The 72,089-nt window shown below is 44.5% G+C and overlaps 1 protein-coding gene across 2 annotated transcripts; it reads left to right on the top strand.

The window, feature by feature from the left end:
* The first annotated feature begins 11,721 nt into the window (after window positions 1-11,721).
* Window positions 11,722-60,793, top strand: LOC122929733 (TRPM8 channel-associated factor homolog). 2 transcript variants are annotated; one of them, XM_044283403.1, is made up of 7 exons: window positions 11,722-12,338; window positions 12,537-13,486; window positions 14,513-14,607; window positions 17,816-18,029; window positions 36,893-37,132; window positions 41,910-42,244; window positions 60,548-60,793. In XM_044283403.1, the coding sequence occupies exons 1-7, from the start codon at window positions 11,722-11,724 to the stop codon at window positions 60,791-60,793; spliced, it is 2,697 nt and encodes an 898-aa protein (XP_044139338.1). The 2 variants fall into 2 exon arrangements, with proteins under 2 accessions (XP_044139338.1, XP_044139337.1); XM_044283402.1 differs by having other exon boundaries at window positions 11,722-12,359.
* Window positions 60,794-72,089: the final 11,296 nt, after the last annotated feature.

Here is a 72,089-nt window from a genome sequence, read left to right as displayed (position 1 = left end):
TTCCGGGATCGCTCAGGTGTAATGTTTTCTGGGACCGCTCAGGTGTAATGTCTTCCTGAATCGCCCAGGTGTAATATCTTCCTGAATCGCTCAGGTGTAATGTCTTCCTGAATCGCTCAGGTGTAATGTCTTCCTGAATCGCTCAGGTGTAATGTCTTCCTGAATCGCTCAGGTGTAATGTCTTCCTGATTTGCTCAGGTGTAATGTCTTCCTGAATCGCTCAGGTGTAATGTCTTCCTGAATCGCTCAGGTGTAATGTCTTCCTGAATCACTCAGGTGTAATGTCTTCCTGAATCGCTCAGGTGTAATGTCTTCCTGAATCGCTCAGGTGTAATGTCTTCCTGAATCGCTCAGGTGCAAATGTCTTCCTGAATCGCTCAGGTGCAATTGTCTCCCTGAAGCGCTCCAGTGTCATGTTCCCCAAATCGCTCAGGTGCAATTTTCTCCCCGAATCGCCCAAGTGTCATGTTCCCCAAATCATTCAGGCATGATGTCCGCCCGGCTCCATGTTGGTGTCACGTGTTCTCTGGGTCACTCAGGGGCCAGATGTTCCTTGTTCGTTCGGGGTCATGCGTTCCATGTTCGCTCGGGTATCATGGATACCCGTGGTTGGCCGGGCTTCTGGTGTTCCTGTGCGTTCAGGGGTCATGTGTTCCCTGTGTTTGGGTCAGGTGGCATGAGCAGTACAAACCCGGGTGTCATGTGTTCCCTGGGTCACTCAGGCATGATTCCGGCCCAAGTTCACCAAGGGTCACGCACCCTTTCGCTGCTTAAGGGTCCAGCTGTTTGCATCCCTCGCCGGGTATCGGTCCAAACACAGCTTGTTTCTTCACGTATAACAGGGTCTCGCCCTCCAGGACTGCGAGCTAGCTACTTTCGTTACGCCAAAGTCTCCTCCTTGTCCAGGTAAGATCCAGCCACGAGGCTGCTGTGCACCTTGCCACTGCGTTAAGTATTCGTTGTCACAAACTCCCGTTCATAGGTCTCCATCTCACCTCGGAAGTCAGTAGCGCGGTTTGCTCCATTTCAGGTAAGTAACAAACACCTCCACGCGGTCAGACCATTCTCCGGCAACGCTTCTTCGGTCATCTGGGGGAGGGGGAAGGAATCTCATCTGTTGCCTTCATACCTCCTCCATGCAGCTTGAAGATGTCGCAGGCCCCGGAGTCGGATGACAACTTGTCTTTACCCGGGACCTCCGTATCAGGGCATGCCAGCAACCCCTCTCTGCGGAGCTGGACCATCCCGAAACTGGTGGCAGAGCTTAACAGAAGAGGAATTCACCATCCCGCCTCCGCGAGGAAAGCGGAGCTGTACCGTCTCCTAATGACGGCACCGTCAGGCTCAAGTGACCAGCCTTCTCTCTCCTCAATCCAGCTATCCCTCCTGCAGTTGCAGGCCACCATCGGCAGTCTGGCGGGTTCGGTGGCGGACATCCAAACCAGGATGGGGGAATTGGAGTCACGGCCGGCAGCACCACCTTCCCCAGCCCTTCCGGCCTTACCATCTATATCCCAGGAGTCGGCGCCAGGTACGGTCCGTACCAGCCCCCAGATTGCCCCCTCGCATTTCATCCCAGACAACCTGAAAAGGGACATCCTAGCGGGGAGGGACGTCAACCTGGCGTCCATTCTCATTGCGTCACCGACTTAGGTTACAAGTACGGCGGATCGAACTTCTACGACTACCACAGGTCTTTTTCAGCCAAGGCGGCCGCCGCCCTCGCCCAGTTCCAGTTCATAACGGACTGGGCAAACCTGGACATGGAGCTGTTCTGTCGTCATTTTGCCAGGTTGCAGGCCCCCACGTGCGCAGCATGCCAATCCATCCAGCACACGGCCGACTGGTGTCCCAACCTCCCCACCTCGGGCCGGGAGGGATCCCTGCCTGGCCCCTCCGGCACACAGTGGTTCCAAGGGTCCACTGACAAACTGGGCAGGCCCATTGCTTACCTAGGACAGAGTCAGGTCTGCAACAACTTCAACGCCGGGGGTTGTGGTTTCAACAGTTGCAGGGCCTTGCACGTCTGCTCCCTCTGCTTCAGGGCCCACCCCCGCTCCAGCTGCCTGAAGAGGCAGCGTAAGACGCTATGACTGGCCGACATCAATATTGAGCTCTTGGGCATCCTGTTGCGAGACCACCCCGATCGCCAGGCGGTGGAGTTCCTTCTCGCCGGCTTCGAGGGGGGCTTCGATACCGGCTTCGTGGCCCTCCCTCAAGTTTCCTGGGAGGGAAGGAACCTACAGTCTGCTATTCAAGACCCAGAAGCGGTAGCCACCCTGTTGCAGGACGAAGTTCGGAAGGGTTTTCTCCTAGGCCCGTTTAAATCCATTTGCTACTTGGAGGATAAATCCCATTGGCCTGGTCTCCAAGCAGGCCTCCAATAAAAAACGTCTAATTTACGACTTGTCAGCGCCTCACATGTCGCCGATCCCCAGCCTCAACTCCCTGATCCCGTCAGAAGAGTTCTCGATGTCCTACACGTCCATAGACGAGGCCATTCAATACATCCGGCTGGCCGGGGAGGGTGCTTGGTTGGCCAAGGCCGACATCGCGGACGCCTTCAAGCTGCTCCCCATCCTTCCTCGGCTATGGCGATATTATGGGTTGCATTGGGCAGACGGGTTCTATTTTGCTGACCGGCTCACCTTTGGGTCTAAAAGCAGCCCGTGGCTGTTCGACAGGTTCGCCTGTGCGCTGCACTGGATCCTTGTCCATCATGGGGGTCTAGACATGGTCATACATTACTTGGATGATTTCCTGATAGTCGAGAGGCCCCAGGCCCCCCTCGGGGTTGGCGAGTTTGCTCCAGCTGTTTGCCGGCCTCGAGGTCCCCGTGGCATCCGCCAAGACAGAGGGTCCAGGCACCAGGGTTACCTTCCTGGGCATCACCCTGGATTCGGTCCGCATGGAGGCCAGCCTCCCCGCGGTCAAGCTGGCCAAAATCAAAGCCGCCGTTTCCTCCGCGGCCTCTCCCGGGGTTTTGTCCAAGCGGGAGCTCCAGTCCCTGTTAGGGTTCCTCACCTGCGCATTTAAAATCATGCCGCAGGGCAGGTCCTTCATTTCCCGGCTCCTCAACCTCCTGCCGACCGCTCCGGATCAGGACTCCACCGTCCGGCTGGACGGTCACGCCATGGCGGACCTTCGGATGTGGCGAGCTTTCCTGACCGGGTGGAACGGCATCTCGTTATTTCTGCCATCCCCGGACGCAGCATCCCCCACGGTTTTCACCGATGCCGCGGCCTCCCGCGGGTTCGCAGCGATCTTCTACCCTCAGTGGTTGGTCGGCAGTTGGCCGGTGGAGCTCCTGTCCGAGGCTGAGGCCATGAGGTCCTCGCCGCTATTGGAATTATACCCCATAGTGGCGGCTGCCCACGTCTGGGGTCCGCTCTGGGCAAACAAGTCAGTTATATTCAGGACGGACAGTCAGGTCCTGGTTGAGGTCATTTCAAAGGGAAGGGCAAAATCCCCCAGGATCATGGCCCTGCTGCGTAAACTTGTCTAGCTGTCCCTGGAGTTTAACTTCCACGTTTTCCATGTCCAGGGAACGCAGAACGTGGCGGCCGACGCCCTGTCACGATTTAACTTCGATATTTTCTTCCAGGAACTCCCGGAGGTGGATCCCGTCGGCATTCCAGCTCCGCCGTACAGCGCCCTCCTGCTGAACTAGAGCCCTTGATAACTACTACGCCGGGTTCAGCTTGTTTACGCGGTTCGCTGACACCCACCCACAAGGGGAGGTGGACGAGGTCACCTTTATCATGGCCTTCATAGCCCATTGCCACACCCACCGCCACCTCTCTTTCAATACCATCAAGCTGTATTTGGCCGGCATCCAACACCACCGGATGCTCAGCGACCCTTCTGCCAGATCCATCTTTTCTAATCAGGCCATCAAAGCCACCCTCAGGGGCATTCAGAAGGTTAGCACGGCGGTCCAGGTGCGCAGGCAGCCGGTGTCAGGTGAGCTCTTCTGCAAGTTATCCGCAGCCCTAGACGGTCTTCCTTTTGGGCAACCAGCAAGCATCATCACCAAAGCAGCCATGTACCTCGGGTTCTATGGGTTCCTCAGGCCCGGGGAGTTCACCTGCAGCGCCATCTCCCGCACAACCCTGCTCAGGCGACATCTCACCTGGCACTCTGATCACTTCATCCTATCCATCCCATCCTCAAAGACCAGTCAGACCGGCCTCCCACAGAGGTGGAATTTTTCCCTACGGCCACCTGCTGGTGTCCTATCAAGGTGCTCAAGGAGCTCCTGGCCTCCCTTCAATCTTCCGATCTAGACGACCCGTTGCTCCCGATCAACGGTAGGCCCCTGTCTTCAACCCTGTTCATCTCCAACATCCGTACCCTGGCCGCAGGGCTGGGTTTCAACCCTAGCACGATATCCGGGCACTCCTTCCGCATAGGGGCCGCATCCGCAGCATCAAGTCACCAGGTACCGGCGCATGTCATCCGCAAGATGGGTCGTTGGCGGTCGTCCTGCTTCACAAGGTACATTCCGAATCCACGGGCGGAGATCTCCAGAGCCTTTTGTTCTTTGGCATTATAGTTCACACTATGCTTCAATAAATGCTTCACGCCCTGCTACGTACCAGTTCTCTTTTTGGCCACTATTCAGGCCTTACCTCGTCACTGGCGCCGGGCACACTCCAGCCAGTTGGGTTAGGACAGTCCGTAGGCATGCCTATTCTGTTCCACGCTTAGCTCCTCCCACAAATGTTGAAGGCTGCTTGCAGCCTGTAATTGTGGGAGGAGCGTGCTCACCCTTTATAAACCCCCTCCTACAAGCAGGAGGGCGCCCGTTGTTGCCCCTCCCTCCCATCCCCTTTTCTCATACTCTCCTCCTAGGTGGCCCACTATTCAGGCCTTACCTCGTCACTGGCGCCGGGCACACTCCAGCCAGTTGGGTTAGGACAGTCCGTAGGCATGCCTATTCTGTTCCTCGCTTAGCTCCTCCCACAAATATATATATATATATATACACTTATTTTTTTTATTATTTTTTTGGCCTTAAATATTAAATTTATTAAAATTATGACAGCTCCATGTAAATGACAGCGAGAGATACATAGTCCCTTAGTCCTTATCCAGTCTGTTAATGTAGATTTTTTTATGTGACTGGTATAATTATAAAAACCTACAATACTGTAAATCAAACTATTTACACTAAAGTGCATCTGAAAGCTCTGATTGCAACAATACAGTATGTGTCAGGATAAATAAGGGGTTTATACAGTGCGTTTCCAAGGAAGTATAATGCATAATCAGACAAAGATGTGCCACTCAGCAAAATCACTGCCCCCTTCTCCATCACAGCTTCAGCCCTTGAGGAGCTAGAGCAGTGATGGAAGAAAGGGGATATAAGGGTTAATGGACAGGAAGTCAGGGGGATGCTCCAGAACACCCAGGGTGAATAATAAAAAAAAAGGCAGCATGCCTGCTCCCCAACAAAAATGGACTGCCATTTTTCTTTTCTGGCTGATCCTTTTATACCAGGGGGTATGTCTTTATTGGTTCCACAAGTCACATGCTGTCACGGTGGGGAGTGGGGGAAACCCCCACCATATAATGGGAACTGATACTAGACCGTAAAACAGGGTTAGGAAGCAGGTCATCTCCTATAGCCGCCCTAATCCTGACCCTGATCTCCTGACCGTATGAGCGCCCCCTGAAGGTGGGAGGGCTCATACACTTGAATCTGGATCCTACTGACCCTAACGGTCCCTTGCATAGGGGTCAGGGATAGGAGACAACCGGTTCCTCAAGGAAACAGACAAACCGGAGTCTCCAGCGGCCTAGTAACAGAAGGGAAAAGACCATATGCAGCAACTGGACGACAGGTAAGTACACAGTGTAACAACAGAACACTAGCAACAACCAACACTTACCTGCCGCAGCAGAGATGGAAAGATGGCGCCAAACATCTACCCAGACCTCCGTGCGAACACCAAATGCATTGAAGCTCCAGGCAGCGCTGCATACAGGCTAATGGTTCAACAGACTGGGGAAAATATCAATCATCCATGCAGACCACAACACCAAACCGACCTGACATGGAACACCAGACATGACATGAACCACACCCAACAACATAACAGGTGAGGAGGGGAAAGGAGACAAAGGGAGACAAATGACCATCTGACCTTCAGGCTCACAACACAGTATAAGAAGAGCCAGAGGCCACACCCAGCTCCACCAAGCACACAACTTAACCCCGAACACACCAGGATGGGAAGGGACACACAACTTAAAGGGGAAGTGTCAAAACATGCAAAACAACATGTTGCCACCAGCAACAAGCATGCACAGCAAAAGTGTCATGGTCCACTACACCAGACCATGACACAGCCGTGACACTCCCTCCCCTCAAAGCCCTCCCCAAAAAATAACGGGGAATAAAAAAAGTGCAGATTCTGTGTCAGCACATCCCACAAAACTGCTGCCAGCATGCCAGGACCACCAACTAGGCCCCTGGCAGCCAGCCAACAAGCAGTAACTAGAAACCATACTGAACACAGCGTCCATCTCAGACACAGTTCACACTCTTGGCGGCTATCAGCAAGCATACTCAACCAGCACACAGCCAGTACACCAAAGGAATGCTGCCAGAAACCAGCCCAAGAGCAAGGAACAACTGAGAGCGGAACGAGGGGACACACCAACACAAGCAACGGTTCAACAACAATGGCAACACCTGTTACCCAGAACCGCACCGTTAACAGTAACTCCCATTTCACCCTCCCTCCGGAGGATAAGCATGTGCGCCAGAAAATGGCAGGTGACACATACTGAGCCCTCTTTGCAAGGCACCAAGCGGAGAGGCTTAGTTGGACATACTGTCACGGTGGGGAGTGGGGGAAACCCCCACCGTATAATGGGAACTGATTGTCACGGACGGTGTACAGGAAACAAGACAATGCAACATGCATATATGACTCACTGGATCCAAAGCTAAGGAACCAAGGGGAGACCCCTGCACTAGACCTAGCACTTTCCCTGGCTGCTCAGCCTATGCAAAGATCCCAGAGGTGGATGGTTGCATATCCACGTACCTCGACTATATAACCCCTGAACACCCTACAATAGTGAGGGGACACGACCACCGGCTCCCTACACCAGACACGGAGGGAGTCAGGGTCACCTGGGATCCAGCAAACAGAAAATAACAGATAAATGTACAGCACTTAACTTTGTAGCAGACAGGAAAACAGGATCAGGATGCACACACACTCCAGGAAGAAGTATAAGCCGCCCAGTAATGCATTATGGGGCCGAATTTAAAGGGATGCAATCAGTTCAACTACATGACAGCTGAGAGAGGCTAACGAGATGAGGAACTGAATTCCACAACAAAGAACTCTCAAGGAGGAGGTTCTGAAAGGCTTCTGTCAGAGCTTCTCAGCTGTCTGGTTGTGACAGTACCCCTCCCTCTACGAGTGGACTCCGGACACTCAGAGCCCACCTTCTCAGGATGGGACCTATGGAAAGCCCTGATGAGACGAGAGGCCTTAATGTCCGTCACTGGGACCCACATCCTCTCCTCAGGACCATAACCCTCCCAATGAACAAGGTACTGGAGAGAACCGCGGACAAGACGAGAATCCGCAATCCTAGAGACCTGAAATTCAAGATTCCCATCAACCATAATCGGAGGAGGAGGCAAAGGCGAGGGTACAATGGGTTGAACATAAGGTTTCAATAAGGACTTATGAAAAACATTATGGATCTTCCAAGTCTGAGGAAGATCAAGACGGTAGGCAACAGGATTGATGACAGACAGGATTTTGTAAGGCCCAATAAACCTAGGACCCAACTTCCAGGAGGGAACCTTCAATTTGATATTCTTGGCAGACAACCACACCAGATCAGCAACATTCAGGTCCGGACCAAACACACGTCTCTTATCTGCCACACGCTTATATCTCTCACTCATGCTCTTTAGATTATCCTGAATCTTTTGCCAAATAGATGACAAAGACGAGGAGAATCTGTCCTCATCAGGTAAACCAGAAGACCCCTCTCCCGAGAAAGTCCCAAACTGCGGATGAAACCCATATGCACCAAAAAATGGTGACTTATCAGAGGACTCCTGACGACGGTTATTTAAAGCAAACTCAGCAAGAGACAAAAAAGAACACCAATCCTCCTGATTCTCTGCCACAAAACAGCGCAGATATGTCTCCAGATTCTGATTGATGCGCTCTGTCTGGCCATTCGACTGCGGGTGGAAAGCAGAGGAGAATGACAACCGAACCCCCAAGCGAGAACAGAAAGCCTTCCAGAATCTGGAAACAAACTGCGTGCCCCTATCAGAGACTATGTCTGAAGGAATACCGTGCAATTTGACAATGTGATCAATAAATGCCTGCGCCAGCGTCTTAGCATTGGGCAAACCAGGAAAACAGGATCAGGATGCACACACACACACCAGGAAGAAGTATAAGCCACCCAGTAATGCATTATGGGGCGGAATTTAAAGGGATGCAATCAGTCCAACTACATGACAGCTGAGAGAGGCTAACGAGATGAGGAACTAAATACCACAACAAAGAACACTCAAGGAGGAGGTTCTAAAAAGGCTTCTGTCAGAGCTTCTCAGCTGTCTGGTTGTGACACTGATACTAGGCCACAAAACAAGGATAGGGAGCAGGTCACCTCCTAAGAAGATCCAGAGGCCACACCCAGATCCACCAAGCACACAACTTAACCCCGAACACACCAGGATGTAAAAGGAACACACAACTTAAAGGGGAAGTGTCAAAACATGCAAAACAACATGTTGCCACCAGCAATAAGCATGCATGGCAAAAGTGTCATGGTCCACTACACCAGACCATGACACAGCCGTGACACATGCCCTCCCCTGCCCAATCACATTAAAAACTAGGTTTCATTCACAGAATACAGCATAGTCAGCCAATCAGAGAAAAGTTCCCATGGTCATGAGAGCCAATCAGAGAAAATTTCCCAGGCAATTAAGGTTAATTGGTGATGACAGACTGTCAAAACAAAGTTTCAGATTTGTTAACAAGGCAATTAACTTAATTGCCTGGGAGCTTTTCTCTGCTTGGCTTTATGACCATGGGAACTTTTCTCTGATTGGCTGACTATTCTGTATTCTGTGAATGAAATCTAGTTTTCAATGTGAATGGGCAGGGGAGGGAATGTGACTTGTGGAACTAATGAAAACACACCTTCTGGTATAAAAGGATCAGCCAGAAAAGAAAAATGGCAGTCCAATTTTGTTGGAGAGCAGGGATGCTACTTTTTTTTATTGATCCTGGGTGTTCTGAAGGGTCCCCCTGACCTCCTGTCCATTAACCCTTATAACCCCTTTCTTACATCACTGCTTTAGCTCCTCAAGGGCTTAGCGGTGATGGAGAAGGGAGCAGTGATTTCTATGGAGTGCTGAGCGGCTACTACAGTATTAAGTACTGCTCAGCGCTCTTGCTCCAGGATCCCTCCCTGAAAGGGTAGATATTAACCCTTTCATCCCCTTTCTTCCATCACAGCTCTAACTCCTCAGTGGATTAAGTGGTGATGGAGAAGGGGGAGTGATTTATTTTGAGCGCTTAGCAGCCACTATGAAGTGTTGCTTAGCGCTCCTGCTATATGCTCCCTTCTTGAAAGGGTAAATATTAACCCTTTCATCTTCCTTCTATCACTGCTCCAGCTGTTCAAGGACTGAAGTGGTGATGGAGGAGGGGGCAGTGATTTTGCTGAGCGGCAACTGTGAAGTCCTACTTAGCACTCCTGAAAAAAGGAGTGTATATTAACCCATTTTAAATACCCATCTCCATGACATTTATTTTTCTTCTCCTAATTTTTTTTTTCTTTTTTTTTTGTTCCTCTTCTTTTAACTTCCGGTATTGGAATGATAGAGGGTCCTAAGAGGCATCGCAAGGGTAGGGAGGGTTGGGAGGTGGGTGGTTATGAGCAATGCTAAAATAATAATCATTTTGAATTGTTTTATTGTATGAAAATGAGATGGTTTGTACACTCTTTTGGTACTTTAATAAAAAAAAAAAAAAAATAAAAAAAAAAAAAATTTTGGCGGAAGCCACCACTGCTGAGTGAGATGTGTTGGTGCTGGCGTGCTCAGGGGGTGAAGCGTGCATCCAGGGTGGGTGAATGCAGCGTTAACATTGTGCTGTGTGTGGATGGTGATGCCTGTGCTTGCGTGGCCGGTGGGCAGAGCAGGGACAGACCCATTTTGGAAGGAGGATGGTGGAAGCCTGGGGATGGTGGCCGGGATCACAATATATGTCAGCTTCACTCTCATATGTGTTCCAGATTATCCTGTACCAATTGTTTTCATTGGCTAAATGGTTGAATTTGACTTTACTGATGCATTGGACACAATGCACAACTGCTTTATACTATCAAAATGTTACCAGTTCTTAGGCCATCTTTAGTTGGTATACTTTTTGACCACAAAATGTGACAAAATCTGCCTAAGACTGGAATAAAAGAATGATTTGATATTTCCCTAAATGACTTTAAAATAACAACTGGTCGTGGCTATTTGTTGGGGGGAAAAAAAAAAAAACGTGGGAAAAAACAACCACAGTTTTAGAGACAGATTTTGTTAACCATGTTAGAATAAGTATGGTTTGATCCCAAGCATTATATTTTTTAATTAATTTATACCATAAATACACTGATTCAACTCTCCCAGTGAGCTCCATATCCCATTGTAAATGTAAATGCTGCAGTCAAAAATGTTTGGTCCTTAAAGGACATCTGTGAGCAGAGGCTCAGCTCTCTCTGAAGCATCTGCACCCTCTGCACTTTGATTGATAGGGTGTGGCAATGTAAAATCCATCATGTCTACCTGTCCCTGTCAATCAATGTACAGAGGGTCTGGCAGTTGCAGAGAGAGCTGAGCCTCTAGGTGTAACGGCAACACTCCTATTGCTCCTAGAGGCTCATTTACATATATTAAAACTTCATTTTTCTCAGCAATACGGGCACATATGATCATGAGACCAACACAGATGTCTTCAGCTGTCAAGCACAAATGCAGCAGGTCAGCCACTTTCATAGGTACAAATCTGCTGACAGGTGCCCCATTTACAAACACACCCCCAACCTACAAAAGCTTGGCTATCTCTGGCAGTATCACAGAGTTGAATGGAGTTGCAGTGCGTGCGGCCGCTGTTTCATTCAAGAAAAATGGCCCCAATTCACGTGATTGGCAGGCATCCCAGGTGTCGGACCCCAATCGTTTAGACATTTATTGGATATTGGAGCAGGGCTGCAATAACCAAGCGCAGCCATAACTGTGTACAAAACTGAGTAGTTCCAGTGCCTGGTTCTAGCACCACAGCTAGTAAAAATTGATTTAACCATTGCACTATTTCCTTCAGTATCTTGCTTTAATCCATCTTTTTATTAATAGCATCTTAAAACAAGTTCAGTTTTTTTCTCTATTGGTGCTGGCTTGATAAATGTTATGTGATTTATGGTGGGCTTGTCCTACACATAAGACAGTTTTGTAATGCATGGGGGTACACCTTCAGGAATTTCCAAACTTATCAAGTTGCTGCCCCTGCCAATCACTCATTGGCAATAATGTAACTACAATATAAAAGTAAGTATACTGTCATGGTGAGTACTTCTGCACTCCCATACATTTTTATGCTGTTTTGTCAAATTTGTTTTACAGTATTTGTTTTTATGCTTATTTATTTTCTTTGCAGTTATCAGCAAATCATGTTGACTAATGAAGATTACCCCTCACTTACCCAAGGCATCTACAACCTGAATTTTACAGGAGACAGTATTCCTTGTAGGCTTCTTCTTATTGGTGACACAGCATTCCCAGTGCTGGAAACTCCTGCAAACGATGTTCTCATTGCTGCATCCAGATACGGCAAGGGCCGCTTGGTTGTCATGAGTCATGAATCATATCTAAATGAGCCACAATTTATGGATTTTTTGCAGAATGCAATATCCTGGTTAAAACCATCATCAGAAGCAGTAATTGGCATTGAAAACAGCCTAGGTCTCCTGGCACACACTCTGTCAATCTTTGGACATGAGATTGACATGATCTCTGGCTTTAAGAAAGATTTGGGAGTGCTTTGCATGACTGGATATAATGACAGCCAGGCATCAGATATTGTGTCATTTTTGAGGGAAGGTGGTGGCCTCCTTATTGGAGCCCAAGCATGGCATTGGTCTGAATGCCACCCAGAATTAAACGTTTTCTTTGATTTTCCTGGAAACAAAATAACATCTGTAGCTGGTGTCTATTTCACTAATAAGACTGGAGAAAAGGACTATTGCCCTGTGAGTGAGAAACCACCACCATTTCCATCTTTTGATAAGCAAGTAGACATTTGCACCATGTAAGTACTAATGAGGTTTTCATCTTCTAGTTCTGTGTACATAATGCACTTTTTGTAATATTCATTGCCGTTATTGTCTTGCTATTACATGTTAACATGGTTTAGTGATCACTTCATCAAAAAACAATTTTTCTTACTGTGTGATTAGTATAATATTTAAGTCTGATCTTTTTGCAGTTTGGATTTATCCACAGAGCTAAAACAGTTCTTCAATGGAGTATCCAGTCTGGATATTACTGGGAGTTCAACTGGTTCTGAACTCCTGCTACATGGACTGTTGACGTTTCCACTTGGACTGACAAGCAGCCACCAGTGTTTTTTTGCTGCTGCATACTATGGCAGAGGACGTGTTGTAGTGGGGTCACATGAAGGCTTCCTCACAAAAAAAGAGCTGAAATCTTTCATCCTAAATGCCATTTCATGGCTGAATGCGGGAAGAAATGGGAGGATCGGTGTTAACAAAGAAGTGCAAAGCCTGATATCCATACTGCAGGCTGAAGGTATCTCTTGTGCAATATCCAACGTGAGTTCTGAATTCAGCATTTATTGTTGCAATTCTTATAGTGATGCTGAAGTAGACAAAATCCATCAGTTTGTTGCAGAAGGAGGAAGTCTTCTCATTGCTGGCCATGCCTGGTACTGGTCTTACTCTCATTCAGACGTTCTTTCTCAGTATCCAGGAAACAAAATCCTTAATAAATTTGGGATAAGCATTCTGGAAAGAACCATAGAAACTGGCAATTATAAAGTTCCAGAGTCAGCTAATGCATATCATTTTCCCAGATCAATCTGTCAGCTTCTGAAAGACCTGAAAAATGGAGTGGAGATAAAAACCCCTCTAAGCTCCTGGCTATCAAAGCTCAAACAAGATGTCTCAAGTTTTCTGAAGTTGCCTGCCACACCTCTTAGGATGTCCCTATGGCAAGAACTTTCACAACTGATACTTGGATGTAATTTACCAGAAGTTAGTAAAGAGCATCCAGTGAAAAACTGCTCCAAAGAGGCTTTCCTTTTGTGTTTGGCTCAAGATGTTAACTGCTTAAATGACTCTGTGCAAGAGGACACAGGAGAGCTTGATGTTCAAGGAGAACCCACAATAATGGCAAATATTGATGGCACAAATCCTGGTAAAGTATAATTGAAAATATGTACATTTGAATTGTTAAAAATTTTGCGTGCATGTCAAAAGGAAATCGAGTAAATTTGATAAAGTTTTCTGTGAATTGAGCTTTGCGTCATATTATGATACATAATAATGTCATAATTTGTCTTCGGTAAACTTTGAAAGTGGTACTGAAGTGTTTTTTCACCAGTAGGCAAATGTTAGGAAATAATCTGTGTCAATGAGACTTGGTCCAGGTATGAACTCAAGATTTTAAAAACGGTATTTCCAGTGTATTGTTGCTCGCAACAGAGACAACAACATCCTCTTTTACCCTTTACCTTCAATTATACTAATTTTGACAGTATTTTACATATACTACCTTATAAAACTTCAAGTTTTCTTCATTTGACACAACCTTCCATTTATATGATAAAATGCTGCCATTTGTAGCTTCCATTAGGTGGAGCTCATTGTATATCTGTAAACATGTTCACAGCTTCCATTGACAGACAGAATCTTTATAATTTAACATTTTTGCCTGAACTGATTAGAAGGAGGTTTCTGTTCTACTAGGAATCCCATCTAGGTGTGCCCTTGCGGCCAGCCCTTTGTTCTGCATCCTGGAACCTGTCAGTACATATTATGCCCCTATACCTCCACCGCTGCCTATTTTATAAGCTTATCCTTAGCCAAAACATTTTGGAGTCTTCTTGCTTTCACTCTTATAAAACAGTTATGCCTCCAGCCTTATTTATACCAAGTGGTAAATTGGGACACATTGTGAACATGGTTTTTTGCATGTGGCTGGAAAGACTGACTCTTCTCCTTGTGTTTTTTCAACCAAAGACCAGCAGGTATAATTTTAGTTTATGAATCTATTGGTTACTGGCTTTACTTCACCTAATGATGGAGAATACAAGTCATGCACATATTATACTTTTGGTTTTGTGAAGTCAGATACAGGTACTACAGATAACAATTAGTCCTAAAACCAATGTGATACCAGTGCACAATATACACAATATTAACACTTATGATATGCTTTCAGGTGGTGATGTATGGAGAAGTACGGGACTCTACTTGCCCCCTAACAAAAAAGCAATACTTTTATTTCCAAAACAAGCTGTTGGGAAAGGTCTCCAGGTAACTCTTTAACATGTCTGCAACACCCTGAGGCAATAAATTAAGAGATAATGAATATAATTACATGTATTATAATGAAAATGACATGATAGTCACATGTAACCTGTCCAGCAGACTGCCCAGCTATTGCCGGACTAGATACCCCAGAGTTAGCAAACTTGCCCTTCAACAACCCTATAACTACAGGGGCCCTGCCTACAGTGTAATAGTTACCCCAATAGGCGCATTCCTGCAAGTGGTATGGAATCCTGTCTGACGTTCAACCGGTAACTACTAGCAGGTGAGGAGGACAGATCAAGTAGATGTACATGTCAAGGTCAAAACAGAACAGTCAAAGCCAAAACAGTATCCAATATCAATGACAGAAAAAAGCAAAGAGAGAACCAAGAAAGACACAGGTACAGAGACGCAAAAGCAGGAGAAAGATCTATAATCAGTCCTAGGTCAAACATAGTAGCAATCAAGGAGAAACAAAGAGTAATTGGGTAAACAGGCCGGATCAAAAACAAGAACACTCACAAAATACACATAGTAATCTAACACATACAGGAACTAGGTAGAAAGAAATCAATGCAGGATTTAAAGAGGACCTTTCACCTGGAAAAACATCGTGAACTAAGTATCATGACATATACAGCGGCGCCCAGGGATCTCACTGCACTTACTATTATCCCTGGGCGCCGCTCTGTTTTCCAGTTATGTCCTCCGGTATCTTCGCTCACTTGGTTATAGTAGGCGGAGACTTAGGGGACTTGGTTATAGTAGGCGGAGTCTGCCCTTGTTCTGCTGGGCGTCTCCTCCTCTGAGGCTGTAGCGCTGGCCAATCGCAGCGCAGAGCTCACAGCCTGGGAGAAAAAAACCTCCCAGGCTGTGATCTCTGCACTGCGATTGGCCAGCGCTACAGCCTAGGAGGAGGAGACGCCCAGCAGAACAAGGGCAGACTCCTCCTACTATAACCAAGTCCCTGAACATACCGGAGGACATAACAGGAGAGCGGAGCGGCGCCCAGGGATATTGGTAAGTGCAGTGAGATCCCTGTGCGCCGCTGTAAATGTCATGATACTTAGTTCACAATGTTTTTCCAGGTGAAAGGTCCTCTTTAAGTAGAGCCAAGTCCACATCTGCCTTTTAGCTTGAGAAGAGGTGAGCTAATGCTATGGCCTCTGCTTCCTCTTTACCTGGTTTCTAGAGCAGACATTGCTAGGTACAGTAGATACATTTTGCTCCTTCCCAGAAAAATCTTTAAATAACCTTAAAGGGGTTTTCTGAGATATTTGTACTGGTGATCTATCCTCTGGATAGGTCATCAGTATCTGGTAGGTGTCTGACACCCGGGACCTCAGCCGATCACTGTTTGCAGTACCTCTGCTGCCTTCTTTTTGCTCTCCAAGCACAGCGCTGTCCATTTTTACATTGGCTGTGCTTGGTATTGCAGCTCAACCCAATGGGCTAACCTCCGGTACTCCAGCTGTGGTACAACTACGAAGATGTACACTTGGCTTGGCTGCTCTCAGAACTCCTTAGAAATGAATTGAACATGCTGGAGGTTGTAGTCTCACCACAGCTGGAGTGCCAGAGGTTAGCCATCACTGGCCTAGGCCATGTGATTGATTAACGTGAAATCCCATGGCCTAGGGAAAGCTACGAGAAGGCTGCATTGCTACTGCGAGTGCCTTCTCAAACAGCTGATTGGGGTGGTGCCCTGGGTGTTGGACCCCCATCGATCAGATACTGATGACCTATCGAGAGGAAAAGTCATCAGTAAAAATATGTCTGAATACCCTTTTAAGCCTTATATATGAGAATTACATAGTTTTAAGTGAGTTTTCCTATAATAGAAATCACTCAATTACTTAAGATATTTGTAAAATAAATGGGCGGCTCACCTCCAGACTAAATGAAGTCAGGTGCTCACGTACATAGGTTTACCCCAATAACCAGAGTGTGTCAAATAAAAGTATTAAGACGTGCACTCAGACCATAGGGGCTGTATCAAATAGGTATAAATTTATTCATAAGTTTAAAAACAATAGCATAAAAATAAAAATAAATATAAAAAAAATATACACAGTATGTAGTCATATAACTTGCATATTATAGTATTGTGACCAGATGGTGATCAATGGATAATCCAAAATAATTGATATTGTATTTGAGAGCAGAATGACTTAGTTCTCCAAATATATAATCTCAATGTCAGTTTTTGCAGATTATCTTCACCACCCAAAAGTGGCTGTTCAGTTGTGTATACAGACCGCACACTGAGGCAGCGTAACTTCCCCCTGTTGAATTGGCAATTCAACAATACGAGAATCTGTGGATTTACACTATTTAAAAGAAACAGCGTGCTGGAATATCTAGAGAGGTGACGTATTCAACCACGTGGAACGCCACGTGAGATGCCACTGAACACGTGACCCATACCCAGAAGTTCTCCGACCAAGACGCAACACACTAATCCAGCGTGTGTCTACACCAGTCGATTGGCACCTTTACGGCAGGAAAAAGTTACGCTGCCTAGGCGTGCGGTCTGTATGCACAACCGAACAGCCATGTTTGGGTGGTGAAGATACGGTAAAAAGACTGCTTACTTATATATTTGCCTGCTATTTCTCCCCTCCAGATGCCATAGACAAGGTTATTTTATGGAACAAGTAAAGGGGTCACATTTACATCTGCAAAAACTTTGACATCAAGATGATATACAGTATTTGGAGGACTAAGTCACTCTGCTCTCAAATACAATATCAATTATTTTTGATTATCCATTGATCACCATCTGGTCACAATACTACGATATGCAAGTTATATGACTACATACTGTGTATATTTGTATGATATTTATTTTTATTTTTAAGCTATTGTTTTTATACTTTTTATCAATAAATTTATACATATTTGAGACAGCCCCCTATGGTCTGAGTGCCTGTGTTAATACTTTTACTTGACATACTTATGATATTTACTTGTCATGTTAAATTTTCTGGGTGCATTCTGTATGGCTCTGTATATATGTAAATTTATATATATGTCATATGTATTTGTATGTCTATACATAGGATTTTTCTCATACTCACACTGAATCCATAAGAAGAAATATTGCAATATGGAGATATTCTGTCCCATCTTAATTCTACAGATCTACATGCTTTGTGCATGTGGCATTCCTAGGTATATAAGGCCTTACAATCTTGCTTGTCTATTACAGGTACAAGTTGGCTGTCAATCCGATGACCTGAGTGCAGCAGCAGAGTTGTGTCGTGCTCCAATGGTTGTACATAGAAAGAATGTTATTGGGAGGAAGGTTGTGATATCCTGTGTCTGGGGAGGACTTATTTATGTTATTGTAAAGGGGAAGAGTCAGCTAGGGATTGTTACAATGATGGCCTATGGAGTAGAGCCAGCTCCAACATTTATAAAAGGTGAGTATAGACATTTCTCCTTAATCAATGTATCTACCTGAAATAAATGTACTCTTCCTCTTTACAGATGAAAAGGCAATAATGAACAATAGACCAGAAAAACAGATGTAGAACACTTGTACAGGCTCTGTTGGGTCCTTATGTTCAGGTTGCACCTAAGATGGTTGACGGTTATTGCCCAAACCTTTTATCCCACTATAGTTTTAATGGAATGCTGCTCACTACCAAAGCATGCAGCTTGCCCACCTTCAGCTGCAATCCTGTAGCTTGCATGGCAGCAACACTTGCAGTTTTAGCAGAGTGTGGCACTTTTTTTTTATACTTTCCCACTTTTATTTACTTAACAGCACAGAGTTCAACTTGCAAGTTAACTCCTCTATCTATACTCTTTCTAGATAGAGGATTCTACAGATGCTAATACTTTTCTGCAGCCACAAGCCTTGCTTCCAACTCTTACAGCACATGCACATGCTTGTCTATTATTGTCTTTGACCAGGCACACATTGTGCCTGCATGAGGTATCCAGAAGAGCAATATCTACTAAGTCCAAAGCTAAAGTCCTCTACATCAACATTGTAAAGTTCAAAGTCTGTGTCAGACTATGTCAAGTAGTGATGTCATCTCAGCAGATGTTTTCCCCCTCAGATGCTCCAAATCAAGGTTGCAGGACTCACTTTAACATCACATCTATGCAGCCACTTCATTCAAAGCAGGTTCCTTTGGTTTTTGTCGCTTGTCAGGCCCTTTGTCTGGGAACCTCTCTATGCCTCCGGCTTAGTTCACTGCTTGGAAGGTGGCTTGAAGCCACACTTTATTTACAGTCTATGGTCCTGCAGAGTGAATGCACAGGAACCAGAATCGATAGAGATCTTATTTCCTTTTAGACCTACACATATATGTACAGATTGCATCAATAAGGGCTTACCAACAGTCTTTCACATGAGCTTAAACATATGAGGTTCACTTCCCTTAAAGGCTATGGACATTGCACATTTTTGGCTAAAAATAATTTTTTTAATTGGTCTTTATTACAAATGTGCATCTATTTGTGAGCTACATGGGTTAAAAATAAGTCTGTTTTTCAAAGTATCACTTCTCAGTCCCTGTCAGCTGATGGCTCATGTGAAGCCTTATCTTTAATCTCTGGACCTCATAAACACTCATTTAATCCATATTCTTAGAAGATTGATAAGAGTTTAGCTCTTAGGCCTCTTTCACACGGGCGTCATTTTTTTGGCCCGGCTAAGAGCCGGGTGCGTTGCGGGAAAATGCGCGATTTTTTCTGCGCAAGTGCAAAACATTGTCATGCGTTGCACTCGCGTGAGAAAAATCGCGCATGTTTGGTACCCAAACCCGAACTTCTTCATAGAAGTTCGGGCTTGGGATTGATGTTCTGAAGATTGTATTATTTTCCCTTATAACATGGTTATAAGGGAAAATAATAGCATTCTGAATACAGAATGCATAGTACACCAGCGCTAGAGGGGTTAAAATAAAATAAAAAATAATTTAACTCACCTTAGTCCACTTGTTCGCGAAGCCGGCATCTCCTTGTGTCTCCGCTGCTGATGAACAGGACCTGGGATGAGCTGCTCCATTAAATACCGGTTAAGGACCTTCGATGACGTCACTCCGGTCATCACATGGTACGTCACATGATCTTTTACCATGGTGATTCACCATGGTAAAAGATCATGTGATGACCGGAGTGACGTCATCGAAGGTCCTTAAGCTCTATTTAATGGAGCAGCTCATCCCAGGTCCTGTTCATCAGCAGCGGAGACACAAGGAGATGCCGGCTTCGCGAACAAGTGGACTAAGGTGAGTTAAATTATTTTTTATTTTATTTTAACCCCTCTAGCGCTGGTTTACTATGCATTCTGTATTCAGAATGCTATTATTTTCCCTTATAACCATGTTATAAGGGAAAATAATAATGATCGGGTCTCCATCCCGATGGTCTCCTAGCAACCATGCGTGCAAATCGCATGGCATCCGTACTTGCTTGCGGATGCCATCCGATTTTCACACACCCCATTCACTTCTATGGGGCCTGCGTCACGTCAAAATCGGACATTATAGAGCATGCTGCGATTTGCACTGAACGTACAAGTGATGCGTTAAAAACAACGCTCATGTGCACAGCCCCATAGAAATGAATGGGTCAGGATTCAGTGCGGGTGCCATACGTTCGCCGCACGGATCGCACCCGCACGGAAAAGTCGCCCGTGTGAAAGGGGCCTTACTGTTTCTCAAAAACGAAAATTTTTAATAAAGACCAATTAAAAAAAAGATTTTTAGCCCAAAATGAGTAAAATCCAGTTATTAAAAATGCCTCAAAGGTGTCCATAACCTTTAAATACTTTTCAATAGGGGGGCATGGCCTGGTCGGGCATGTGAACGGACGTGCTTGAGAGGAGCTCCTGACCTGCCGTCTTTTATCCTATGGAATCCTCCATCTGCAGTAAGCGCTGCTACTCCGGACACTGTTGAGAGACACCGGGGAGTGTGCGGAACCTGCAAGTACAATTATGATCCGCACTGGCAAGAAGGAGATGGAGCTGAGAGACGCCGGGAGCTCCACGCCGGTCAAACAAGATGTCGCCACATCGGAGGTACAGGCCGTGGATGTGGCGGCCTGCTTGGGTAAATATGCCCGTACAGCCTCTGCATTTCCTCCCTCTGATGTGCCTGTTCCACCCTCTGCTATATCCGGGTAGACATCCTCGTGCCCCACAACCTCGGCATTCTCGGCAATGGGGCCTACGCATGAGGGCTCACAGTTAGGGGAAATGGCTGAAGCTGCGGCCTCTGTCCCCTTAGCTCCACCTATTGGACCTGCATCTACATGTACCCAGCATGAACAGCCTGTTAATGGCACTGGCGAGCCCACATCTAAAGATATCTTTAATGCGGTACAGCAATGCAATAGCTCGCTTGCTCTTCTCAATACTAACATGGGCAGCCTGCACGAAAATATGTCCTTTCTTCATCAAGACCTTAAAAAAGTCACTGACAGGATGGCTGAGGTTGAAGTTAGAGTGGGCACCCTGAAGGACCAATTGCCTCTTGGTAAAAGAAATCTGGGCAGGATTATTCACAATGTAACCCTGTTGATGTCAAAAACGGATGACTTAGAGAACCGTTCAAGGAGGAACAACCTCCGTTTGGTGGGGGTCCCTGAGAAGGCAGAAGGTTCTGATCCAGTGTCTTTTTTTGAAGACTGGCTTACATTTAAGTTTGGCAAGGACTTGCTATCCAGGATGTTTGCTATTGAAAGGGCGCATAGAGTGCTATTTCGCGCTCCACCACCAGGGGCCCCACCTCGCCCAGTTTTAATGAAGTTGCTACACTTCAGGGACAGGGATGCTATTCTTAAGAAAGCAAAAGATCATCCTGAGCTACTGATTAATGGAAATAAAATAGCAGTTTATCTGGATTTCTCCACTGAGGTCCAACGGAATAGAGTTAAGTTCCTGGATGTGAAGCGTCTCCTCTGAAATCTACAAATTCCGTACTTTATGCTGTATCCTGCCAAGCTGCGAGTAGTGGCACATGGAGAAGTCTGCTTCTTTGATACTCCTCTAGAGGCGGCGCAGTGGATTGATGCCAATGAACCATCGCTCAAGAACTCGGCAACTGTGGGATGAGTGTCCTGCCTATCCCAGTGTTGGGACACGTGAGATATGATGAAAATATTACGGACACATCTGATATGTTATGCATAATAATGCTTTACGTATAGGATGTACCTCTTTTCTGTCTAATGTTCTTATGACCTTTTGTTTACTCTACATGTGTTCTATATGTCGGGTCCCGAGGCCCTTGTGTTATCCTGGTGACTAGTTGCGGATGTCACCTAAAAATGCTTGGGTATGTCTTTGTAATTTGTTCATGCATATTACACTGCAGATTTACTTGTCTATAGGCGGGTCAGCAAAAGTAACCCGATTTATGTCTATACTCTTTCACAGGTTTTCCTGTGGCAGTTACTCAGCCATATATATGGCCGACTGTAGGGAAATTTTTTCGCCCTGTTTGTTTGTTTTCTCAGGGTAGGGATTATATCCTTGCCGGAAGCTGTTATGTTTTTGGGCTAGTTTTTGGGGCTGGGAATGGTTGGGATGAGCGATGGATTGGATTCCGGAACCTTCTGTGGTATGAAAGGAGTATGGAGGTAACATGTATGACGAGAGCGGTGTGCTTGGCTATTAACTGTACTGTGAGTCCTGATGTCAAATAGTGATGAGCGGCAGGGATCATATTCGAGTTCGCGATATTCGACGAATATTTTGTAGAATATTCATAGAATATTTGCAAATTCGAATATTCGTTATATTCAACGATTTTTTTACTAAAAAAAACAGCAAGGTAATAATTGTGTAATATGCGAATTTTCGGGAATGCGAATTTTAGCAATGCAAATTTTTATTGCAAATTTTTCAATTTACAACTATTAGACTATAGCACTATATTAGCTAAATTGCTCTATATTCGTTTTTTTCGAATATTCGCTATATTGCTATAACTTTGTTTTTTTGAATATTCGCAATATTCTAAAACAAGAATATATAGCAATATAGCGAATATTCGAAAAAATAAATATAGAGCAATTTAGCTAATATAGTGCTATAATCTTTTTTTTATCGATGTAATTTTTTTTCTCATCTGAAGTTCAGATTGGAAAAAATTACAACTATTAGACAAAGAAGATTATAGCACTATATTAGCTAAATTGCTCTATATTCATTTTTTTTCGAATATCCGCTATATTGCTATATATTTTTGTTTTAGAATATTAAGAATATTTGAAAAAACAAAGTTATAGCAATATAGCGAATATTAGAAAAAAAATATAATATAGAGCAATTTAGCTAATATAGTGCTATAATCTTCTTTGTCTAATAGTTGTAAGTTGAAAAACTAGCATTATGAAAATTCGCAAACAACACTACTCCTAAAGTCAAATATACTGCAGCCTTCTCATTGGCCCACAAGCTAGAAACAGGGAGGGATCATGTGTACTGATTTAAAAAATATATATATATATTCGAAATTACGAATATATATCACTATATTCAAAATATTCGCAAATTTTTCAAAGTACCTATATTCGCGATAAATTTGAAATTCGAATATTCGTGATCAACACTAAATTAGCAAATAGTCTTAAGATAATAGGCTGGAATGTTAGGGGACTAGGAGAATCGACTAAACGAACCGTGGTATTTGTGGTGCTGCAACACTTTCACCCTGCTATAATCTGTCTGTCAGAGACTCATTTATCTCCTAACACTACCTCATACACAGGCCGTGGATTGGTCATGCATATCGTTCCATGTTTTCTTCACACTCCAGGGGTGTAAGTGTTTTGGTACATAAATCACCGCCATTTGTGTGTCATTCGTTCCATATAGACGATAGGGGACGATACGTATGTCTTCACTGTACTTGTTATCATTGGTCCTTCATATTGGTAGCAGTGTACATTCCCCCTCCCTATAATAGTAAGGTAATAAAGGAAATTATAAGGTATGTTGAGGAACTACCCCACTGTCCTATACTGATAGTAGGAGACTTTAATACTTATCCCTCTGCAACATTAGATAGGGGTGGGATGTTGGGACCGAGCAGAGGCTCTAATTTCGCCAGTGTGCTGCGGGAACTGGACCTGCATGACATTTGGTGGGTGAGGAATCTAACTTTGTGTCAGTTCTCATGTTTCTCTAGCTCTCACCATTCGTTGTCTCGGATTGATTTAGCTATAGGATCGCCTGAGGTGTTGTCGCTAGTGGCTGAGATCAAATATTTACCTCGAAGTCTATCCGACCATTTCATGATTTATGTAGAACTGCAATTGAGCACCAGGCTTCCCCCCGGGTTGGTGCATGGAAACTTAATCCATTCTTTACGCAGATTGTGGGGTCGGCGTTTATGGGGGTGGTGTGGGATACTTGCAAAGCATATGCTAGAGGTCTTTACATACAGAAGATTAGTCAACATAAAACAAAAACACAGGACGCCAAGAAAAAGCTGCAAGCCTTAGTAGCGGAGGAAAGGTTTGTAAATTCACCTGATAGGGCAAGCGAGTAATCATAGCAGCACAAGTGGGATTGAAGCAACATCTCTTGCATTCAGCGGATAATCACAGGTTCTTTTTAAAACAAAAGTATTTTGAGGCGGGGGAAAGTTCTGGGAAACCACTAGCAAGGGTTATTAGAGCCCAGGAGGGCCCGTCCAAAATCTTGTCTATTCAGAGGACAGATGGTTCTCTTGCCACGACAGATAAGGATATTCTAGCAGTATTTCACGCCTATTATGAAACCCTATATAGGACTAAACTAGAAGTGGAGTCTACTAATATATCCGCTTATCTTGCAGAGATTGGGATTCCGTGATTATCGACGGAAAGTATGACAAGTCTAGATGGCCCTTTAACACTCACTGAGTTGGAAATGGTGCTAAAATCATTTCCCAATGAGAAAGCCCTAGGGATAGATGGACTACCGATAGTTTTTTTTTTTTTTTTTATATAGTGGCGTCCTGCTGTTCCATCTTATGTCGGTTTTTCCCTCCTCTATGAAAGAGGCTATTGTAGTGGTCCTGCCCAAACCCGGTAAGGATCCCAAATCCCCCGACTCGTACAGACCAATCTTGCTGTTGACCTCTGATATTAAGATATTGGCGAAAGTTTTAGTGAACCGTCTACAGTACGTCATCTCCACTATTATTCATAGCGATCAGGAGGGATTCATGCCTGACAAATCTACTTCTGTAAATCTTAGACGACTTTTTCCTAATATCCAGAGAAGCGTCGAATCGGTTGGAGGTCGAGCCATCCTTTCGTTGGACGCAGCTAAGGCCTTTGATAGTGCTGAATGGAGCTATCTTTGGGAGGTGTTGTGAGTCATGGGATTTGGAAAGACTTATTTCTTGGGTCCAGTTGTTGTACAATGGCCCCTCGGCTAGTATACGGGCCAATGGGGGAACGTCAGAGTCATTGGGCAGGGGAATCCGTCAGCGATGCCCGCTATCCCCCCTTCTGTTTGCATCGCAATTGAGCCTCTTGCATGTGTGTTGCGCTCATCTAATAGGATCATAGGATTTCCCTGCGGGACCTGGGAAGAGAGGGTATCCCTGTATGCGGATGATATGCTAATTTATGTGGGAAATATGGAACGGTCCTTAGGTTCTTTCATGTCACTCATACAGGAGTTTGGAGATAGGTCTGGTCTCCGTATTAACTGGGACAAGTTTACTCTCCTACCGGTAGATGAATCTGCTATGACTTTCCTTCCCAGTCAAGCCCATTACAGGATGCACAAAAAGTTAAAGGGATTCTATCACCAAGTTTTGGGCTATAGAGCTGCGGACATGCAGGCTAGATCGACACTAGCATGTCCGCAATATACCTGTCCTATAGGGCAGTGTGCTTTTATTTTCGTTAAAAAGGGATTTTAGAGATATGTAAATTAGTCTTGTAGGTGCCCAAGGGGCTATACGAACCCTCCTGGTGCCCAGCCACGCTCGCCTGTGAAGGAGCCCAGCACCGCTTATGTCCCCTGAATCTCCTCCTTTCATCACCGATAGATTGCTGTAATCTCGCTATGCGCGAGCTCAAGCATGCACAGTGCCGGCTGATGCCAGCACAGGGAAGGAACACTATACCGGCACTGTGCATGCGCGAGCTCGTGCATCGCAAGATTACGGCAATCTATCAGTGATGAAAGGAGGAGATTCGGAGGACATAGGCAGTGCTGGGCTCCTTCACAGGCTGGCGTGGCTGGGCACCAGGAAGGTTCGTACAGCCCCTTGGGCACCTAGAAGACTAAATTTACATTTCTCTAAAATCCTTTTTTAAAGAAAATAAAAGCACACAGCCCTATAGGACAGGTATATTGCGGACATGCTAGCGGCGATCTAGCCGTGCATGTCCGCAGCTCTATAGCCCAAAACTTAGTGACAGAATCCCTTTAAGTATTTGTGGATTTTGGTTAACGCAAACCCTAATAGTTATATTAAACTTAATATAGAACCGCTCTTAACTACAATGTCTGCTAAGGTTAAGGCTTGGTGCAAATTGCCGATGTCTGAAATTGGGAGGAGTAACCTTCTTAAAATGATTCTCATGCCCAAACTCATGTACATCCTACATAATTCCCCTATATGCATACCTCGCAGAATATTTATCAAAATTGATAGACTATTTAGCGACCTGATATGGCGCCATAAAAATGCTCGGATTAAACTAAACACTCTGCAGAGGGGGAAAGAAGCAGGAGGACTTTCAGTCCCGAACGCATGGCTCTACTATATCTCGTCCCAATTACAGCAGCTATGGGGTTGGGGGAGGACTCCTGGAGATACTGCTTCAGCCAGATTGGTGGCATACATTATAGGTTATGACTCCCCGGTTACTTTACTGGAAAATAGTGGACTTGCTGGCAAGATAAGAGGTCATCCCACACTTATCATGATACACAAGGTCTGACAGAAATGTCAGGCACTGCTGTCAGTACAAGGGTTTATGCAATTCTCCCCCATATGGAAAAATCCCCACCTGCCTGAACTGTTTCATTTCGATGGCTTCTCGCCTTGGGAGCGTAAAGGAGTGAGATATTTATGTCAGCTACAGAGAGCTGGCGTCTTCAAGTCCTTTAAACAGTTAAGAAGTGAATTCGGTCTCCCACATATGGCCTTTTATCAATTTCTGCAATTACGTCATGCTTGTCAGACGCAAGCGAAATCATTATTGCTAAAATGCACTACGATCCCATTGTTTCAGCAGCTTCTCACAAAAAATTCCTCGAGTGGTCTGATATCATTCATCTACAGGAACTTGTGTGTGAAATCACTGAAACAAGATGTCTTAGCAGTTAAATATAAATAGGAAAATGAGGTCGGGCCGATTTCAGAGGAGCAATGGAAATCGCTCCTAGCGCTTACTCCGCAATTATCGGTGTGTGAGGGACAACGTATGTCCCAGCAGTTTTTATTACACTGGGTGTATAGGACTCCAGAATTTTTATGCCTGATAGGTGTTCGGGCAGGTGGGGATTGTCCTAGATGCGGTATAAGTCCTGCATCCTTGTTGCACATGTTTTGGGAATGTGCGGAGCTCCGGAGCTTCTGGACCGCGGTTCTGGCCTCTATAAAAGATGCCTACAATATTACGGTTCCACCTGGGCCAAGAACATGTGTGGTTGGGATATTGGACATCAAAAATCGCCATCACCGCCTGGGAGTACAGCGCCTGCTATTTCAAGCTAGGAAACTGATAGCCAGATACTGGCTTAGACCCCAGTCTCCGTCCAGGGGAGAATTTCTAAATAGGATGTAAGACATACTGCGCCTAGAAAAAGGTGTATATACCAAGAGAAAGTGTGTGACGAAGTTTAATAAGATATGGGAAAATTGGGAGAACTACATTAGCCTCCCTTCCTAAATATACTGTGTTGAGGGAAGTAGCGAGGACCCTGTTTCTCTTTGCTTTTTTTCTCCTTTATTTCGGTTAGCTTTTGATTTTTTTTGCAAGGTGGCCTGTTAGACAGATGTGAGAAGTACACCATCTGCTGTTCTCTTGAAGTATAGATAATATAACCGGATGGGGGTGCCAGGCCCGTTCCATTGCTTGGGTGTGGGAAGGGGGGGAGGGGTTTAGTTGGGCAGGGTGGGAAATTTGGTTTGTACAATTGGCTAAGTGTTACAGTAATGCTTAATCTTATTTATGTCTATTACTATGATGGTTGCTATATATTATACTCATGTAATTAATAATGTGGCTGAACATATGATGCTTTGGTTAAACCTTTATTGGCTGTTACATGTATATTGTACAAACAACTTTTTTTATTTTTGCAATTTACAGAAAATTATTAATAAAAATTATCTGATAAAAAAACAACAACTTTTCAATAACACCTATACAATCTACTGTGACAATTTATGCCACACACCAGCCCAAAGGGGTAGGCTCAGGGATGGAGAGAGTATAGAAGAGTGGCGGCCGAGGCAATGAGGCTGGTTGTGCTACTCACGGAGGCTAACCTGGTGCCATTGCTCTACCGGGCTGCATGGGCAATGAATTGAGGGGTGCACCCTTTGTTCTCTCAGGGCATGACCTGAGCTTCGGGCTCCTGCCTGGTGGCAACTGGCATACCCTTGATGGTGGATAGTTGGCAGGGTGCAAGGCAAGAGAACAGGTGTAGGGGCTGGTGGGTGGTGGAGACAGAGACAAGACCCGCATGGTTAGCACAAATAAAGTCTCTCTTTAATAAATATATGATAAGGTTGCCACTGGCCGGCGTGTAGGGATGATGTGGGCAGTGGAGAAGATAGCAGTGGTATCTGAAGCAAGGAGGGTGTCCTCACAGTGGTTAAACCTTCTTCACCTCTTCCTTAGGCCACTCAGGAAGTGGGTGGCGGGTCGCATCCCTTCTTCTCCTTGGGGCACACCCTGGACTTTTGGGGGCCCAGTTGCAGGGTGCAGCCATAGATTCGATAGCCAGTTCATCTCATAAGTGTGATGCGAGCCAGGAGCAATAAACCCAGACCACAGGCAGTAAAGTCTATTGCTATAAATATATCTTTACCTTACTGTCTCAGTCTACCACAGCCTTTTTTAATGGTTCTCAGCCTTATGTAAATATTCAGTACTTTCTTCTCTCAGGGGATAATCTTTGCAAAGGTCTTCCATGCTCAGGAATGGTGTTTTCCCTGATAAATTCAGTCTTGGCCTACTTTTCAGAAGCACATACAAAACAGGCCTTGTCTCTCGATTGTTCGGTAGCAGACTGTCTACCAACTAACCAGGAAATCATGTGACCAGCTCACTACCCGGCAACTGTAACTAACGACTGCCATTTAAAACCATTTCCTATCTATACCAAGGCTTTTGGGATACATAGTTCACAAATCATCTTAGTAAACAGTTTAACAGCTTTTAAAGTGTAATGCGTGGTATTAACCCTTCAGCAGTGAGCCAGCGGGACGAAGTGCAAAATTTAATCAGTAAGTTTTCAAATATTTCACAAGGCAGTAATTGTTATGGATGAGTGAGTGTGGACCCACTGTATAGACCAACACGTTTGACTTAGAGCTAACCCTAAGGGCATTATCGTTTTTGACACTTAACCTCTGTACAGGGATCTTGACTTTACTGTGGGGAAGCAACAAGGCCACTACCCTGGGGGATAGTCCCTATGTGGTTTTCAGTTAACCAATGGGGTCAGGTACTCTGGTGCAAGTACCAGGCGTTCAGGATGCAGAAAACAAACCAAAACCACAGGCACTTAGACAGCTGTTTGGTAACTTGGGAGTCCTGGCTGTGCATTAACACAAATGCACAAGTTGAAGCTTGCAGGCAGAGTGGTGAGCAGAGTCATGCAGGGCTAACAGGTTGGGTGATGGGCAGGAAAATGGATAATACAGACAAACTAGGTAAATAGAACTTGACATTGAAAACTAGAGGTACTGGAACACATGGGTGGAGCAGGTAAACACTGAAGGACACACAGGAATACAGGTGGGGATAATGCAGAGATACTGCAAGCAGGACCCAAGATAATAGCTGAAGCATCAAGGGATCAAGCAAGTCATAGTCTGAACACAGTCCAAGGTCAGGGCAGACTGAGTACATGCATTTTGGGTAGGCTGCCTTATATGCCAAGGAAACCTGAACTGTTGGCTAGGGAAGGATTTGCCGATGTGCACACTTGCTTTTTAAGAGGCCTTTTAAGTCTCTCTAGGTGTACTGTGCAACCTCCCAAAATGCCAACAGCTGTGCAAACGCTCAAACTTTCTTGAGTTTCCAACTGCAGGGTGCAGTCTTTAAACGGGTGGCCAGAAGCAATTAATCCAGACCATACGCAGTAAAGTCCCAAACCATAAAACCTTAAAGGGGTTATCCCATCTTAGACAATGGGGGAATATCGCTAGAATAGGTGTGATAGGTGTGGGTCCCACCTCTGGACCCGTGCATGTGCTGCCACCCACGATTCATTTCTATAGAGCCGCCGAAAATAGCCGAGGGCTGGCTCGGCTATTTCCGTCGGCCCCATAGAAATGAATGGGAGCGGTGGCCGTGCATGCGCGGTGCACTCCCATTAACCTCATTAAGCCAACGGAGCATGGTGCAGGACGCTTGAACTCTGAGCTCCTCACCACACTACCCAGCTTACTAGCTAAAACAGTGATTTCACCTGCCAAATCATGGACAAACTCAGCAAGGAAAGAAGCAGAGACCCAGAGACCACCCCACGGGTCAAGAAATCCCAAGTGGATATGAATAAATACTTTCATAAGAAGTTATCTCTAACGGCCAAGCGCTGCAAAATGGCGTCTGCAGACTACAGTGATGCGGCTCATGAGGAAGAAGATTCAGATGGCGCGAGTTTGTGCACTCACTCTGAAGCACAAGGTGGGGAAGACCCGATGCCCATTACCAGATCCTTCCTGAAGCACATGCTAGCACAAGCCTTAACACCAGTAATGAAGGAGCTGGCTGATATAAAAGCAGAGGTAAAGCACATGGGGCACAGAGTGGAGGCTTTAGAAGAATCACAAGCTGCAATAGTTCAGAAAAGGGATGCAATCTCAAGTGCAAACACTTCCCTCACAGATTAACAATGCCAACCTGTATCTTGAAGATCAAGAGAATCGGGGAATGAGAAAAAATGTGAGGCTGAGAGGCATACCTGAATCTGTTCCAGCAGAAAAGCTGATGGAAGCGGTCCGACGCATATTCGCCATGTTGCTGGGCCCAGATCGCGCTGCCACTATAACGATTGAAAGAGCGCATAGAGCACTGAGGCCAAAACCTCCGGCAGGAGACCCTCCTCGGGAAACGATCTGTGCATTGTTAAACTACCTAGACACTGCAGAAGTCCTAAAAGCAGCGAGGGATAAGGAAGAAATCATGCTTGACAACAATAAGATCCTATTATTCCAAGAAAGAGCTGCAAGCACTCTGGCTAAGCGCAGAGTCCTCCGTCCGCTTACGTTGGAGCTGAGATCCAGTAAGCATCCCATTAGATGGCTGTTCCCCTTCGGCCTAAGCACCACCATAAACGGGAGACAGATCCTGGTAAGACACTCTGATGATCTACCCAAAATTTGGGAAGCGCTAGATATTGCGCCGATGGACATCACACCTTGGCTCCCGTGCGTGGACTTAAAAGAGCTTCCCCAGCTGACCATTCCCTCTCTGTGGAACCGGGTGACGAAGTTCAAGTCTCCAAAGGAGAGAGCGGATCCAGCAGACTGAGGTCCCTCACGTGAGACTCTTGTGAAAATTCTTTAGCATCTTGCTTTTTAGGTCCGATTGATGGGACTCAATAGCATAGTTATTGGTTACCAGTTGTATTTAACTTACTGTTTAGGCTTACATCAATTTCCTAAAATACTGTAGGATCTAGAAGTACGCCCAGTTTATTGTTAACAGTATCCTTCATATCTGAATATATAATTGGCTTGGTCACTGTTTCTAAGAATTGCATAGATACTAGCAGGCTCTGGTGCAGAACTTGAATGGGGGTGATTGGGCAATGAAACAACCTAGTCAATATGAAGATATCTTAGCCCCCCTGAGGAGATAACCCAGAGCCCTCAATCCTGTTCCTTATTATTCAGCTTTAGGCAGGTTACACTCAGCTGAAGCCGTGGTTGTGGTGCTCCGAATTTGACCTTGGCTCTCACCACTAAGTTACCACTCCCAACATACGTTTCTCTGTATGTCGCCTCATTCATATGCAGATTTATGTTTCAGGGGTGTTTCCACATCTATTTTTGGACACCTGTATATGGTTCACTTTTTTCTTTTAAGTCGGTTAGGATCTCGATACTAATGCTAGTTTTCAACTTCAAACAATTATCAAATGGCTAAGGTCACAGTAGTGACACTTAATGTGAACGGGATGAACATACCACAAAAATGCAGTCAGATATACCACATGCTTAGGAAGGAGAAAGCAGATATAGCTTTTCTTCAAGAAACCCACTTCAGACATCTCTATGTACCCAGCTTGTTGAACAAACATTTTACTAACTGGCACCATGCTACATACTCATCAGCAGCAAGGGGCGTTTCAATAGGGATTAGTAAAAACATCCCTTTAGCGGTGTTAGCAAAACTAGTTGATCCTGAAAGAAGATATGTGTTTATCAAGGGTAGAATCTTGAACTCTACTTAATTTGTATGCTCCTAACACTAAGCAGGTTGCATGGTTGACCCAGACATTAGATACCCGAAATCTTTCGCTGAGGGAACACTTATTATGGGCGGAGATTTAAATCTGGCCTTAGATTTCAAAAAGGACTCAACCTCCAAACATGCCTCCGTACCTCTAAAACAAATCCGCAGGCTCCAGATAGGATTAGCAGATTTGAGAATATCCGACGTTTGGAGAATTTTCCATCCAGGAGATAGAGACTATACTTACCTCTCCCAAGTTCATAGGTCCTATCAACGGCTGGACTATTTATTCCTTTCAAATAATGCCCTCCCATCGGTCATTAGCATGTCTATAGGCTCTATAACAGTCTCAGACCATGCCCCGGTAAGCTTGCCAATGAGGCTTCAAAATATACCACCTAAAGCATGGTCTTGGAGGCTAAATACCACGCTAATCGAAGATGCGATTAATAAGGAACATATTAAGGAGAAGATTTTGGAATACTTCAGAGACAATGACACACCCAATATTTCCAAAACAACATTATGGGAAGCCCATAAAACAGTCATCAGAGGAGAACTGATCAGCCTGGGTACCAAGGTAAAAAGACAAAGAACAAAAAAAATAGATTCCCTTCTTTTACAAATATCCACACTAGAAAAACAACACAAGTCCACTATGACAGACGTTACTCAAAATACACTAAACCTTTTATGCTCCCAATTGAAAGATACACTAAATGTCAAGTCAGCCAGGACCTTGCAGTCATTACGTTTTAAATATTATTCGCATGGAGATAAAGGCTCTAAATTAATGTCTTCCCTTTTGAAAGCCCAGAGAAATAAAACCTTTGTTAGTGCCATTCAATCTAAAGATGGTAATAGATTGATTACGACCCCTGCCATAGCTGAAGAGTTTTGTAAATTTTACAAATCACTGTATAACCTTGAGGAACACTCAGATGCTCCTGGGATTAACCCCCCTCCTCTACAAAACCATATCAACTCCTTCCTTCAATCCATCAAAATACCAACTATCTCTGAAGCAGGGAAGAATAGCCTCTTATCGCCCTTTACGGATTTGGAGGTAGAAAAAAACACTTAATACTATTCCGTCTGGAAAAAACCCTGGCCCAAACGGGTTCCCTATTGTTTACTATAAAAAATAGTGAGGTCTTGTTACCACACTTCACCAGAATGTGCAACTCTCTGATGTTGGGCTCCTCCCTCACTCCACAGGCTCAATTGGCTCACATCTCCATTATACATAAAGAAGGGAAGGATCCTGAGGAGTGTGGTAGCTATCGACCCATTTCACTCCTCAACACAGATCTGAAATGGTGGGCAAAGCTTTTAACCCAACGCATTTCAAAACTGCTCCCTGAACTGATAGGAGAAGAACAAGTGGAATTTGTGCCTGGCAGGGAGGGAAGACATAACATCTGTAGAGTATTACATACAGTATACTTGGCTAAAGAGAAGAAGACACCACTTCAACTTTTAGGAACGGTTGCTGAAAAGGCGTTCGACAGAGTTAATTGACTGTTTATTAAATCCAGCTTAGAAGCTTTTGGCTTCCCTATGCAAATTATTGATGCAATTTTTTCCCTATACTCAGCCCCTTCTGCAAGAGTGCTAGTTAATGGAACTCTGTCAGATGCCTTTCAGATTAGAAATGGGACCAAACAGGGATGCCCTCTTTCTGCTGACCTTTTTGTTCTAACATTGGAGACCCTTCTCTTGAAGTTCAGACAATTTCCTAATATCAATATGGAAAAATCTGAAGCTCTGGGAGTTTCACTTGATCCTGCTCAAAAGAGACACATTTTGGCATCGACCCCATTCAAATGGCCCCCTGAGGCTAATAAATACTTAGGAATCCTAGTACCAGCTTACCTGAAACTCCTCTTTCGACTTAATTACACACCCTTAATAAATAAAATACAATCATTCCTCTCCAGAGCCTTAGTACCAAATCTGTCTTGGTTGGGGAGAAAAAAAACTTTTTCACAACATATGTTCTCCCTCAAGTTATGTATACTTTTAGATCTCCCCCTATATCAGTCCCGAAGACGTTCCTCTATAAAATTAAGGTGATCATGGGAAAGTTCCTATGGGCTGGTAGAAGAGCCAGATTATCCTTCTCCCTCCTTACAAGGAGGAGGAGACAAGGTGGTATCTCCTTACCGGATTTGTCAGTTTACATTCAAGCCATACAATTGGAAAGGTGGATTGCCTTCTCCAGACCACAACCATTTCCCATTCATATAGCAATGGAAAGAGCTTTGCTTGGGAGGAATAGAGAACATCTTCTATGAAGTTACAGCAGAGCTCCTATTAGACAAAAAGTAATAAGTGAGCTCACGAGTTGTACTATTAAGCACTGTAATGCCTCTCCAGCACTTAACATGAGTGGCAAACGTCTCTCTCCTCTAATGCCTCTTCCTTTACTTCCACATGTGCTCTCGATTCATCCCATTAAAAGGTCAAATATTTGGACAGATGTCCAAGATTATAGACTAGGCGATTTTTCTAGATTGCCGCCGAACTCTGATTTTTACACCACCCTCACTGGGAATTCCACATCTGAGATAAATGTGATCCAGAAATGGGATTTTGAGAGTACATGTGCCAAGTTCCTAAAATTTGAATACCTCCCTCTCCCGGATCCTACCTGGTTGGAGAGCTATGTCCTTCTACCTTCCATCCCCACAAAGTGCCTATCATTAGTTTACAGGCAATTGCTAACAGGGAGAGACCAACAGCTCTTGGCATATTTGAGGGAGTGGGAGAGAGAACTAAACATCACAATAAACTATTCAGATAAGGCGTTTATACTATCCCATTCACATGGCTTCTCCAGATGCGTTAGAGTTCAGGAAAATTCTGTAAAGATACTTACCAGATGGTATCGCACACCAGACTTTCTTCACAGAATTAACTTGATCCCTTCTAATAAGAGCTGGAGATGTTCTAATGGGGTGGGCAATATCTCTCACATTTGGTGGTTCTACCCGGCTCTGAGGCATTTCTGGCATGAGGTCGAAACAGCCATTAATAAGGTTTGCCGCTCCCAAATTAAACTCACAGGCCCTTTGATTTTACTGTGGCTACCTGAGAAGGATTTTAGGCCAAATAGAACTTCTCTTGCCACGCATATGATCACCACTGCAAAACTCCTTATTCAAATTAAATGGAGGGAGACAGATCCCCCCACTTTGACCATGTGGTATGAAAAAACAAACTTCCTATGTCAAATGAAGGAATTGGCGGGATGGGAGAACAACAAAAGGGGGGAGTTCCTAAAAATATGGCAACCTTGGCTCTCACACACGGAAGAGAGACATGCTTCAGTTAAAGGGTAGACCCATCAGAAATGTCTACTTCACAACATTGATAACATAGCTAAACATCCCAAACAGTTCACCTGAACTAGAGGTTTATTTTATGCAAGCAATATAAATTTGCTTAAATGGTTGAGATCCTAGCTGACCTTTATTTATTAATTTAAATTTATTTTTCGTTTATGTTTCCTTTTTTCATTACATATTGCGCTGATAAATATGGAATAAGACCAACCAGAAGGAGATACTTCCTTTAGCTAAATCTATCAGACAATGGGGGCATATCGCTAGGATATGCTTCCATTGTCTTATAGGTGTGTGTTCCAATGCTGGGACCCGCACCTATATCGAGAACAGAGCCCCGCAAGGTGGTGGCTGGAGGACTCCGATCTGGCCACCACCAAGCCTACTCCCCATAGAAGTGAATAGGAGTGCCCCGCGCATGACCGGCCACCGCTCCCATTCACTTCTATGAGCTTGACGGAAATAGCTGGCTCGGCTATTTTCGCCTGCACCATAGAAAATTAATAGAGGGCGGCTGCGAGTGCGCAGTGCGGTCTCCTTCACTTTTGGGGCTCCATTCTCAATATTGGTGCGGGTCCCAGCAGTGGGACTTGCACCTAAAAGACAATGGGGGCATATCCTAGCAATATGCCGCCATTGTCTGTCATGAGACAACCCCTTTAAGCTTTGAAATCCATGCACTATCTTTATGGTCCTCAACCATCTGTATAAATGTAATGCTTCTTTCTTAACAGGTTTTTCCTAATTAAATTAGTTTTTCCTGGCAGTTTTCACTCTCAGGGATGGTGTGTCCCTGGAGAAGAGCACACCTGACTTGCGAGGAACTCCTTACACTACTCTAGCTATGGGAAATGGGACCAGCCTACTACCAGGCAACTGGTTACCAAGGCTAACAGATTAACTATGTCCTCCTATATACAGCCTTGCTGGATCACATAGTGCATAAATCACAGTTAGAATTACAGTAACCTTTTTAAAATAGCAAACATGGATAGAACAGCATTAACCCTTTACCATTGACTGGTCACTGGATTTAGACCATCTTATTCTCTTTTAAAGCAATTTTTATATGCTTAGTAGTTGGGACCCGCACCTATCAGACATTGGGGGCATATCCTAGCGATATGCCCCCAATATCTGAGGTGAGACTACTCCTTTAAGTGTGTATTTTTATACTGTGATTAGTATGCTCTTTCAACAAAAGGGAATAGTCCAACTATAAAACTGTTTTCAATTTTTTATTTGGTACGGTGCCATACATGCACTAGATAAATCTGTATTTCCTAATATTCTTATATAATTGTATCAATGTGTCTTCTTACCAGGACAAACTAAGGTTTCTTTGTGGTTGGATTCATTACGCACCTCAACATCTCCTTGGGCTGAGCTTATTACAGAGAATATTATACTGACTGTCCCTACTGATAAAGTCCGCTCACTAGAGGATCCTGAATCGCTTATGTCTTTATGGGATAACATCATGTCAACAGTAGCTGATCTGGCATCTGTCCCAAAGAAACTGCCTCGTCCAGAAAGAATTGTGACCGATGTTCAGATCTCAGCAGGTAAGGTGGACTATTCATCACATCTAGGTCCTGGTCATGAGGTATCTGAACGCCTTCTTCACATTTCCTAGTAAAAAATGATTAGCAAGATACAGACAGCTCTAGACTTGTATTAGTTATTGTTAATGTTGTCCAGGATCTTAAGAAACTTAGGTAATGGTATAAAATAAAGAAATAACCTATACTGACTATTAAATCCTATGCTGACCCAGCAGCTGGTGGTCCCTGTAGTTCCACGTAAATCATTTATGTAACCTCTGCAGAAAATCACTTCAGCAGTAATGTGAATGATATACGTGACGTCATTACTACAGGACCATCAGGGAAAAATCGGAGCAGTGGGGTGGGTTTAATGGGTGTGTATAAGCAATTTCTTTATTTTAATGCATTTTCTGCATTACCTCAAGCTTTTTAAAATCCCGGGGAACAAATTTAAAAAGATCCCGTCACCATGAAATGCAATGCAATCTGCAGTCAGCACGTTATAGAGTAGGAGGAGCTGAGCAGATCGAGTTCTAGTTTTGCAGGAACAGATTCAGGAAAACCTATAATTTATATCTCTGCTCTTTCAATACACAGGAGACATGTGGGAGGTATTACTTAGTGATTGACAGCTAACTGCATGACTAAGCATACAGGGAAGGCTGTCAGTTACTAGGTAGGACCTCCCACATGACTCCTATGCATTGAAAGAGCAGAGGTTTAATTGTATGTTTAAATGTATAAGTTTTACAGAATCTTTTCCCATAACTATATATTAATCTGCTCAGCTCCTCCTGCTCTATAACACTCTGACTGCAGATTGCAGGTTCCCTTTAATTTAAAATATAAGGCATTAACATACACATAATGGGGGCAGATTGTAAGAGATTAAAGATTGATTGCATATTTTTTTTTTCTGTTAGAAATGTTCGCCATATAAAAAAGCCCAATTTAAAATGAAAAAATAAATTAAATTACATTTTAAATTTGCTTTTTTTTTATTGTCATACGTATTTCTTATGCCTTAATTAGTTCTTATTCTGAACTATTTGATTACTACCTTTGATAATAAGATTTTGTTATAAAACATTTATAAATTTCAATAAAAATGATGTTGAATAAAAAAGGCCAATTTAGCAATGTAAAGTTTTTAAAGATTTAGGCAGTTTGTCTGCTGTACCCCATGCACATCATCCAATAGATTTGGTTCCACATCTATTAGTCACATGACAGAGGTGCACAGCAGGTGAATGGGTCAGATTTAAAATTTAAATTTGACTTTGAACTACTGAGGACTACCTGCCTTTTCCTATGTGTCATCTACCATGATGTTTTCGCCCCCACCACCACCCTCAGCCCTGGCCCACAAACCAACCCACATACTATATAGTTCCTCCCACACACCATATCATGGAAAATAGTGGCACGCAGTGGCGGATCCAGGGGGGGGGGGCAACGGGGCAATTGCCCCCCCCCCCCCCGAGCTAGCGGCGGCGGTGGCTGGGCACAGGGAGATGAGCGCTTCCATTGTGGAAGCGCTCATCTCCAGTCATCTGTATCGCCGTCCTCAGGACAGCGATACAGATGCCTGCCTGTGCTGCGGTAGGGGAGGGAGAGGCGTGTCAGAAGAGGCCTGCATCGCATCGCTGACATGGAGGTAAGTATGTGTGTTTTTTTATTTTATTATATACAATACTTTTACTGGCGGTGGGCTGTTATTACTGGCACCTGGGGGCTGTTATTACTGGCACCTGGGGGCTGTTATTACGGGCACCTGGGGGCTATTACTGGCAAAGGGGGGCTATTACTGGCAAAGGGGGCTGTTATTACTGGCAGGGGGCTGTTATTACTGGCAAAGGGGGGGCTGTTATTACTGGCAAAGGGGGGGGGCTGTTATTACTGGCAAAGGGGGGGGGCTGTTATTACTGGCGGTGGGGGGCTGTTATTACTGGCGGCGGGGGGCTGTTATTACTGGCAAAGGGGGGCTTTTATTACTGGGGCTGTTATTACTGGCAATGGGGGGCTGTTATTACTGGGGGCTGCTATTACTGGCATAGGGGGCTATTATTACTGGCAGGGGGGCCTGTTAATACTGGCACATGATTGGGGGCACTATAGGGGGCATCTACTGAGGCCACAAAGAAGGTATTTTATATGGGCTCTCTGTACAGTACAATTTTATACTAGGACACATTATGGTGGGTACTATGGGGAAGGGGGAGAGGAGTACTATGGGGTCATCTACGGGGGGCACTAAGAAGGGGTATTTTATAGTTGCAAATTATGGGGGACACTGAGGGCATCTACTGGAGCATTTTATACTGGTACATTATGGGGGGCACTAGGAGGAAGGAGGGTGTGGAGCACTATGGGGTCATTTACTATGGGCACTATATAGGGGTATTTTATACTGGCACATTATGGGGACATTAGCTCAACTGGGGGCATTACAAGGGGGTATTTTTTGCACTGTCCCATTATAAGGAGAATTATTACTACTGGGGGGGGGCATTATGGTGGGCTTTATTACTCCCCCATGGTATGACCCCCTAGTAGCGGCACCAGCCTCTCCCTGCTCTGCTATCCCTCTGCCCCTTCTCCAAATCCTTATTATGAAATCTTTCTCATTAGGATAAAACACAACATCAGCTCCGCCGAGCCCCCGGCCAAAGTGTGGAAGTGGCGTCCGAGATCCCCAAGGGCCAAGTAACTGTAAGTGTTCATGTGAAATATGATTGTTATACACATATAGCCTACACTGTGGAGTCTGTTCTATAAGCACAATTGATTTGTGGCGGCGGACAAAAAATAATCTGAAAGTGCCCCTCCCGAGACCAGGCTCTGGATCCGCCATTGGTGGCACGGGATGCATGCTGTAGTAAATTTTGCTTTATTTGGTCAAACACCTCACCATCAACACATAAAAACCACCAATCCTACAGTAAAGGATAGATGTAACCTTCCTATTAGCCACAAATAAATCAAAGCACCAGCAGCCAGTGGATTACCTTAAAGGGGTTTTCCGACATTTTTGAACTGATGACCTGTCTTCTGAATTGGTCATCAGTATATGATCGGTGGGGGTTCGACACCCAGGACCCCCACCGATCAGCTGTTTGAGAAGACACCAGCACTCCTGTGAGCACCGCAGCCTTATTGCGGCTTATAAGCACAGCGCAATCCATTTGATAGCGTCTTTGCTTGGTATTACAGCTCAGCCCTATTCACTTTAACGGTGCTGAGCTGCACCTAGGCCATGTAACCGATGAACATGACGTCACATGTCCTAGGAAAAGCTGTGAGAAGGCTGCAGTGCTACTGAAAGCAATGGTGCCTTCTCAAACAGCTGATCGGTGGAGGTACCGGGTGTCAGATCCCTAGCAATCAGATACTGTTTAAACAATTCAGAAAACCCATTTAAACCTTTCAAGACCACTCATTTGTAATTAATAGTGAGCGTCCATCCTTGTGAATCCCGAACATTGTAATAAAATTAATAAAGTTTTTTTTTTATGTCCCAAAAAAGAGGACATATGGTCACCCTACTTTAATAAAGTAGTACTATTATCTTACATCAGGCCTATTAACCCGTTAGTGACCAGCTTGTTTTTGGCCTTGGTGACTATAAGAGCTAAACATTTTTTCCATCAATATAACCATATGATTGCTTGTTTTTTGCAAGACAAGTTGTAGTTTTTAATTGCACCATTTTGGGTTATACATAACTTACTGATTAACTTTTATTAGTTATTTCTGGGGGAAGGGTGAAGATGGGGAAAAAACAGCAATACTGCCAGGGAGTGCCCCTTCTAAACTACTTAGATGCTGCGATCGCTATTGAACGGCCTGGGTCGGTGCTTCTGCCGATATGTACCATAAAAGCAGTAGCCCCACTGTTATGAGCCAGGCTCCTGCTCTTTACTGCACGGGAGAACCATGTAGGGCTTAGACTTAGGCCATAAAAAGGCAGTGGCCTAGCCTATAGCCTGTTAATAACTTCTGTAAAAAAAGGCATATTGACGGTCAGTAATGGCTTAAGGTAATAACATTTTCCTGTCGGCTTAAGGATGGCTGAGTTTTCAGAAAACTTTTGCTAAAGGTAGGGCTGACCTGGTGTTGTGGCCCACATCTCACCTCCTAAGACCCCTGATTTATATCCATATTAGAGACAATTGGAGGTGGAGGCAGCTATTGATGACCACCACAGAGGCAGAGCTTCTGGGGAGGTATTTTGTGCTGCACTGTGATATAACTGACTCTTCCAACTTGTATTGGTGCCATCTACTTGTCTTGCCCCATCTTCTATTAATATAGACTCACCTACAACATTGGGGCCTATTTTAAGTTTTTCTTCCAGGGCTACTTTAAGTTTCCAGTCTGCCCCTGACAGAGACATATCAAAACTTTTTACCAGTGGGGTCCGAGTGCTGAGATCTCCACAATCCTTGCTGCAGGATACGGAATCAAAATGGGCCACAGACCTAGTATTGAGCATAACTCCTGCAGCGAGGAGAGAGGGTGATATATGTGCACTTCTTTCTCTCTGTTCTTGAGATGGGTCGGGATCTCAGCAGTCAGACCCCACCAATCAAAGCTCAGATTTTATGACATATCTAACCTTTTCTGAAAAGTCAGTGACACTTTACTAATAGAAGAAGTCTTCAGAAGTCTTTCAAGGATAGTGTTTGCTTAAACAAACAAGTGACAACAAAATGTGGATTTTTCCTTTAAAGAATCTTTTATCAGGCCAACCTTGCATCCTTTATATTATCTAATCCTTTTTCTGTTGCTATAGGTTGGATGCATGCTGGATACCCAATAATGTGTCATTTGCCAACAGCATCTACTTTAGTAAGTGTTGCAGAAATAAAGAAAGGTCTGTGGGGGCCTATACATGAGCTTGGTCACAACCAGCAAAGAGGTGTTTGGGAATTCCCTCCTCACACCACAGAAGCCACCTGTAACCTGTGGTCAGTGTATGTGCATGAAACCGTACTGGGGATCCCAAGAGATAATGCTCATCCTGCTCTCAAGCCAGGAGACAGAGAAAAAATAATCAAGCAGTATCTAAAGAATGGAGCCAATCTTAATGAGTGGTGCATGTGGACAGCGCTTGAGACTTATCTTCAGGTACTATACACTAATAAAGTATATTATTTTTAGTCAACCCCTTTTCAAATTTCCTAGTGCCTTACTACTGTATATTTATTTCCTGTTGCTAGTTTTTATGACTATTTCTTAATTAGCACCAATATATTCGGCAATGCAGTACAGAAATTATCACTCAAATAAATCATTGTCCCTAACAGGGCATCAGACAACCAAGCCTATTCACTGGAATTTAATTAACCTAAAAGTGTTGATTTCTAAAGTTAATCTGTTTTCCCTTGGTCCTAACAGCAGCACAATAATAGGGGTATTTCTGTTCCTGAGTACAAACAGGACAGGGGAAATTTTTTATGAATCAAATAATCACTAAATTAAATAGAGATCCCTGCACCTATACAAGGATATCTAGCCCTTCTACTTTGTGTTTATTATAAAGAAGGTTGTCAAGCTTGTGCTGTTGTTAGGAATAAAGAAAAACAGATTAACACTACACTTACATACTAACCAAAAGCACATTAATGGGGAATTCACATGAAGCATCCTCATCAGGAGGGTCCTCTTATGTGGTAGAACTTAAAATCAACTGCCTGAAAACCATCTTTTCTAAGAACCCGAAATTCAACATACAGTGCAAGCTCCAAGCTGCACACCAACACAACAGCAGGATCTTATTTTAAATCAGCCCAAGAGGTGGGCACTACTCTGACTCGCTAACAAAATTAGGTGGATCAAGGTTCAGGTTGTGTGTGGATTATCCTTCATCTGACAGTGGAGCTTTGCCAGTCTCTGTGTTGGGTCCTGAGAGTTTGGGCCAGGATTAAGTCCTGCTATCTTGTTTGGATGAAAGCACGTGGACTTCTGTTTCACCCAAGGACTTTTTGTTATAAATTTCCTTATGTGTGAATAAAACACTGAACTGTTTAAGTTAAAGACTTTGTCGTTGCCTCTATACTGCGTCCGCAAGCCTGTCTACCAGAGCAAATCCCCACAATTGGTGGAGGATGCGGGCAAATGCAGTGAGGCAGGCCTGAAGGCCAAAAAAATTTAGTTTTTTCCCCGGCACAAGTGCATGTCCTACATTAAGCCGGCAAGGTTACGACCCGTGTCCTCTGACAAAATGGAGGCAGTCAAGAAAGCCCTTGTGGAGGCTAACTTGCAGCAGCGGGAGGCTAACAAGCAGCAGCAAAAAACTAACTAGCTGCTATTACAACATGTAATGGCACTGCAAGTGGCAGGAGCGTCCCAGAACATCCACGATGCCCGAAAGATGTCCGCACGGCGATTCCTAAGATGACCCCCTCGGATGATGTTGAGAACTATCTGGCTGTCTTCAAAAAGGTGGCCATGAGGGAAAAGTTACCCTGAGACCAGTGGGCTGAGGTCATCACTCCGTTCCTGGCGTCTGGTCCCCAGCAAATATTTTTTGATCTCCCCGATCAAGCAGCCGACTACCCAACAGTAAAAGCTGAGATCCTGGCGAGACTTGGGGTAAATGTATTGGTCCAGGCCCAGCGGGTGCATCAGTGAGAATTTAACCCAGCTGAACCCGCCAGACCACATAATTTTGATCTGCTGCACCGATTGCAAAAATGGCTGCAGCCTGACATATTGACTCCCACATGTTGGATCGGCTATTGGTGGATGTGTTTTGGAGGGGTTTGCCATACCCTCTCCAGCACTGGATCAGCCAGGTGTCTCAGGATAATGCCTTGGAGATGGTCGACCTGGTGGAGAGCTACAAGGCCACCAGAAATCTGTAGGGGGGGGTTCTTTTGGAAGGGGGCCAGTCAAACCCCGGAAATCTCCACTCCAAAACTGGCGGCTGGTGCCAGCCAAACCCACCCGGAACGTACCTGCTGGTGGTGTCACGAGCCTGGACATATAAAAGCCGACTGTCCCCCTCGGGGTGAACCCATTGAAACCAACTATGGCTACAGCCACTCATTGTATGCCAGGAAGCTGTGCACTACAGGTACCGCTGAGACTGTAGACAATAGTCACCTGTGCCAGGTGGAAGTGAGGGACACTCTGGCGGTGGCACTGCTGGATTCAGGGAGCCTGGTGTCCCTGGTAAGAGCTGCCCTGGTGCGGCCCACCGAGTATACTGGCCTGAAATGTCGGCCTTGTCTGCATTAATGGGGACTTATATATAGTTATTCACCAGATAATTATTTCTATCTGTGACAAGTTTCACTGGTTTTGGTCACATCTGTGCGTGAATTTAGGCCGCAACCGTTATATACAGTAATTTAGCATAGATTTATGTCTATTTGGGACAAATTTCACTAGTTTGGGTGACTTCTGTGTGTGAATTTAGTCCGCAACTATTTATACAGTTAGTCAACAGAGAATTATTTCTATTTGTGACAAATTTCACTATTTTTGGTCACACATTTTGGCTGCAACCATATATAAAGTAATCCAGCAGAGAAGAAATTTTGCTGGTGCAAATTTAACAAAGTTGTCCAACGACCCCCGCTACAAAGAAAACTTTTCATCTCTCATTCCTGCGGTGGAGAGGGCAAGTAAAATGGTGCAATACCAGAAGGTCCTTGTTGAGAAATTGCTCCAAACATTTACATTTGACAATGCTGGCGGCAAAGTCCGTACTTCCTTTGGCAACCAAGGAAGGGAGACAAGCGGAACACACACCAGTTCCAACAAACGCAGGGCAACACTGTCCAAGGCATGGGACACTTTTATGACACCCCACCAGCAACCTACCCTGAAGCATGCCCTAGTGCCTCACGGAGGGACAAGTTTTGGAAGATGGTGAAAGAATACATAGCAGACCGTGTCAGCGTCTTGAATGATCCCTCGGTGCCTTACAACTACTGGGTGTCCAAGCTGGACACATGGACCGAACTTGCGCTCTATGCCCTGGAGGTGTTGGCCTGCCCTGCTGTCAGTGTATTGTCTGAGCGTGTATTTAGTGCTGCTGGTGGCATTATAACAGATAAGCGTATCTGCTTGTCTACTGGCAATGCTTGACAGGTTGACGCAGATAAAAATGAACAAGGCCTGGATTGCCCCTGACTTCTCCACTCCACCAGAGGAACGCTGAGCTAATGAGGAACAAACACGCAATTTAAAAGTATGCTTTACAAGATTTAGATGCACCCTTTTCACCTCCAAAAAAGGGTATATGTTTGAATCTTATTTTCTCCTCCTCCTCCTCCTACTTTTTCATACAGTATATATGCCCTCAGTACAATGTTTTATGGGGTTCACTCACCTTCAGGCCCTCACCTTCCAATGTTTCATACGGTCTGCTCACCTGTAGGCCCTCACTACAATGTTTTATGGGGTTTGCTCACCTTCAGGCCCTCACCTCCAGTGTTTTCCAGTTCATGTCACCAGCAGGCCCTCAACCATAATGTTTAAGAGGGTCAGCTCAGCAGCAGGCCCTCATTCGTAATGTTTTATAGGGTAACCAGCAGGCCCTTGCTCCTAATGTTTTTTGAGGGTCACCGGCAGGTCATTAATTATAATTTTTAAAGGGTATGTATGATGCCCTCCTTTTTTGCGTAATAAAAGATGCATTAGAGTGCCGGTTCCTTGTAATTTTTGGCAGCCCTTTCACTTAGTGCATAGGCTGTATGAATGTAGGACTCCCACTACCTGAACAATTGTAAGACCATGTGAATGAGGCCCTCCTTTAGGTGAAATACAGGCTGTATCGGAGTGCTTCTTCCTTGTAATTTTTGGTAGCACTTACACTGTATATATAATTGAATCTACAGGAAAGAAAGTTTCCTAACAATTTTTCCTCTAAAAAGGTTTTTTTTTTGTGGGGGCGGGATTTTGGGCGTTTTTTTTTTGTCAGTCTGTAAAAGTGGTGTACAACTTGAACAACATGGTTCCCAGCAGCGACATTGGTGTCCAGGATGCATCCAGACATGGTCCCCCTGCTGTTCCTGATCAATTTCAGAGGTTTTCCCATCACTTTCAGACCTTTTCCTATGGTCCAGGCACCCTCCCCTCATCCGAGCAGGGAGTGCCTGGTTGTCTCCCATTCACTTAAATTATACTCGGGTGCTCGGCTGAGCACACAAATATCGCGATGTGTTCGGACCGAACACTTTGGTGCTCGCTCATCACTACTAAGGAGTTAATGGAGATGTTTTCTAGAGTGGGTCTGCCTAAGGAGGTTCTGACTGACCAAGGGACCCCGTTTATGTCTGAGGTCATGAGGGAACTCTGTAAGTTGCTCCACATAAAACAGTTACGGACATCCGTGTATCATCCGGAAACGGATGGCCTGGTAGAGAGGTTTAATCAAACATTAATGTTAAAAAGAGAGGTGTCTAAGGATGGGAGGGACTGGGACCTTCTTCTGCCCCATCTCATGTTCGCAGTGCGAGAAGTGCCCCAGGCCTCTACTGGGTTCTCGCCCTTCGAACTGCTTGCTATATGGCCGGCACCCTCGCTGTCTGTTGGACGTGGCCAAAGAGGCGTGGAAAAAACAACCCACACCGCACAAAAGTGTTGAGTATGTCACCCAGATGCAATGGGGGATAGAAACAGTGTTACCTCTGGTTAGGGAGCATGTGGAGGCAGCGCAGCGAGGCCAGAGTAGTGTCTATAATCGGCAGGCTCGGGTCCGGAACTTTAACCCGGGTGATCGGGTATTGGAGCTGGTACCAACCATAGACAGTAAGTTCCTAGCTAGGTGGCAGGGGCCCTACGAGGTACCTGAAAAAATTGGAGAGGTAGATTACAAGGTGCATCAGCTGGGGAGGCGAAAGCCTGAGCAGGTGTATCATGTGAATCTGCTCAAACCCTGGAAAGATAAGGAAACCTGTACGGAAGACAGCCCACGTCCAGGGTTTCTAGGGGAAGTGGATTCGGTCCCTCTGTCGGAAGCAAGGGAAGCGGCTGCCACAGTGAAAATTGCTGACAGCCTCTCCTGTAAACAGGCTCAGGAAGCCAGAGAGTTTGTTAGTCGGAACACGGATGTGTTCTCGGACCTTCCTGGACGCACTTCCATAATCCAACATAACATTATCACTGAGCCTCAGGCAAAAGTCCGGTTAAAACCATACCGGGTACCCGAGGCTTGGCGACAAGCCATCGCGGAGGAAGTGCAGCTAATGCTACAGCTAGGTGTCATCGAGGATTCAAAAAGTGAATGGGACAATCCTATAGTCTTAATACCCAAGCCGGATGGGCAACACTGTCCAAGGCAGTGTTGCCCTGCGTTTGTTGGAACTGGTGTGTGTTCCCCTTGTCTCCCTTCCTCGGTGTCCAAGTTTGATGCATATCCCATGCCCTGAGTAGATGAGCTTATTTTTTTTTTCAAACATTAAATATTTATTGTATTTTGTAGTTGATTTTTTTCCAAGAAAAAAAAAGGTAACATAGGTACATTACAGATATTGCAGAGTTCCAGAGGTAGTCACATCAAGGAATGTAATAGGAACATAGTATAAGAGACAGATCTCGAGATCACTAGTGACAGGTGCACAACCATAGTCTATAAATTCAATTTAGGTCAGAGTGTGGCAGCGGAAACAATGTTTGGGACAAATTTCACTAGTTTGGGAGACTTCTGTGCGTCTCCAGAATCTTGTGAAAGAGATTATTTTTACGGTAAGCAATAAGCTTTTCATATACACAGTGAGCAGAAATCATGTCAATGACATCTATGGTTGGGATTAGGGTAGATTTCCAATTTCTAGCTATCAGGAGTTTAGCAGACAGTAGTATATGACATATAATTTTTCAGTGAGAGTGTGGGAACCTGTCTATCCCTAAGGAGAGTAATGCTAAGTCTGGCGATAATTTGATTTTTAAAGGTTTGGAGGAGTTTTTCTATTTCTAACCAGTAGGAGGTAAGTGCAGTACAACTCCAGAATATATGAAGTAAGTTACCAGGGGATCTACTACATCTCCAGCATTTATTAGTTGTATTCGGAAAAAATTGATTTAGTCTGGCAGGGGTTAAATGAGTAGATGAGCCAAGCCCGGTATTTTTCTGTGTTGGACCTCACCAAAGGGTACTGGCAGGTACCCTTGACAGAGGCTGCCAAGGAAAAAAAAAAAAACTACTTTCATCACACCAGAGGGGCTGTATCAGTACAAGGTATTTCCCTTTGGTCTACATGGAGCTCCCGCCATATTTCAAAGGCTAATGGACGTTGTACTACGCCCACATCGTCGGTACGCTTCGGCGTACCTGGACGATATTGTTATCCATAGCACCAACTGGAAAAGTCACCTATCTAATGTACAGGCTGTAGTGGACTCCCTTAGGAAGGCTTGCTTAACCGCTAACCCATAAAAGTGTGCAATAGGGTTAGAAGAGACCAAGTACCTGGGGTATGTTATTGGGCGCGGAATGATCAAACCTCAGGTGAACAAAATTCAGGCAATTAGGAATTGTCCCCGACCTGTCACTACTCAGCAAGTAAAGTCATTCCTGGGTATGATGGGGTACTATATGAGGTTTGTGGAGAGAGAGAGTGCCTGGCCATCAAGTGGGCACTCGAGTTTGTCCGCTATTATCTGTTGGGGAGAAAGTTCCATCTGGTAACCGACCACTCCCCTCTCAAGTGGATAAGCCAAGCCAAAGAGAGGAATGCCCGGGTCACCAGGTGGATTTTGTCTCTACAGAACTTTAAGTTTTCCGTGGAACATAGAGCAGGCAGGTTACAGGGAAATGCAGATGCCCTGTCCCAGATACATTGTCTGGCGGGTTAAACAAAGGGGAGAGGTATGTAGGAAGGCGCAAGGGGCCGTCATTGACGGAAGATATGTGCCACCGAGGTTCCTGGCCTCAGTGAGGTAAGAGTCGGTAATTTTAAGTGTCAGCGGCAGCTAGTGCTGACTGACACTATTGGTTATTTAGTGTGGTTGTAAAGCCGATCCGGGCCGGCTCTTAATGGGAGCAGCCAAAGTGAATTGTGGGTGGCTGTTCCCCACGTTCCAGGCCAGGTTTTGGTTAGGGATATAAAACCCAGCCAGCAGTCTCAGCTGTGTGTGGATTATCCTCAATCTGACAGTGGAACTTTGCCAGTCTCTGTGTTGGGGCCTGAGAGTTTGGGCCGGGATTAAGGCCTGCTATCTTGTTTGGATGAAAGCACGTGGACTGTTTCACCCAAGGACTTTTTGTTGTCACTTTCCTTATGTGAGAATAAAACACTGAACTGTTTAATTTAAAGACGTTGTTGTTGCCTCTATACTGCGTCCACAAGCCTGTGTACCAAAGAAAATCCCCACACTATGTAAATATCTAGGTGCCAGCGCCATCTTGTAATGGCTTCACACTAACAACAGTACAGCATATTTCCATGCGTCATATAAGACACATCAATGAGGAGGGTCAAGTACATAAGGCGTTGTCTGAGAGCTGAAGGAAATGGGGGTCATCTTAGTTGATCAAGAATGATATCCACATCTCAAAGGTGCAGCTCTGGTCACTGACCTTGGCATCCGGCATACCATGGGTAATTTGCGTTTTTGTTTCATGCATGGCTAGTTTGTTATTTTAGTGGTATATATTGCTTACACATAGCATCCTTGCTTCGCCCCTATCTGTGATATCATTTGGTCATCTGTATTTTCTGATGGCCATCTATGTTACCGTAGGTGGGCAAGTTTGCTATGTGTGACCACATTGACTCTTTGATTTATTTTTTGCATGCAGCACACACATGTTCATTGGTTACTTTGGGCGAACTTACAGCTCTCCCATTAGTATGCGGTTTTATACCCAGTGTCTGTGACCCTCTTTCCCTGTTAGTCGGGTATATGTGAGGGTGGCTGGTCTTGGTCCCGTACACGGGGCGCCCCACCACTCCCCTTTACCTTGTGCCTTTGTGTTATATTGATTGTTATTGAATTGTGTCTTTAATAAGCTACATGTATTTTATATGTGGGCTCTCTTATTCCTTATAGGGTTATTGGTCTTTTTTCGTTGGTTGGCTCAGTATATTATACTAGACCCCAGTGTCTATACACCCAATGTGAGTTTTTGTCTTATAGGTTGGTCTAAAAGTAGTTATTTCAGGGACCTGAGCTATGTCCACTAAGGCAGGGGTCTGCCTAGGCAATTTGGCAGTGATTGTTGCCACCTGATCTGCCTTGGCTTTTCCCTTTGCCTCCTCCGAGTCTGTTTTACAGTGGCCTTTTGTTTCATCGCCACTTGAGAGACCTCCCTGCTTCCCCATTTTTGATGGGTTTACCTGAAGCGGTCAGGAAGTCTTTGGCTTTCCAACTGGGCCCATAGTCATGGGCTATCCCAAAGGCATCTGCAAGTCATCTCCAGAGCTCTTAGCTCCGCTTCTTAAGCAGACATGTGTGGTGGTAAGGACTATGCCTTTTTTTTTTTCTTTTTTCATGTTTAGTCACCACTGCCCAACCTGTGTAGTACCTGCCATCCTGGCCATACCTCAATCCATCCACAAAAAGCACATGATTTGGATTATCTAATGGAACAACCTCTGGATGTAGTGGTACTGAAAAGAAAACATTTGCCAAATCAATCACAGTGGAGTGGGTAGAGGTATCGGGAATCTCAGCCAACAATGTGTGTGGATTGAGTACAATGGGGGTGAATGGGGGTGTTAAAAACTTTGGCTTCATTGACAGTACATAGGTCATGTACCATCCGGTACTGGGTGGGTTTGCCCTTCTCCCCTTCTTTTTCACAGGGTACAAAATAGTGTAAGAAGGGGATACAATCACCCCCCCCCCCCTTTTTTTTTTTTTTTGCCTCGGTCTGTTTGAGATATAGCATATGACTGTGCCATACTCAAGAGATACTGCATATTCCTGGAAAGTGGGGTGCCAGTTTTCATCTCCACTTCCGCAGGAAGCAACAGGGAGCGTTATCACTGACCAGCAACTGGGCAAGCACGTCTTGGTTAAGGGCAAAGCTAACATGGATGGGTTCTGTTAAAAGGAGAGCATACTACTTTTCCATCCACTGCTACACAAGGATGGGTGTCCATGGAGATTAAATCAGGGGAGGACATATATTTGCTGTGCACAACTGTCTTGGCTGCTCCAGTATGAATCAAAAACGGGACTACTTCTTTATCACCCAGAGTGAGGGATATCACTGGGGCTGTACTTGAATCTGCTAAAATATTTAAGGGCACAGCCGATACTAGATTGTCTGTTTCCTAATATTGGTGTAACTTTTCCCCTTCACCTGCCTTTGTGTCCTACTCACTGCCTCCCCAGCCATCCCTAAAAACATGGGTGTCTGTGGGAACATTGATCCGGGCACTGTCAACCAACGCAGAATACAATCCTCTCGTGTGGTGTAGACGAGGAGTACCACACACAGCCCAACTCTCTCTCCATTCTGGGTTCTGGGTCCCGCAGACTCTGCAGGTCCATCCCCAGGACCATTATAGGGTGGCAGACTTACTTTTTCCTTTCTCTGTTGGAGGTGGTTTAACATTATCATGATAACATTAATAACAATGCTTCCCACTTTCTCTAGCTCTCTACACCTCCTCTATACACTTTCCTTACTCACAGCCAGACTTCTGCCTGTTCTGTGAGCTTGTTATCTTTCAGCCACCCTTTATTTCCCTACATGCTTTTTCTCACCACTCTGGATTCAGTTTACCATCGGGGTAGGGAGGGATGGGGGAGTTGCAGGAGTTAAGATGTCAGCTAGGGGGAGGTTGGATTAGTCAAGATGTCAGCTGGTGAGGAGGTTACCTCAGTTAAGATGGCTGCTGGGGGGTGGGGTAGGGTCTCTCAGTGCCATCTTGGAGGGTAGTATCAGTGGAGTCATACATTTCTGTCCAGCCTAATTTTTTATACTTAATTATTTTTTATGCTGATGCTTAGTTTTTCATAATATCTAGAATAGAATGTTCCAAAATCAAGGCAGAATGTCCTGTGTTTACTCCTGTGAGAAACTTTGCAATAATTTCACTCCTTTTTGGCCTAAAGCCAGAGGACACCCCTCCCTGTGCCTCTGTGATGATCTCTTTAATTCTTGACTTAACTCTTAATTTGGCCTCATCATCACATCAGTAGAGGTGATTTCACTCACAGTAATCTTGGCTGTGTGACCTTCCTCTAATAGTCAGTTTTCTATCTGGCAACACACAAGGTCAGATTCCTGGTCCACACAGACATTACAAGTAACAGACATTATATTCAATGTAGAACAGACATGGAAACATACATTAACACACACACACGTCTTTGAACTTATTAACAAATAATATTTTGTGGGGCTCCATACACACACACTCAGTACCCCACACACATTGCCTTGTTATTATCTCTTAGTATTGCAGACATTGTACTTGCGTTAACACATTCCAATATCGTGATGTCACTCCCCTCACAGCTGCGGCCCCCGCTGTCTCCCTTCATACACCTCAGCCACCAGCTGAGGGGCTGTATATTCACCGTCAATAGAGACATGGTACCTCCCATGGTATACAGACAGACAAGACACGACACTCCCTGAGAAGGATGGCAGTCACAACCGGACTCGACTCTTGACAGGGACTGTCTCATAAGTTTACTCCCTTGGACACAAACAAGATCAACCGGCACCTCCTACTTCTCACCACCAAGCAGAGCTCACCCCCGTGCAGTATATTTTCCCTAGATCCCACGTCCGGTCTGCCAGCCGGGTCTAATCCACCTGCTGCCTTGTAAGGGGAGATCACTTAAGATGCCCCAGTCCAGGTCCTGGAGGTCTGCAACCTCCTAAGGGGAGATCTCATAAGATGCCCCAGTCCAGGTCCTGCAGAAATAAACTTCCCCCTGACAATCGTGTCATTGTTCCATTGGCTAGAATACAAAAATAAGAAAAGAGATAACACTTGGCATCTGCGCATTGTGCATTATTTTACTAACTGTGGTATGGAAACTATGTAAATATCTAGGTGCCAGCGCCATCTTGTAATGGCTTCACACTAACAGCAGTACAGCATACGTTATATATGACACATTAAGGAGGAGGGTCAAGTACATAAGGCGTTGTCTGAGAGCTGGAGGATATGGGAGTCATCTTAGTTGATCAAGAATGCTATCCACGTCTCTATCAGGACCATTACCTTTTGGCCCATTCTTTATTATTTATGTCAGAAACTGGTGTAAATAATGGCTAAAATCTATGGAACACCGAAGTGGTCACAGATTTTATTTAATAAATTATAGGACTCCTCCATCAGTGCAGGCTCCATCAAGACTTGCATAGGAGACACCGGTCTTGATGAATAAGTGCCTTTGTTTCTTCTGGAAATTAAGTATTAAATTAGAAACCTACCTGATTTGTTTAATTCATGCTAAATAAATCTCATGACATCCAAAATAATCTAGGGAATAAAGATTGCATTGTTCGTTAGAGGAAACTGGACACTGGAAGAAGATTTTCTGCTTACAGTTTACCAAAGAACAATCCTTAAGAGTAAAGTCTGGCAATGGCATTAGCAAAACCTTGTCAAAGAGGAATCTGTACAGATCCATTCTTGACAAGGTTAGATTCTTCCCTCTTCTCAAGGCATATTTTATGGGGGAAATAACCTTTTAAGACTGGGTATTTATGTGGGACCTCTTCCATACAGATCTTAGTATGGAAAGCCAAATTTTAGCAAACTGTTCAGCAAGGACTCATGTGACAAGGATAAATTCAAAGGATAGACATGACCAAACTTTAGACTTTTTAGGTCAATACACTCATGCCGTTTCCAAATCTGTCCTGCAGGAAGCTTAAGAGCCAGATAAAAATGTGGTTTGAAACAATCCACTCCTTCAGTAGAATTCAAGCTGAATAGATTCACTTGACCCTTGTGTAAGCCTTTAAAGTGGATTGAGACTAGCTAGCTGTGACAAGGTCTTCATTAGACATATGATCTACACTGGAGGAAGACTCCACATGCACCTTTGATTCAATTGAATGAGTTTGAAAAATGTGACTTTTTGGGGAATTGAAAACCAGAGTTTGGCATGGTCTTCATGATTATATCAGAGGGGCCCTAAATGGTAATAGAGGAGGGTCAACCTTTAGGCTGTCAGACTGAACCTCTTTAGGTCTTGACAGAGTTGAATGCCCTAGACACACACGATCTGCAATGGGTGAAGTCTCCAATTACATCCTTGACATCTGAATAGGATGGGAAACATGACCCTTTAGTGGATTTAGACCCAGAGTGTGGCAAGGTCTTCAAAACTGTATCAGAGAGACCTCTAGATAGTAACATAGGCTGTTTAACCTTCAGGCTGAATTTTTTAAGATCTTGGCAGAGTTAAATGCCCTAGAATCACATGATCTGCACTGGAGGAAGTGTCAGCGGCACCCTCAAATCATCTGAATGATTTGGGAACCATTACCTCTTCAGCCCGAATGGTATGATGGCTGTTCTGTGACCTGGTATTGTTTGATTTTCATCAAAATTGGAGGGAAAATGGCTAGCCTGAACCTCCAAAGAATGGGTATCCACTGCAAAGGAATTGAGCCCCTGAGAAAGAAAAAGGAATGTTTCCATCTTGGCACTGAACCTGGTCAATTAGTTCAATCTCTGGTACTTCCCACATGTTGGTGATGTGCTTGAAGATCTCTAGATTCAGAAAAACACAGTGGTGTGCCTAGGGTGTTTGGCATCCGGGGTGGGTCCTTTCTCTGGCACCCCTCCCCCTGAATACTTAAAAAAAAAATGTACCCCTCACAGTAGTATTGCCCTCATTGTACAACCTTCACAGTAGTTTTGTCCAGATATGTGCCCTCTCACTGTAGTTATGCCCATATTGTGCTCCCTCACGATAGTTATGCCCACATTGTGCCCCCTCACAGCATTTATGCTCTGACTGTACAACTTTCACAGTAGTTATGCCCACATTATGCAATCTTAAAGTATCTATCCCTTCATTGTGCCCTCTTCACAGTAGTTATGCCCTATCTGTGCCCCCTTCACAGTTGTAATGCCCTCTTTGTGCCCCTCACAGTAGTTATACCCTCACTGTGCCCCCATAACAGTAGTAATGTCCTCTGTGCCCCTTCACAGTAGTAATGCCCATTGTGTCCTCTTCTCTGTGCCCCATAACAGTTATGCCCACCCCTTTCACAGTACTAATGCCCATTGTGCCTCCTTCATAGTAATAATGCCTATTGTGCCCCTTTCTTAGTAGTAATGCCCTTTGTGCCCCCTTAATAGTAGTAATGCCCTCTGTGCCCCTTTGTAGTCGTATTGCCCTCTGTGCCCCCTTTGTAGTAGTAATGACCTTTGTGTTAAAAAACTAAATAAAACAAAAACACAGTAACTACTCACCTTGTCCCGTTCCTGAAGCTCACATCCAGATCTCCCCTGCAGCACTGTGTGGGAGGAGCACAGGCAGATTCCCGGGCTGCAGGCTCCTCCCACATAGGCCAGCAGAGCGATCTGTGTCTGCAGACTGAATGGTGGAGCAGGGAGAAGTCTCCCTGTTTCATCATTCAGTGCGGGAGAGACGGAGCGCGTCATAACTCACCACGCATGGGATTTCGCGTGATCAAATGGATGAGGATTAGTATGATTTTATTCATTTTTAGTTTATTTTACACTGTAATATTGCTTTTAGATGCTGCAATCAGCTATGAACGCGGCATCTGTGGGGTACAATGACAGACATCCCAACCTGCAAAAACTCATTTCAGGGAGGTGCACTTTTAATTTCCGGGAGGTTTTCTTTTTTTTATTTCACAAACTTTTTATTACATTTTCCAAACATATGCAGTATCTGCACACTTTGCTCTATGGTGTGGAGGACTGGGCTCATTACCCTGCCCCAAATTATCATATTTATGTATATGATTAAAGGGATTCTGTCACCACCTATAAGCCCTGTGAGCTAAACATATGCTCATGTCCAGGGTAGCATTCTGATTTCTAAGGTGGCCTTATAAAAGCTATTTGTGGCTTTATTCTGCAGAAAAACTGATTTTACTAACCTGTCAATCATTGAATTAAGGTGCCGGCGCAGGGGAGGTCTGTGGATGCATGGTGCCCGGATGCACGCATCGCCGTTTGTGCCCAGCGGCGCCTTCTACTCCTCAGTGCCGCCTCTCCCTCCCCCTCCTCCCGCTTTGAGATCCCGCTCGTTGCGCACAGGCTCAGCCTGATGCTCTGTTGCGGACTGCTGGCATCGGCTTCTTCTTGCACTGTGCGCACGCGCCGAGAAGGGGACACTGCTACAGGTTGCCGGAAAGGTTGTTTTAGATGCGGGCATCAGAGAGCCGCTATCTAATAGCTGGAGACTCCCTGAACGTCCGGGAGACTTGAGATCCCTGCAATGACGGGGGAAAGCGCAATCACCGCTCACTGTGCTTCCACCCACTACTTACAAAGAAATGAGCTTCATGACAAAGTAATTTGTCACAAAGCAAATTTCTTTGTAAAATTCAGCAAAGCAGCCAAATTGAATTTTTCAATACTTCACTCATCACTAATTAGTAGTCAACAGAATCCAGAGCAGCTGGATCAAGGATCTTTGAGGTGTTTTTACCACCAGAGGAATTGATTAGCTTGAAATGACAGTGTGCACCTACTTTTCAACCCCTCCGAGTTATGATTACACAGGCTGCCGAAATCCAAAATGCTCTCCAGTTTTTTTAAGTTACGGCGGGCCTAGCCAGTAGATAAATTACATAAATAGCGTCCATTTTCAGGGTACAAGCGTACGGGAAGGGTTTTAGAAATGTTTTGTCTTGAAACCTTTTGCAATAGTTAGGAAAAAAATTGATAAGAAAGGAAAAATATATTTTTTCATAATTTTCACAGTTTTTCCTTAAATATATATTTTTTATATTATATCCATCATCTAATGACACAAAAGAAAGGTCTAAGGCAGTGATAGCTAACCTTGGCACTCCATCTGTGGTGAAACTACGACTCCCAGCATGCTCCATTTATTTCTACAGAGTTCTGAGAGCAGCCAAGGTTAGCCATCACTGGTAAGGTGTCCCATGAAAAATAATATCAAATACATGTAGGCTGGCACAGAAATTAATCAGTTATTTGCTGTTAGATAGACCCATTGCTACAACTGAAAAACTGGCCTGGTAAGGAAGGGGATAAATGCTCCCATAATAAAGTGGTTAAATAAGTGTTTATAACCTCTTAGGCTACTTTTACACTAGCGTTTTGGCTTTCCGTTTGTGAGATCCGTTCAGGGCTCTCACAAGCGGCCCAAAACGGATCAGTTTTGCCCTTATGCATTCTGAATGGAAAAGGATCCGCTCAGAATGCATCAGTTTGCCTCCGTTCCGCCTCCATTCCGCTTTGGAGGCGGACACCAAAACGCTGCTTGCAGCGTTTTGGTGCCCGTCTGACGAAATTGAGCCAAATGGATTCTTTCTGACACATAATGTAAGTCAATGGGGACGGATCCGTTTTCTATGACACAATCTGACACAATAGAAAACGGATCTGTCCTCTATTGACTTTCAATGGTGTTCAAGACGGATCCGTCATGGTTATGCTAAAAGTAATACAAACGGATCCATTCTGAACGGATGCAGACGGTTGTATTATCTGAACGGATCCGTCTGTGCAGATCCATGACGGATCCGCACCAAACGCGAGTGTGAAAGTAGCCTTAGTAGTTTAGAGAAGAGGGTTATTAAGGCACAAAGTGAAAGTACCAGTCACACAGTTAACCCTTTGTGAAAGAACAGCTCAATATTTTTAATAAAGGCCAATTGAAAATATGATTTTTAGCCAAAAATTTGTGAAATGCAATCATAACAAAAATTGCCTCCATTGGTGTGCATAGCCTGTAAGTCAGACTGCCTAGAGGGGAGGTAGGTGAAGTTCATTAGTGCAAACAAACTAAACACACAATAGAAGGTTGCAGCAGCAGAGCAGCTTCAAAGATTCAGTAACCAGAATAGGAACCCCTTTCTACACCCCCTGGAACAGGAAAGAAGTTCCGCATAAAACATAAAAAAACAGAAACATAACAAAGTACAAACCAAACCATCTGTCCAAGTCCTCACAGGACTGAAAAACACAGGGTAGGAGGGGTGAGATATCCTTATATAGGGTCATGGGTCTCTAGTTAATTAGTGATTCATTTGATTCATTAAAATTCCATCTGTTCTACTAGTACACAGGGGCAGAAATACCCCAATATTGTGCTGCTGGTTAGGACGTAAGGGAAATATGATTTAGGAGTGTGAAAGGCTACTTTCACACTTATGTTAAACTTTTCCAGTATTGAAATCCGACAGAGGATGTCAATACCGGAGAAAAACACTTCCGTTTTGTTCACATTCATTATCAATGGGGACAAAACTGAACTGAAGGGAACGGAGTGTACCGAAATGCATTCCATTCCATTTGGTTGTGTTCCCATACCGGAGAGCAAACCGCAGCAAAACAGATCTGGCTTGACAGATGGATCTGCTGGATCCATTTTCTCAGATACAATAGAAAATGGATTCGGTACCGATAGACTTTCAATGGTGTTCATGCCGGATCCGTCATTGCTATTTTAAATATAATACAACCGGAAGCGTGTTTGCTGATCCATGCCAGATCAGACAAAAACGCAAGTGTGAAAGTATCCAAATGGAACTAGAGAAGCTAGAAGACACATATGCAAACGTAGGAAGAACATACCATGTCCATGCAGGAGCTGTCCTTGGTAGGATCTGAACCCAAGATTATGATGCTGCAAGGCAACATTGCAGAAAACCAAGCCACTGTGATGCTCCACCATACAAGATATTATTCACACTGCACATTGCATTACATATATTTAACCCTTTGAGGACCATAAGATTACTGTCATCAATATAAAAATAATGTTGTTTTTTTTTTCCATAAGGGTACTTTCACACTAGCGTTTTTCTTTTCCAGCACTGAGTTCCGTCCTAGGGGCTCAAATCCGCAAAAGAACTGATGAGTTTTATCCCCATGCATTCTGAATGGAGAGCAATCCGTTCAGGATGCATCCGGTTCATTTTTTTTTACTGATCAGGCTTTTCCGAAAACTGTAGCATGTTGTATTTTTACCGGCCAAAAATCCGGAACACTTTGACTGAATGCCATATCCGGCATATTTCCCATTGACTTGCATTAATGCCGGATCCGGCACCGTGTGTTCCGTCAAACTGGATCTGGCTTTTGCATGTTAAACCCGAAAAATGTCCATAAATGGTGGATCCTTTTTTTCCAGTGCATTTTTTCATTGTGATCAGAATCCTGATCAGGATTCAAATGTAATCCGTTTTCACACATTTTTCCGGATCCAGCGGGCAGTTTCGGCGACGGAATTCCCCACCGGATTCAAACAGTAGTGTGAAAGTACCCTAAGAATGTATTTGAACAATAAATAAAGCTAGATCCATTTGTTGATAAGAACTAATATTTTGACTCAAACCAAAAAAAGTATTTTAAGTTCTTAATCAGATGATACAGTAAATTAAAAACATGGGACAAGTACGTCCCTTGGTCGGTCCTCGAAGGGTCAAAAAGCTAATCTAGCCTTTGACAACTTGAAGAAACACTTGATGATAAATCTTTATTCACCTATTACTGTAGTGCGTCAACCCTCTTTCTCGCTGTGGACTGTATCAATAAGGGAATACAGATTCAGGCTAGCAGATGTACAATTATGTACACAGTTCATATCAATCAAGTACATATATACATAGACAACCAAAGGTTCATTGATAAAGCGACCCTCCAGCTCAAGAAAAAAATAATAATATTAACTGGGCCTCTTTCGCACTGCTGTTTAGTAGTTCCGACAGAGAACAGCCTGCCAAAGCTCTCTGGTTCCAACATTGCCCTATGTTACTGAAATGGTCGGCGGCCCCATTGATTATAATGGAATCCGATGGAGATCCAGCTGCTACCTGGCAGATATTACATGGTGACCTCCTTATCTTTTCAATTGCAGATCTGCCAATTCCCAGTCTCCTCTTTTGCCATCCAATATGCACTTCTCAGATGACCTGATGAATACTGTGCATTTGGCCGTCCAAGATACTTCCTACTGCCCTCAGATTGGCCACTAATTGCTTGTGTGAATAGTGCTGATCAATCCAAGAGCATGGATGGACAAGCAGGAAGTGTCTGGGACTACTGACGCATAGTATAGTCTTATAGGCAGTACAGCTACCATGGATGACAGAAGAGGAGCCTAGAATTTGGCAGATCTGCAGATGAAAAGATACAAAAAGAAGTCACCATGTAAGTATTCTGGTCAATCCCAAGTTGGTGTGAATTTTCTTTCTTGAACCGGAGGGTCGCTTTAAGTATAGTACTATTTATTTTAGGCATTATGGTACTATTTATCAGTAAGCCAATGGCAAACAGTTTACTATAGATGTACTATGTCTTGTCTTTATTGTTTCAGCTACAAGAGGGCTTTGGCTGGGATCCCTTCAAGCAAGTTTTCTCAGAGTATCAGACCATGTCCAATGTCAGTAATGTCAAGAATGTTAAGATGAATCTTTGGGCAGAGAAGTTCTCTCAAGCAGTCAATAAGAACCTGGCTCCATTCTTCAAGGCCTGGGGATGGCCCATTGATGATGCTACCAGCAAAAAATTATCCATATTAAGTGAATGGGAAGAGAATCCAATGAAGAAATATGTCAGCTAAATTTCATAAAAAGAAATATATAAAATGATCCTTCTATATTAATATACTTTCAGTGGCTTAAGAGGAATGCATTATACAGTAGGCTCATAAATGCTAAAGTAAAATATTAAAAATCAAATCATACTAGTATTAGGCAAAAGAGCCTGTTAGATTAGGATCTGAATTTAGAAAATTGCAATACTAATGGAATATAATTATAAGCAATGTATGCAATGTTCAATAAATAATTCAGATTCCTGCTCCAAGTCTGTTTTTTCCCAATAACTAAACTCATGATGCAAAAATCTCTTTACGGGGCGACGTACTTTGGAGGTCACATGCGTTGCGTGTGCATTGCAGGAAAACCGCGCGAGTAGGCACGCAATTGCAGTCAGTTTTGACAGCAATTGCGTTCCGATGTTCAGTTTTTTCCACGCGAGAGCAATGCGTTTTGCAAGTGCGTGAGAAAAAACTGAATGTGGTACCCAGACCCGAACCCGGATTTCTTCACTGAAGTTAGGGGTTGGGTTAGGTGTTATATTCATTTTATTATTTTCCCTTACAACATGGTTATAAGGGAAAATAATAGCATTCTTAATACAGAATGCTAACTAAAATGTGGATTGAGGGGTTAAAAAATAAAAAAAAATTACTCACCTCATCCAATTGATCGCGCAGCTGGCATCGTCTTCTTTCTTCTTCTTTCGGGACCTGCAAAAGGACCTTTGATGACGTAATCGTGCTCACCACATGGTGAGCGCGGTGACGTCAGCGCATGTCCTGCTGAATGAAGATAGAAATCTTCTATCTTCATTCAGCAGGACCTGTGCTGACGTCACCACTTGCTTTTATCCCTATCATCTCCTAGCAACTATGCATGAAAATCGCACCGCATCCACACTTGCCTGCGGATGCTTGCGATTTTCATGTAGACCCATTCATTTCTATGGGACTTGCGTTGCATGAAAAACGCACAATATGGAACATGCTGCGATTTTCACGCAACGCACAAGTAATGCGTGAAAATCACTGCTCATCTGAACAGCCCCATTGAAGTGAATAGGTCCGGTTTCAGTGCGGGTGCAATGCGTTCACCTCACACATTGCACCCGAACGGAATTCTCGCCCGTGTGAAAGAGGCCTTAAGGGGATGAGGTGCTGTAGATGTCATCGTTAAGGGGGTGGGCCTCTGTGGAGGTCAATATTAAAGGGGAGGGGTGCTGTTGAGGTCACTGTTATGGAGAACACTGTGGATATTCTTTAACCTCACACACAAGCATTAAATTAAATAGTTGAAATATACCCTTGTAAAGTTGTGTCATCCTAATAGCCTCTTATATATATATAATTGTATTTCTGTCTGTTTGTTGTCTGTCTGTTCTTTATGCATGATCAAATAACTGGACTAATATGCACCGAATGTGGCACATAAGTACATCAGGTGTCTGGGAAGGCTTTAGACCAGGTCTCAGCTATCTAGGATGCAACGTTCCGAAGATATTCCCAAAACATGTATTAGCCAATATGAGCTCGCTGTTTCATTCACACGGCCATTCGCACAGTCACATGACCCTTATTATCCAATAGAAACTTGCTGATCCTTCAGTCTTGACATACACAGGTACATCAGGTTTCCATAACAACTCAGCCATTTTTCTTCACTGTTCGAAGGTCACTGTTAAGGGGGCGTGGTGCTGTGGTGGTCACTGTTAAGGGGTAAGGTGCTAGGAATGTCACATTTTTAAGGGGGCAGGCTGCTGTGGAAGTTTTATATTAAGGGGACAGGGTGCTGTGGAGGTCTTATATTAAGGGGGCGTGGTGAAGTTAAAGGGGAAGGACCCTGTGCAGGTCAATTTTAAGGGGGTGGGCCGCTGTGCAGGGCACTGTGCGGGGTCGCTGTTAAGGGAATGAGCCGCAGTGCGGGGGTCACTGTTAAGAGGGCGGGCCAGTGTGGAAGTCAATGTTAAGGGGGCGAGGTGCTGTAGAGGTCAGTGTTAAGGGGATGGGCACTGTGGAGGTCACAGTTAAGGTGGCAGGGTACTGTGGAGATCAGTGTTAAGTAGCTGAGGTGCTGTAAAGGTCACTGTTAAGGGGTTTGTCCACTGTGGAAGTCACTGTTAAAGGGGGCTGGGCGCTGCAGAGATTACTTTTAAGGAGTTGGGGCATTGTGGGGTGACAATATACTAAAAAATCACAGAAAAACTAAGATAAAAACATCCTGCATGATATGATATGCATATGTGCGGATGTCCCTGGCCATATTATTGGAAGAAAATCACAGAAATAAGATAATAATGCACTTAGTAAAGTAGATGCAAGCATTATATATGGACAAAGTCCTCACACTGATATGATAATATCTGAGACACTTAGCCAATTTATTTTGCTCAAAACACATCTGTGCCCGCCTACCAAGCGCCAAGGTGGTCTCAGGTCAGGCGGGTCCTACACTAAACTTACCTAAGGTCAGAAGCGCAGACTCTGCACATATGGTGTGCTGCTCCTAGTCACCTCCATGTGCATCAAGCAACCAATGGGAGGAGGAGCAAGCACACCTATATGTACCACCTAATCAAGGCGCTCTATTGGATAGGAAGGGCAAAAGTGCAGAGGAATGCTACTCCCAAGATAAAATAGGAGCGCATTCAGAGTGAGGACTTAGTAAAGTAGATGCAAGCATTATATATGGACAAAGTGCATTATTATCTTATTTCTGTTATTTTCTTCAATAATATGGCCAGGGACATCCGCACGTTTGTATATCATATCGTGCAGGATGTGTTTATCTTAGTTTTTTCTGTGATTTTTTTTTTGTCTCTGTAGTATTTGCTTGAGGGAGTGGCACCTTCAAGTATATTTTTGTTGGCAACTGTTTTTTTTGGACGGGCAGTGTATATTAACACAGAAAAGTGTTAGTCCACAGAGAACAACCATTGTGCCTACCGGATATGGACATGTGGACATCCTTGAGATCTAGCTGGAACATCCATCTATTACTGAGTAGAGATATGCAGTAAAAGAAAGGAGTGTTTGCTTCTGTCATTTGTACGAACGATCCTACCAGTAACATGCAAGTATAAGGCCCCTTGCAGACGAGTATGAGCGGATTAGGTCAGGATGTGTTCAGGGTGCGTTCAGGAAAACTCGCACTATTTCGCAAGCAATTGCAGTCAGTTTTGTCTGGGATTGCGTTTTTTCACACGCGTGATAAAAAACGGAATGTTTACAAACAACATCTCTTAGCAACCATCAGTGAAAAATGCATCACATCTGCACACGCAGAATATAGAACATGCTGTGATTTTCACGCAACGCACAAGTGATGTGTGAAAAACAATGCTCATGTACACAGACCAATTAAAATTGTTATAGCCATCAAACCTGCATGTTCTAAAATGTAAAAAAAAAAGCTTTTTCTGGTTATAAAAGGGGTTCTCCTCAGGGGTGCACCAGCAATAAGCCAGATGAGGCAATCACCTCAGGCAGCACCAGGTTGGGGCAGGAGGGGGGCAGTGAAAGGGCCATGGACAATGAGCGCTTTCATTGTAGCAAAGGGGTTAGGTTAAGAAATTGACATGGGGGGGCGCCGTTTCAGTTTTCGCCTCAGGCAGCAGAAAGGCTAGGTGCACTGCTGTCCTCAGGATATGTCCCGGGAGTCTGACCCCCCTGATCAAATATTGATGACCTATCCTGAGGATCTAATGGCTCCCTGGTTCACCATTGCATCCTCAGAACGCAGAAACAATTGAAAAACGTGCCATATCTCAACCATCTTGGGACTGCAGGACAGCTGCCGAAATCCGGATCTGGCAATTGGGAGGTATGTCAAAAACGTATCAAGGGATCTCATTCTTCTGATAGGCCTACACAGCGCACGCAGGCCCAAACAGACAACCAGAATGGCATCATGGGTGGCATGTAGAACATGGCCTATAAGTTGTACCCCTAATCTAACAAATGCAAGACATATTGATGACATGAATATTACAGTATGGTACAACTGCTTGCTCTTAGTGAATGGCAATATTCCTGTTTACATTTATTGGCAATAAACACAGAAAATAGCATCAGGATCTATTACACCGAAAGGAAGTGCAATTGTGTTTTCTGTATTTGTACTGATTTAAGTCTTAAATAGGGTATCTGTAAAAAAAATCATGAAGTGGACAGCACTCCTAGTGTTGCAGATATGCGGAAGCACATCGCTAAAGGGTTTTGGTCCAACTCACCCCTTAAAAGTATAGTAGAAAGTCAAGCAAGGGATAGAGGCAGAACTCCAAATGTCATGCAAAAAGCAGTTCTTCTTTATTCTAGATTAAATGTTGCGGCTGTTATAAACCTATTTCAAGGACTGTCTGACTCCCAAAGCAATTTTAATTATGGTACTAAAAGTGCTTAGCCTATTCAAAGGTAGTTAGAGCAGCTCTCACCTGTCTGGAAACTCCAACCATGAGGACACGGACCGCTCCCTGACCCGGACTGGGAGCAATAGAAATAAGTGAAGAAGAGTTGTCCAGCCTTTCTTTGAGAAGTTCCAATTGCACTTTATTCAATATCAAAATTTAAAAAGCATCAAGGTAAAGGTTGTGTTGGTCTACGCGTTTCAGGAAGCAAAACAATTTCAGCCCTTACTCATGACCATTAAACATACACTCAGTCCTCACCTTTATAGGAGGAGGAAACCACACCTGGACCAATCAAGGGGTCATGTGGCCACTTCCTCCTGCAAAGGTGCATGACAATGAAACAAACTTAAAGGGATTCTGTCACCAGGTTTCACCCCTGTCAGCTAAACATATGCTGATGTTCAGGGCCTCATCAGGATTCCTAATGTGGGCTTCTAAATGTGATCTAATCCTCTGTGACGCCTCTCGCTCTCCCTCCCTCCCCCTTCCTCCTGCTGTAAGATCTTGCGCGTGCGCACAGGGCTCTGACTGATGCGCCCTTGCAGACTTTTCGATTTGGCTTCTTAAAGCGAAGTGCGCATGCGCCGGCACTTCGCTCAACCCAGGTATGACCTGCACTCTGGCGCCAGCCTCTCAGAGTCCTGTGCGCACGCGCAAGATCTTACAGCAGAAAGAGGGGGGAGGGAGGGAGAGCGAGAGGCGGCACAGAGGATTAGGAGGCGTTGCAAGTCTGGAAAGGAGGCGCTGGGCACGAACGGCGGTGGGTGCGGCCGGCACCTTGCATCCCTTGACATCCCCTTGGGCACCTTATTTCTTTGAGTGACAGGTTAGTAAAACCAGTTTTCTTTTAGCAAAATAAGGCTACGGATCACATTTAGAAGCCCACATTAGGAATCCTGATGAGGCCCTGAACATCAGCATATGTTTAGCTGACAGGGGTGAAACCTGGTGACAGAATCCCTTTAACTAATTAAGGACCACAGGTTTACACCCTAGTGATAGGCCCTTTGTTACAAATCGGCACTTCACAACTTTAAGGGCCGCTTCACACGAGCGGATGCCGTGCGTGGCATCCGCTCCGTGAAAGAGTGCCAAGACCCGCTGCAGACTGCAGAGGCACGGAGCGGTAACATGACTGTTAATGCTCCGTGCCTCTCTGTGATCTCTTTACTACGAAATCACAGTTGTCACTGTGATTTCGTAGTAAAGAGATCACAGAGAGGCACGGAGCATTAACAGTCATGTTACCGCTCCGTGCCTCTGCAGTCTGCAGCGGGTCTTGGCACTCTTTCACGGAGCGGATGCCACGCACGGCATCCGCTCGTGTGAAGCGGCCCTAACAGTTTATTTCTCGGTCATGCAACTTGGCACCCAAATGAATTTTACCTCCTTTTCTTCTCACAAATACAGCTTTCTTTTGGTGGTATTTGATTGCTGCTGAGATTTTTTGTTTTTCTGATATTAATCAAAATAGACCGCAATTTTCTAAAAAAAGTGTATTATTAACTTTTTCTGGTAAAATTGTTCAAATATAATTACATTTCTATACAAGTTTGTGTCAGAATTTATTGTGCTACATGTCTTTGATAAAAAAAAATCCAATAAGTGTATATTTATTGGTTTGCGCAAAAGTTATAGCGTTTACAAACTATGGTACAAAAATGTGAATTTCCGCATTTTGAAGCAGCTCTGACTTTCTGAGCACCTGTCGTGTTTCTTCAGGTGCTAGAATGCCAGGATAGCATAAATAACCCCCAAATTACCCCATTTTAGAAAGAAGACACCCCAAGGTATTCGCGGAGGGGCATGGTAAGTTCATGTATGATTAAAAAAAAATTTCACAAGTTACTTTCCGAAATGAGGTCATTTGTGGGGTGTGTTTACTGTTCTGGCATTTTGGGCAGGGCTAAATTGTGAGCAACCCTGTAAAGCCTAAAGGTACTCGTTGGACTTTCGGCCCCTTTAAGCACCCAGGCTGCAAAAAAGTGTCACACATGTGGTATCGCCGTACTCAGGAGAAGTAGGGCAATGTGTTTTGGGGTGTATTTTTACATATACCCATGCTGGGTGAGAGAAATATCTCTGTAAATTGACAACTTTGTATAAATTTTTTTTTTTATGTTGTCATTTACAGAGATATTTCTCACACACAGTATGGGTATATGTAAAAATACATCCCAAAACACATTGCCCTACTTCTGCTGAGTACGACAATACCACATGTGTGACACTTTTTTGCAGCCAAGATGCGCAAAGGGGCCCAAATTCTAATGAGTACCTTTAGGATTTCACAGGGCATTTTTACGCATTTGGATTCCAAACTACTTCTCACGCTTTAGGGCCCTAAAGTGCCAGGGCAGTATAAATACCCCACAAGTGACCCCATTTTGGAAAGAAGACACCCCAAGATATTCCGTGAGGGGGATGGCGAGTTCATAGAAGTAGTTATTTTTTTTGGCACAAGTGGAAAATGATTTTTATTTTATTTTTATAAATTTTTTCTTACAAAGTCTCATATTCCACTAACTTGTGACAAAAAATAAAATTTTACATGAACTCGCCATGCCCCTCACGGAATACCTTGGGGTGTCTTCTTTCCAAAATGGCGTCACATGTGGGGTATTTAAACTGCCCTGGCATTTTAAGGGCCCTAAAGCGTGAGAAGAAGTCTGGAATCCAAATGTCTAAAAATGCCCTCCTAAAAGGTACTCATAGGAATTTGGGCCCCATTGCGCACCTAGGCTGCAAAAAAGTGTCACACATGTGATATCACCGTACTCAGAAGTAGGGCAATGAGTTTTGGGGTGTCTTTTCACACATACCCATCCTGTGTGTGAGAAATATATCTGTAAATGACAACTTTTTCAATTTTTTTATACAAAGTTGTCAATTTACAGAGATATTTCTCTCACCCAGCATGGGTATATGTAAAAATACACCCCAAAACACATTGCCCTACTTCTTCTGAGTACGGCGATACCACATGTGTGACACTTTTTTGCAGCTTAGGTGCGCAAAGGGGCCCAAATTCCAATGAGTACCTTTAGGATTTCACAGGGCATTTTTACGCATTTGGATTCCGTGAGGGGTATGGTGAGGTCATGTAAGATTTTATTTTTTGGCACAAGTTAGTGGAATATGAGACTTTGTAAGAAAAAAAATAAAAATAAAAATAAAAAATAAATCAATTTCCTCTAACTTGTGGCAAAAAATAAAAATAAATCTTCTATGAACTCGCCATGCCCCTCAAAAGTGATCTTTATAGCGCTGCAGCGATTTTACGGTGTTTTTGCAGTGATCAGAAGAAAAATTCTGTCACTGCGGTGGGCGGACTGAACGCAAGTGTGCGCACAAGATCAGGCCTGATCGGGCGAACACTGCGTTTTTTGTAGAGCCTAAGGTGACCCTAATGTACTGATATAGATCTGATTGCGATCAGTCTTGATCACTTACAGATACTATATAGTACTAGTGCTGATTAGCGACAGCGATGACGCTAATCCGCGACTAATCAGTGACTGCGGTGCGGTGGGCTGGGTTCTAACTAACTACCTAACAAGTAGCTAACTAACTGGCGGTGATAAGGGACCCTTAGGCCCCATTCACACATCCGCAATTCTGTTCCGCATTTTGCGGAACGGAATTGCAGACCCATTCATTTCTATGGGGACAGACTTTGTCCCGCTCGGATCCGGAATTGCGGATTTGCACTTCCGGGTCCGCACTTCCATTCCGAAAAAATATAGAACATGTCCTATTCTTGTCCGCAATTGCGGACAAGAAAAGGCATTTTCTATATAGTTCTGGCAATGTGCGGATCCGCAAAATGCGGAAAGCACATTGCTGGTGTCCGTGTTTTGCGGATCCGCGGATCTGTGGATCCGCGGATCCGCAAAACACATACGGACGTCTGAATGGAGCCTTACAGGGGGGTGATCAATGACAGGGGGGTGATCAGGGAGTCTATATGGGGTGATCAGGGGTTAATAAGTGACGGGGGGGTGTAGAGTAGTGTGGTGCTTGCAGACTTACAGAGCTGCCTGTGTCCTCTGGTGGTCGATCCAAGCAAAAGGGACCACCAGAGGACCAGATAGCAGGTATATCAGACGCTGTTAACAAAACAGCGTCTAATATACCTTTCTGATGCGATTTTTTTAACATCTACAGCCTGTCAGAGAATGATCATCGCTGGCAGGCTGTAGATCAACTTGTGAACTGCGCGATCCTGTAAATGGGTGCTCCTGTGAGCGAGCGTTCACAGGAAATCTCGGGTCTCGCGAGATGATGCCAATAGGCGTCGCTGAGCCATGAGAGCACTGACGCCCGGACGCCTATCGGCGTTACGTGTGCGGCAAGCGGTTAAAATATCCTCATGAATAACTTTAAGATACAGGGAATCCAATATTCAGTATTGTAGAATCAAATCTAATCTTTTATTTAGCCCTTGGGGTTGGCGACTTTCCAATCTGAAAATCCAAAAGGATTCTCTGTTTAGAAGTTTCCTTTTTCGGTCGCCTCCCCTTGCTGGTTTATTGACCCTTTCAATACCTTGCACAAGCATATCTGAGGTATTGCCACCATGAACTATCGCGAAATGAAGACTAGCCGTTGAAACATTGCAGCTTTCATGGTGCGGCACATCAGAGATACGCTTTCTTATCCGGGTTTTTATAGCATTCGTCGTGCAGCCCACATACTGTAGCAAGCATTTAGTGCATGTGATCAGATAAATAGCATATGTTGTATTGCAGTTTAAGAATGATTTTATCACAAAACTTTGTCCATTGACACTTGAAAGTGCTTAGTATACAGAAAAAAAAGACCCTTACCTATTCATCAGTGGTCCGCCTGTGGCTCCATTTATTTTAGTGGCCCCATGGAGTATGGGATCTGTGAACTTCTCAGTAGGATTTCAGCAGTACAAGGGCAGACTGGCCATAGACCCTACAGTGAAATTTCCCAGTGGACCGGTGTCCAGGTGGCCACCCGAGCCCTCTTCACAGACACAAGCAGGGTACATAATGATCAGATACTCTCAGCATCAATGCTGGGGGCATCAGGTACTTTTGCACCTGGCTGGCGGTCACAGGTGTCCTGAATTAAACTGTATCGCCATCCTCACAGTTGAATACTGCGGCAGGTTCAGCAGTATTTTGTTTTGCACTGTGGTATTTGGTTCTGCTGGGGCGGTATCTTGTGCTGCACTGCTGTATTGGTGGCCCCACCTACTTCTCTTGTTTCTGCCTACATGTGTTGGACCCACCTACACTTCTTGCCGCCTTCTCTCAATTTGGACCCACCTACAACATGGACCACTTAGGTTTTTTTCCAGGGCCACTTTAAGTTTCCAATTCATCCGTGTCAACAGTAGTTTCACCAATTCTGTGAATAACTTGTTACAACCAGAATACCCCTTTAATATAATGTGGCAAAGTATATAATACTGTTCATGCATGTTTTTAAAGGGATTCTGTCATCAGATTTGTGCCCTATAAGCTAAACATATGGCCATGTCGGTGCTAATAACATGAATCCTAAACTGCCCTTATTAAACCTGCTTGTGGCTCTATTAGCCCAAAAAACAGGTTTTTATAAGCTGTTACTCACCTACCTAAGGTGCCCAAGGGGTTTTACGTTAATCCAGGGTGCCCGCCTGCACCCCTCGCCGTCTGGTGCCCAGCGCCGCCTTCCTCACCTCAGTGCCGCCTCCTCAATCCACCCATCCCTCTGCCAGATCCTGCGCCCGCGCTTGCGCACTAGGCTCAGCCTGATGCGCCGCGGACTCCTGGCAGCGGCTTCATTGAGCGAAGTGCGTATGCGCCGGCCTGATGCGCATGCGCACTTCGCTCAACGAAGCCGCTGCCAGGAGTCCACAAGCGCAGGATCTGGCAGAGGGACGGGTGGATTGAGGAGGCGGCGCTGAGGTGAGGAAGGCGGCGCTAGGCACCAGACAGCAAGGGGTGCAGGCGGGCACCCTGGATTAACGTAAAACCCCTTGGGCACCTTAGGTAGGTGAGTGACAGCTTATAAAAACCTGTTTTTTGGGCTAATAGAGCCACAAGCAGGTTTAATAAGGGCAGTTTAGGATTCATGTTATTAGCACCGACATGGCCATATGTTTAGCTTATAGGGCACAAATCTGATGACAGAATCCCTTTAAGTGAAAAGTATGTGACATTTCTATTTCTGTGAACTGTGCTGCCCTCTTCTGGTATAGTAGCTGAATTACAACCACTGCTACATTTTACTCAATGTTCACATGTAGTAATATGATGGTAGAATTCTCTGAAGCTAAAAAAATCCATTTCTATTTCATACATCTGAAAGGGAGGTTTCTGCAGTATACATTTCTGCATCAAATCTGTGGCACGTGAATAATAAATAGCACATAACAAAAATACAACACTAGAACCAAGCACAGTACACAAATACAGTATCAGAAAAAAAAATCATGATATGTATACAGTATACATATAAGGGCACATTTATTAAGACCGGTGATTTACACGTCTGTGCTGCTGGAGGTAGAGGCAAAGTTACAGCATGTGGAGGTGCAGGCCTCTACTCTACTTAGACGCTTCCTCCAGCAGGACATTCGACAATCTAAAATCTACACCAACTCCCAATATTAATAAGACCCCAATGCTAATAAGACCCCAATAAGACCTCAGATCAGACCCCCAATCAGACCCCAATGTGAATGAACCCCATTCAGACCTCAGATAAGAACACCAATATAAATAAGACCCCCCCATTCAGACCTCAGATGAAACCCTCATACTTCAGATCAGACCCCCATGCATGAAATTAGCCTCCATGCCTCAGATCAAACCCCCATGCATTAGATTAGCCCCCATGTGTCAGACCAGACCCCCATGCCTCAGATCAAACCCCCATGTGTGGCATTACCA

Source organism: Bufo gargarizans, chromosome 2 (genome assembly GCF_014858855.1).
Source record: "Bufo gargarizans isolate SCDJY-AF-19 chromosome 2, ASM1485885v1, whole genome shotgun sequence".
Taxonomy (NCBI): domain Eukaryota; kingdom Metazoa; phylum Chordata; class Amphibia; order Anura; family Bufonidae; genus Bufo; species Bufo gargarizans.
This window is presented reverse-complemented; position numbering and strand designations above follow the sequence as displayed.

Excerpts from the sequence above, each read along its gene's own strand:
- LOC122929733 (XM_044283402.1), top strand. The coding sequence starts at position 11,722 with ATGTTGACTAATGAAGATTACCCCTCACTTACCCAAGGCATCTACAAC. Across the intron at positions 37,133-41,909 it reads CGATGTTCAGATCTCAGCAG|GTTGGATGCATGCTGGATAC; the intron begins GTAAGGTGGACT and ends CTGTTGCTATAG. Across the intron at positions 42,245-60,547 it reads CGCTTGAGACTTATCTTCAG|CTACAAGAGGGCTTTGGCTG; the intron begins GTACTATACACT and ends TTATTGTTTCAG.